Below are 72,089 nucleotides of genomic sequence, written 5' to 3' on the forward strand. Positions count from 1 at the left end.
CCAATCTCCTAATTTTTATGTATTTAACCCTAACAACCTTTTTCTGAGGTTGGAAGAAAACGTGCTCAGATTGGGGACTTGTTTATTTTATAATGGTAAATAATAAATTAATATATAATAAATTAATAAATAATAAATTAATTACTTTATTATATAAATAATAATAATAAATAGTATAATGATAAGCAATTATTTGTAATGAATCAAATAGCTAATTAGGATGAATGATAAATAATTATTGACTAGTGCATAACAATAAAGTATTAAGGAATAATTATAATGAATAATACTTAATGATGAAGTAGAAATCAATTACAATTAATAACTACATCTGCATTAATTTAATTACACTAATTGCAATTCATGGGAATATTTATTAGCTATCTGCAGGCTTATCACTTTGGGGGTTCCGGCGGAGCACCCCCAATCCCGCGAGGGCCAGCGGCGCGGAACTCCCAACCCCGAAGGGCAAACGCGGCGGCTGGCCGCTGTAACTAGGAATGTGTGTCGACCTCATGGGTGCAGTAGTCTGCCCTCGGGCTCCATCCTTTTTCCTTGTTCATCAATGGTGTACCTTGTGCGCCTTCCGTAGTCGGTTCTGGAAGTATTAATAAGGCAGTAAGGGTGGGCAGAAACGGGCATGCAGTATGAACGTGACGGGCAAGGAACCTACCCCTTAAGGGTACTGCTGGAATTAGTTTCTAAGAGGAGGGGGACATTTCCGGAAGTGAATTGGGCAAGTGCCAATAATGGATAAAGCCAGGGTGATACCCTGCAGAAACTCTGAAAAGGAACACTGGCACAGGGAATAGGAATGACTAGAGGGGAAAGGAAGAGAAAAAGATCTTCCAGGAAACTAAGATCTTCCAGGAAACTAGTCTGTAGCGAAGTAAGGTAACTACCAAACCGAGCAGAACTTTAGCGGGGAAAAAAAACCAGACAAGTAAAAAAGGTTGGGGAAACGAGTTATCGTATCTGGGTCAAGGGCAGAAGTTAATCCAGGGGGAGGGATCTAGCAAGTAATAATTCATTTCAAAATAATCCAATAGAATAATATAAAACAATAGAACAGCCCAACATAATCAATATTTATATGACCACTATGTATACAATATCAAATCAATATATAAATAAAACCATAAATCAAATATAAGAAACAGGTTTTAAGGCGTAACTGCAACATGCTTGCGTCCAGAGTGACATGAATTATAAGGACGGTAACCGAGTCCGTTACAGTGATCTCCATTGCATGTTGGCCTCCGAAAAGCATGTTAAGTTAGCCTAATAGTATATAGAATAGAATAGTTAGCCTAAGAAACTGCCTTAAGAGGCGTAAATGAGTTTAGTCCGAGTGTCAATGAGCATTCTGCGAGCAGCAGTACCCCAAGAACTTCAAGATCTGGGGATCTGAGGCAAAGAGAAATGGACACCAGGAAGGCTAGGGATCCGTAAATGTAAAATAATTAATGTAATTAATATAGTAAAATAACAGAAATAAGGACGAAAATAGTAAACCAACTCCCAGACTCATAATAAATTACTACGGACGAGATGGGAATAAAAATTGAATGACAGTACTATAAATTAGTATAGCAACTAATGAATATATACATACACATACATACATATATATATATATATATATATATATATATATATATATATATATATATATATATATATATATATATATATATATATATATATATATATATATATATATATATATGTCGTACCTAGTAGCCAGAACGCACTTTTTGGCCTACTATGCAAGGCCCGATTTGCCTAATAAGCCAAGTTTTCCTGAAATATTATATTTTCTCTATTTTTTTTCTTATGAAATGATAAAGCTACCCATTTCATTATGAATGAGGTCAATTTTTTTTATTGGAGTTAAAATTAACGTAGATATATGACCGAACCTAACCAACCCTACCTAACCTAACCTAACCTATCTTTATAGGTTAGGTTAGGTTAGGTAGCTTAAAAAGTTAGGTTAGGTTAGGTTAGGTAGGTTAGGTAGACGAAAAACAATTAATTCATGAAAACTTGGCTTATTAGGCAAATCGGGCCTTGCATAGTAGGCTGAGAAGTGCGTTCTGGCTACTAGGTACGACATATATATATATATATATATATATATATATATATATATATATATATATATATATATATATATATATATATATATATATATATATATATATATATATATATATATATATATATATATATATATATATATAATATATATATATATATATATATATATATATATATATATATATATATATATACACATACATATATATATATAGTACCTTACAAATATAACGAAGTTTTCACTAAGAAAATGTAAAAGAGAGACATAAGCACTAGAAGGATAGGGAAAAGCACAAAATACTCCTTCCAAAGTACGAGGTCGCAGGACCATTAGCCGGCTAACAGGGCGGGCCCGCCCAGCTAAGGGCTTCACAGGGGTCCCGGCTAAGGACGTAATTAACGGACTGGCCCAGCTAATGGGCTTAGTACGGGCCGACCGAGGGCATGGCGAAAAATGCCAGAGAAAACGATAACAAGTAAAGCAGAGGGAGGGTAGAAGTAAGGCGACTAAAACCCGGACCTAATAATAAAGAACTTAAATAAGTAGTAGTATGATACAGTAGGAACTGTATAAATAGATAAATAAGTAAATATCCCACACTGGGGAGGAGGAAGTAAGCAGGGAAACCCTAACCTTAACAAACCAACAATAACGTAGCATGCACAACACGAACACTAGTGGTCAACAAGGGCAAAATAAGGGCTTAACAAACAACAGTTGCCAAATGTAAACTGTAAAATCCTGCCTCTGAACATCAGCAGCTGGAACACCTGCAGCTGGACATTGGCGACTGGTGCATCAACATCTGCTAAAGATAAATACATAGTGGCAACTGGCCACCAGGGAAAACTTCGGTTATAAGTAGAAGTCCAACTGCAAGACAATTAGGGACCATATAGAACCTGGGAGCCAACAAGGGAATGGAGAGTATCTTCGGCCGCTGCCAAAGATACAAAATTTGCGGCAACGGGCCAAGGGGGAAACTGCAGCAGTAAGGGAAGTGCGACTGCAAAACAGATCATGCTCAAAATAATGCTGGAATATAACTCTTTAGAGAAAACGGGATTAATGCATGAAGCTGAAATAAATTACAATCAAATACAATAAACTGAAAGGAGTGCTAATAGGCACAACGTCGGCTGGAACTTCGGGGGCTGGCGCGTCGGCAGCTGGACCCTTGGGAGCTGGAACGCAGTAGGATGGGCATTATCAGTTGGGACCGCTTCAACTGGAACATCAGGAACAACTTCAGCCATAGCATGGGAGCTGGTCCAACAACCGCTGGAACGCCAGCAGCTGGACCATGTTCCACCTGAACAGCAGCAAGCTGGGACAGCAACAGCTGTACCCACAGCAGCTAGAACACCGACTGCCGGGAATGTCAGCAGCCGGAACACCAACAGCTGCAGCAGCTGGACACCAAAATTGAGCAACAACGTAGGAAGAGTGGCGGCTCGGACACTAGGGCAGACGGCTGGACCAGCTGCAACAGACCCAACCGAGCATCGGCCGCTAGAACACAGTGACACGTCGCAGGAAGAACATCGGCCGGACATCAACCCCTGAAAGAAGGCAGCTAAGACGTCGGTGGCTGCGAAAAACCTTCCGGGCTACACCGGGCAGACAAAACGTCTGGATAAACCAGCGGCCTGGAAGGCCGCATATTTATATGACCAATATAAATATAATACCTGAATAACATCGCCGGCTTAACTCATCACAGGAAGAACGTCGGCTGGACATGAACCCCCGAACGCAGACAGCGAAGACGGCAGCAGCTATGACAACCTTCCTGGCTACATTGGGCAGACAAAACGTCTGGAGAAACCAGCGGCCTGGGAGGCCGCAGTATATTCCGGGCTACACCGGGCAGACAACACGTCTGGATAAACCAGCGGCCTGGAAGGCCGCATATTTATATGACCAATATAAATATAATACCTGAATAACATCGCCGGCTTAACTCATCACAGGAAGAACGTTGGCTGGAGAGCAGCCCCTGAACGCAGTCAGCTAAGACGGCAGTGGCTATGACAACTTTCCTGGCTACATTGGGCATACAAAAACGTCTGGATAAACCAGCGGTCTGGGAAGCAGCAGTATCTTCCGGGCTACACCGAGCAGACAACACGTCGGATAACCAGCGGCCTGGGAGGCCACACATGTCTGGATAAACCAGCAGCCGGGAGGCTGCAGATTCTTTCGGGCTACACCGGGCAGACAAAACGACTGGAAACGTTTACTGGTACTGGTAAACGAAACTGGTACTGTCTAGCTGTCAGTACTTAATAACTTAATGCCAAAGTCAAGAAAACAAGTATAAAGGTAAAACGGTAAGTAAAATGACATGCACTTAAGCAATGCATAACTAGCAATAAATTGCTGAAGGAACTAATCATAATACGAGTCCAAGATAAACTTAAAGTGAGAGGCATGAGGCCCGAAGACAGCGTCTAGGACATCCTAGCTGACTTTACTTAACTTAAAGGTGAAGCATAAGTTAAACAAACATAATTGTAAACCAGTAAAGTAAAAACATGTAGCAAGAGCGATGTAAAATGCAGGAAATTTGCAGAGGAAACTAAACGTAAATGCAGGGCCAGAATAAACTTTAAGCAAGAGGCAAGGGCCCGATCCCTGCAACTATCACATCCTAGCTGACTTTACATAATAACTTAAAGGCAAAGCAGAAGTTAAACAAACAAATGTAAAACCAGCAAAGAAACATGCAGCTTGACACTGCATAAAATTCATTGATAAATTAAGTAAACTTATGGAAAATACAAGTCCATGAAAACTTAAGGCTAGGGGCCAGAGGCCTGTGACACAGCAGCTAGCAAACCTATCTGACTTTACCTAATAACTTAAAGGCAATAAGCAAAATGTAAAACCTGCAAAAGAAAACATGCAGCTTGACACTGCATAAAATTCATTAATAAATTAAGGAGACTTATGGAAAACAAGTCCATGAAAAATTTAAGGCTAGGGGCCAGAGGCCTGTGACACAGCAGCTAGCCTAACCTAGCTGACTTTACATAATAACTTAAAGGCAAAGCAGAAGTTAAACAAACAAATGTAAAACCAGCAAAGAAACATGCAGCTTGACACTGCATAAAATTCATTGATAAATTAAGTAAACTTATGGAAAATACAAGTCCATGAAAACTTAAGGCTAGGGGCCAGAGGCCTGTGACACAGCAGCTAGCAAACCTATCTGACTTTACCTAATAACTTAAAGGCAATAAGCAAAATGTAAAACCTGCAAAAGAAAACATGCAGCTTGACACTGCATAAAATTCATTAATAAATTAAGGAGACTTATGGAAAACAAGTCCATGAAAAATTTAAGGCTAGGGGCCAGAGGCCTGTGACACAGCAGCTAGCCTAACCTAGCTGACTTTACCTAATAACTTATAGGCAATAAGCAAAAGTTAAACAAACCTAAATGTAAAACCAGCAAAAGAAAACATGCAGCTTGACACTGCATAAAATTCATTGATAAATTAAGGAAACTTATGGAAAATACAAGTCCATGAAAACTTAAAGCTAGGGGCCCGAATCCTGTGACACAGCAGCTAGCCTAACCTAGCACTAGCCTAACCTAATAGCCAGCGTTTAGAGTAGAGTAAAGCAACAGCACTATATAGGAGCTGACTTGAGCATTAAATGTCCTGGAACAACAATACCAGCACTACCCAATATATAAACATAGGCATGGGGCGAAAGCAAAGGTAAAATTACAGTAAATATTGTAGCGTGAGGAAGCACGCCATGACTAACAGTCAGACTGTAAAGAAGCACTGATATAAAGAACATAAATAATAAATAACGGCACAACAGAAGTCGCCCAAGCAGCAGACCTCACGTCGACTGGGTGAGGGAGCTTAAGGTACAGGGCTGAGCAGTTGGGGGAGGTGGGGTGGTGGACAGGCCTCCTCCCGATTGTGCTTCAAATAACAGCCACCTACTGGAGAAAACCACATCCACTTTGTCTCCAGTAGCACAGAGCATCACCTTCACTCACCAGACCACTCCACAAGTGATCATTTGAATTTCATCATGGAATTCCAATTGACTTATAATCGATCCAGCAATGCTGCTCAGTGTAGGAAAAGACCATCGATAATGGATAGACCATCGATAAAGTGACGGCGAGTGGCATCACGTGAATAAGGCTAACAGGACAAGCCACTCCATGACGACCCATCGCCCATTAATCTCTCCAGCTTCTCCAGCTCTCCCAGCGCCTCAGACTAGATCTACGCTTCCAGTCTTCAAAGTGCAGCACACGGAAGGTAAGTCTTCCTACGCTACTGTAGTGGACCTGGAAAAAGAGTACCCCCAGCTCCAGCTCAGAGCAAAACCTAATCTCAAAGGAGAATACATTCTGAGGCCTAAAGACGAGTCGGCCGCTACGATTCTAAAAAATTACGCAAAATGTGAGGAACTGAAACCAGAGGATAAAATAAGTAAAATCATTGTCCTCCAATATCCCTTGCATATGGCCCTTGGCCATCTCGAAAAGCTGAACTATGTGGTGTCAGCAGAGAGATGTCAAGTACGAACCACAAAACAGGAAACTCGACAAGTCCTTCTCACAGTAAGAGGACGGATCCCGGAGAAACTTGACCTTGGAATCTGGGGTGTGTTCCAACACAGGCCTTACACCCCAGAACCCCTAAGATGCTTTAGATGTCAGAGATTTGGGCATCACAAAGATGGCTGCCAACGCCCAGTGAGGTGCGGAGTCTGCAGCCAGCCCCATGATACAAAAACATGTATTGATAAATTCAAGGCAAACCACCCTGTTCAGGCAAAATGCCCAAATTGTTCCAAGGCACATCATGCCTGGAACTTGAAATGCCCTGAAAGGCTCAAAAGGCTTCAAACGAACCCCACCACGCCTACAGCGGAGCCGAAACCCCCACCAAAACGAATACCAGCTCCCATGCCCACTAAAACCGCGTGGGGTCTACCCATTCAGGAAGAGGGGGCACACGGCCCTTCACCATCGACCATGGTGAAGGGTGAGAAGACAGTACAGGACAAAAAGAAAGATGGAGGACACAAGAATCATGTTCAAAGCAGTCGGCCTCCCATTTCATCCAGCAAGCACACTGGGGCCAATAGGAGTAGCAATTCCAGTGCCAAAGTTACCACCGAGATGGGTCTAAAAGCCACTAGGCCCCAAACCTGCACAACATTAAATAGTGCTCCCACAAAACTGGACGCTCTCTGGCCAATGCTCAAAACTTTGGTCACTGAGTTGATCGAAAGTCTGCTGTCTTCACATGGAATCAAGCAAACCACAGAGACTCGGAAGACAATTGAGCACAAGCTCAAAAATTTCGAAGATGTAATATCCACACCGTCAAGACAGCAGGGCAGGAGACACCCCCATAAAAAGCAGATAGAGTCCAGCTCGTCGGAAAGCGACATTGATGAGTCAATTTCAGGTCCACTAAGAACCTATACACCAATTGCAACTTCCATGGCGTGTTCATCAGACTCCATGGATACCACGGAATTATCAGCAAATTCCAAGAACCTAGAATTCTAAAGATCCTGCAATGAAATGCGCAAGGACTGCGCACTAAATTGCAACACTTGCAATGCATAGCAGCAACCAAGGGCATAGACATCTTGATACTACAGGAGAGCTTGCTTCGAGCCGGATTAGAACCTAAAATCTCAGGCTATCGAGGCTTCTTCCTTCCATGGATCAATGGGCAATCCAGGGGATGTGCAATCTATGTAAAATGTGACCTGATCTCCAAATCCATAACCAGCCCACCCAATTGTGGAGCAGGGACAGAGGTAATGGGAGTCACCATTCAGTTAAGACACGACAAAGTTGAAGAGTTCAATGTGTACAGGTCTCCACAAGCCGAAATGGATCTCTCTGTGTTATTTGGACACGCGACAACAACAAACACAATCATTTGTGGAGATTTTAATGCCCATCATCGATTGGCACTGGGCTCGAACAAAACAAATGAAGCCGGCATACACATTACACATCTACTGGACCAGCTTCCAGAAATACAAATCCTAAACAACAATGAACCTACCCACATCCAAGGAGGCAGATTAGACCTAACCTTCGTTTCAGCCTCCCTAAGAGATGCAGCAACATGGTCAGTTGAGCCCACACTGACAAGCGACCACTATGGGGTCCAAATTGATCTTCAGTTAGACCTACCCACCCCACCTCTGCCTCCATCTGAAGCCTGGAACTTTGCTTTAGCAAACTGGGACCGATTTCAAAACCTCATTTCAGAGTGGCAAAGAAACTATGATCTTCCCGAAGACATTAATCAGGCAGAACAAGAATTTGTCAAAGCGATTCAAAGTGCAGCCAACCACTCAATCCCACTGAAAAAACAGTCCACCGGACACCATAAAGATCATTGGTACTATTGCGAACGTGTCAAAGAACTCAACCATAGACTCAATAGAACAAGAAAGCTATACAAAAAGCAGCCAAGTGACCGCAACAGGATCTTACTTTGTGAGGTCAAGGAACATGTACATCGAGAGACCAGACAAATAAAAGAACAAAAGTGGCTGGAATGGTGTTCACACCTGAATGAACACACCTCTCTCGGAGAGATGTGGCAGCAAATTCACCGAGCCAAAGGGAATAAAACACCTAAAGCTCCACACCCCAAGGATCCTCAACAGGAAGCCGAAGTACTGGCAACCAGGTTTGCAGAGAGAGCAGCCAGCAATCAACTTCCACCAGATGTATTAGCAGTACAGACCGGACTAGAGGAAGAAAGGTGGCACAGAATCCTTACAGCATGTGAAGAAGTCTCTGACACTAATGCCCCCTTCATACTGGATGAGCTCAATCGGGCTAAGAAAAACTCCAAGGATACATTCCCTGGAGCCGACAAAATAACCTATAAAATTATTAGAAACCTCGGCCCAGAGGGAGACGCTGCATACCTAAGGTTAATTAATTTAGCCTGGACTTCTCAAACTAGACCTTCTGCTTGAAATAGAGCAGACATAGTGCCGATCCCAAAACCCAAAGATCCAGCTAATCCCAGGCCCATCTCTCTTCAAAGCTGTGCAGCCAAGGCGGCTGACAGAATGGCACTCAACAGACTGGAGTGGAAAATGCCTAAACTGCACCATGATATGTATGCCTATAGAAGAGGGGTTGGCACAGTGGAATGTATTACAACTCTGTTAGCCCACTTGAATGACAGACCAGGAATGCTGATATTCCTGGACCTCGAAAAAGCCTTTGAACTGGCTAGCGCCCCAGCTATTCTCTGCTGCCTCATTGACAAAGAGGTCAGAGGCAACCTGCTCTCCTGGACCAAAAACTGTCTCATAAACAGAGAAGCAAGAGTAAAACTTCATGGCACAGTCTCTGAGTACAAAAGACATGAAAATGGTACACTGCAAGGAGGTATTCTCAGCCCTCTTCTCTTCAACTGTTTAATGGAAAGAATAATGAGGTTGAAACTCCCACATCACTGCAGGCTGCTAAACTACCCGGACGACTTTGTCATCATCATAAAAGGAAGGGATGCGGCGCGCCTTGCACCCAAATGCTTAGACTGCATCAGTAAAGAGGCAAAACAGATTGGGATCAAACTCAACCCCTCAAAGTCAAAGGCCATGCCCATAAAAATAGCGAAGCCCAACATCCATCTCACAGTACAGGGTCAACCAATAGAATGGGTCGACACCTATCAGTATCTAGGAATCATCCTGGACACACACATGAATTTTAATGCTGAGGTCACTTACTTGAGAGAGCGAACTGCGGCCCGGACGGCAATCCTCAGGTCGCTAACCTCCCTTTCTGGAGGAGCCAATCTGCAAGTCCTTCGCACATACTATGTACAGGCAGTCAGATCAGTGATCGATTATGCCGCACCTGCACTCACAAATCTATCACACCAACAGTGGAAAAAGCTTGAAGTTGCCCAAAACAATGCTATGAGAGCTGCACTGGGAGCCCCCATGTGGAACAGGCTTGAAACTCTTAGACTGGAGACGGGTTTGCCCTCTCTACAAGAAAGAATATCACAAAGGACAGCTACAATTATCAGTAAGATAATTATTTCTTCTGATCCAATCCCAGTACGGCAGGCCCTGGTGGTTGGACTAGGCCAAAACAATGGAAACTCTTGGGTTGCAAGAGCAGGAAAAGTCGTAAACAGACTACATTTAAAAAACATGATTCTTGATAGAGAGGGTGATCATCCACACCCAAATTACACTCCTTCCGCGCCGTGGGAAGAGCCTACTTTCAAAATAGTAATAGAAAGTCTCCCAATGAAAAAGGCTGCCTATGATCCGACAATCCTAAGGCGCATAATAGAGAGCAAATGTATAGCATAGCAGTAGCAGGAGCCACCCACATCTTCACAGACGGATCGGTGGACACAGAAAATGAGAGTGCTGGCGCTGCTCTTTGCACGACCAGCGTACAGGCATATTGGAGACTGGGAGGACTAGTATCATCAACCCAAACTGAGCTGTTTGCCATACAACAGGCATTCGCATATGTGATTGCACAAAACACTCAAAATGCAATCATACACACAGACTCAAAAGCTACACTTCAAATATTAGGACAAAAACAGTGGAAAGATAATGTGGAAATAATTACCACCATTTTGTATCTTGGAGCAGTCGCTAAAGGCAAAGGAATCAACATAACTTTAAACTGGATCCCATCCCATATTGGAATCCCATTAAATGAAAAAGCTGATGAAATTGCTAAATTGGCAACTCGTCATCCAGTGATACATAAAACAATTCAACCCAGCCTAGAGAACATAAAAAACATCATCACCAAAAAACTCTCACATCTCAACAAAGCCTACCTGCACCAGAGAATAGCTGAAGGTTCGCCATCTGCAACATGGTATCTTCAGGCAACCAAATTAGAAAGGTTAAATATCCCAAAAGGAATCCACAGGGAAATAGCAGTTAGGCTATATAGACTACGTCTAGGTTACAGATGCAACTGGGAGATTGGTGAATCCCGACAGAGTGCATCTTCTGCCAAACTGTCACAGAAAAGCCATTGCTTCACTATCTTCTGGAATGTGAAGCAACCAATGACCTTAGAAGAGCTATAAGAGTTCCTGAATCATGCAGTGGCCACCCTGAAGCCATCAACACAGCCACTCTCCTGGTCAACAAAGGTGTCCAGCAGCTGGACACCCTCATAAAGACTGTGAAGCAGTATCCTCCCCCGCGATAACAGCTTGATGGTTAAATGCAACCTCAGAATACGGAGAAAAAAAAATTGTACCACTTACGGGCTATTCATGCCCGTGCCACCTCTTGGGTGGCTTAATCTTTATCAATCAATCAATCTGGAGAAAACCAGTGCCCCATAACACCGAGGGTCACCTCCCCCTCTAGGTCCACTGCACCTGCATTTGGTCACCAAGGCTGAACCAACAGGCCTGCTTCAGGGGCGCGCGCGCCAACACAGACACAAACACTGGTACGGCGTGCCAACAACACAAACACTGGTACGGCGCGCCAACAACACAAACACTGGTCCGGCGCGCCAACAACACAAACACTGTAACTTAAATGTTGAGAAGGGCAGGACGCCCCTGACGGGTCGCTCCGAGTCGTTGTCGATAGGAACTGGTGTAGGGTCCATTGTGGGGGAACAGTTGAGCAGGCTAAACTTCTGTGTTTACGACTCGCTGAGCAGCAGTGAGCAGCGTTTTGTAAGAGAGCAGCTGCTGGCTTGTCGGGAAGAGGGGCCACGCAGTCTGCGTCTGGGTTTATATAACCTCGGCTCGTTGCGCGCGCAGCTTGGGGCGGTTAAAGTCAGCTTCCAGACATACGTTTTCTCTTCCCTCAGAAAACCCACCGTTTTTGGGAAAAACAGTGTTCTTATCTTTGTGTTCATTGCTGTCTTCTTTTATGTGCTAGCCATATGCTGTATTGTGCCTACCAATTTTTGTCAACTACCATTAAACAAAAAATCAAATCAAAATCAAATGTTTATTTAGGTAAGGTACATACATACAAGAGATTTTACAAAGAGTGATGGATTTATAGATAGGGCTAGTACATACAATGCCTAAAGCCACTATTACGCAAAGCGTTTCGGGCATGAAAAACTTAAGTGACTAAAGCTTAATACTAATTGAGCATAAAGAGTAGAATGAAAACAAGAAATGAAAACATAGCTGAAAAAGCAGCACAAATACAATTCTGTCGACAAACAGCGCTCTTTAAAAAAACAGACATTGGTTGACAATAGAGGGGTAAGGTAGGTTACAGGGAATTTATTAGGTATAGCTTCGTTTTTATCTTAAACTGGTTGAGAGAGGTACAGTCCCAACATGGTTGGGAAGGTCATTTCACAATCTGGGTCCCTTGATTTGTAGAGCATTTCTAGTTTGATTAAGTCGTACTCTAGGAATATCAAAACTGTATTTATTTCTGGTGTGGTGCTCATGAGTTCTGTTACAACCTTCTATGAAGCTTTTGAGGTCAGGATTGGCATTACAGTTTAGCGTTTTATGTATGTATAATACACATGAGAGAATGTGCAGTGACTTAATGTCTAACATATTCAGAGATTTGAGTAAGGGTACCGAGTGATGTCTGGGGCCAGAGTTGGATATTGTCCTAATAGCAGCTTTGTGTTGAGTAATTAGAGGACGTAAATGATTTTGGGTAGTAGAGCCCCAAGCACAAATACCATAGTTAAGATATGGATAGATAAGGGAGTAATAGAGAGTCACCAGGGCAGGGCGGGGTACATAATATCTGATCTTAGAAAGAATGCCAACAGTTTTTGAAACTTTTTTTGATATATTTAGAATGTGTCCCTGGAAATTCAGCTTGTGGTAAATGAGAATGCCAAGGAATTTGCCATCTAATTTGTTACAAATTTGGGTATTGTTTATTTCAAGCTGTCTTTGCAATCAATCTTAGCTGCCTATGTGCTTTAATACACTGTACCTACAATTTTCTCTCATTTTTTTTCTTGCCATGTATCTGTTATCATTTTTTTTATAAATTTTGCAAGTATTTACCTACTTAAAATTTTCTTAGATTAAGGACCTGCCCGAAACACTGCGCGTACTAGTGGCTTTACAAGACTGTAATTACCATTTTATGTATCCTCACATTCCCAATGTACCTTCTTGTATATGCATAAATAAATAAATAAATAAACATATGCGAAACGTCCGAAGTGGTAAAGATATTAGTGTGCGATGTCAGTTGTGTCCAGACCACGGTTGTGTGCGGTCACAAGGTTGGCGCTCTTGGCGTCCGTTGATTGGTGGGAGGTGGAGTATTGCCCCACACTCTTCGTTTTTGCACGTGGTGATACAGGATATTGTGCATTTGTTCTCGATTATTGACAGCGTCGAAGAAATGGCTGAGGCGGTATGCCTAAGTGGTAGTGAGGAGGACAGACAAGATGATAACAGACCGTTTGAAGTAGTAGTGAACAAAAAGAAACGGAGAAATAATAACAGACAGCGAGACAGTGAGAGTGACGATGAAATTAAAAAGAGGCCAAAGAATGAGACCCTACTCAGCAAGACTCAAGACAAGCAAGACAAGACAAGAAGGAAGAGGCTGTTGTTCCCTACAACATGCCAATTGAATTTCCACCAAAAGCTAGAGTGGACGGTACGTCTGGCTAAACAATGTTTGGAATACGAACCACTTTTCAAGGAGGGTCTTCACCGGCCCTACATAACAGTTGGGACTGAACAGGCCGTGGAACGCCTCACGACGGTTGGTTTTGATAATGTAGTGATGGTTCCTCCAGAAGAAGGTATGTTGCACACAAAGATCATAGTTTTCAAGTTTCCAACTTATTTGGATCCTGACTGTCTTCTTCTTAACAATGATAATGTTGTCTGGGCAAAGAGGAACAGTGTTCGTGGTGACAAACAAAGCCAGGTTGTTGCCTTGGTAAAGGATGAGGCGCCGGAGAAAATTTTTGTGCAAGGACTAGGCTATAGGAACGTTGCAAAATACGTTGAGGAGCCCATACTGTGCATGAAGTGTTCACGTTGGGGACATATGGCATGGAAATGCCAGTTTGACCCCAGGTGTCGGTATTGTGGGAAAAAACACTACTCGCGAGAGTGTAGAGTCAAGATTGAAAGAAGTGAAAAAATCATCCCATTTTGTTGCAACTGTCGAGGCAGCCACAATGCTGGTTCCTATCTATGCCGCATGAAGCCTCATCTGAAAGAGACTAGGACGGGTCCTACAAGCAGGATAGATGTATCCTCGCAGCAAGGAAAGATTGTGCAGCAGGAACATGGAGGAAACAGCTGGAAGCCAACGACAGCCCCTATGATCAATGTGTGGGAAAAAGGGACGGAGAAAGTAAAGGTGAGCCTAGGGAAAGTACATCATGCAGTGGAAAAACTGAAACCTTGTGAGGACAAGGTTCAGGACAATATGGTCACCTCTGAGGTTGGTAATCAAATTTTGGAGTATCTAAAAAAACTAGATAAGAGGATTGAGGCATTGGAAAAATTGGCTATGGAAGGTAGACGGGGTGAAGATGGTGGTGAAACAGGACGTGTAATTGAAAGTAAAACGGGACGTGAAATGGAAAGTGAAACGTGCGTAGAAGAAAGTAATGATGTGCATGACGTAACGATGATAGAGGATAGTCAGGAGAATACACTTTCTAGTAGTGTTAGCGGTGTTCAACCTCCTGTTGTGACAAATGTTGAAAGAACGGTTAAAGTAAAACGGGTTACAGAAATAACAAAGAAAATAGATATGAATAATATTACCTTCGATGTTAGTAGTAGTTGTGAAAGTGAGGAGAAAGAAAAAATGTTACGGTGTTGGAAGGAAGTTTCTAAGGTACTCTCGTATCTCATAGAATGTGACGGACAGGGCAAAGGTAGTTTTATTATTAATCATGGATGAAAGTAATTTGAGAATATTATCTTGGAACGTTAATGGATTAAAAACTAGAGCGGTGGATGTACACTATTATACTCTTAGAGAGGATATTGACATAGTAGCACTCCAGGAAACTGGGGATAGGGATGGTAGCATTCTGAGGCTAAATGGCTATAGAGGTTTTCACTTATATGCTGATGGAGGAACTAGGGGGGTCTCATGTTATGTCAAAAGTACCATACCTGCCGAGATAACTGGAATCCCTCAGAGATATAGAGGTATTGAAAGTATTAGCTTGCGGATACAGTTAAAGGACCGAGAGTTAAATTTCATTAATCTATACATCTCTGATAGCTCCCTTGATTTAAGATACTTGCCAGATTCCTTCTTTTCTGAAGATACACTTGTGGTAGGAGATTTTAATGCCAGACACCCAGCTTTAGGATCAAGGGGTAAAGCAAATAGGAATGGTTGCAGATGGTACCAGTTTTTGCAGGAACATGAGGATGTTCAACTGCTGGGCGAGCCCTCTCCTACTCATTTGAGGGGAGGGAGATTAGATTATGCTTGTTTCATAAATGCTGAGGGCATAGAGGGGAATTGTCTTACTGTGGATGAAATGCTAAGTGATCATTTTGCATTAGAAATACAGCTTAAACTAGATAAAAAGCATGCCTGCCTTCAGAGGAAAAGGTTAAAGTTTAATGAGGGAGAATTAATATAAATAAATAAATAAATATGTTTATTCAGGTAAGGTATATACATACAAGTGATGTTACATTAATGGATTGATATATAGATAGAGCTAGTACATACAATGCCTAAAGCCACTATTACGCAATGCGTTTCGGGCAAGAAAAACATTAATATCAAGAACTTAATACTAATTGAGCATAAAGAATAAAAAGTGTTGAGAACAAATACAAATAAAGATAAAAAAAGGGGGAACATGACTGAAAAAGCAGCACAAATACAATAGGTTGACAAACAGTGTTGATTAAAAAAAAAAAAAAAAAAAAAAAAAAAAAAAAAAAAAAAAAAAAAAAAAAAAAAAAAAAAAAAAAAAAAAAAAAAAAAAAAAAAAAAGACATGGGTTGACAATAGAGGATCGAGTGAGGTAGGTTACAGGGAATTTATTAGGTAGTGTTTAGTTTTTATCTTAAACTGGTTGAGAGAGGTACAGTCTTTAACATGGTTGGGAAGGTCATTCCACATTCTGGGCCCCTTGATTTGTAGAGCATTTCAAGTTTGATTAAGTCGTACTCTAGGAATATCAAAACTGTATTTATTTCTGGTGTGGTGCTCATGAGTTCTGTTACAACCTTCTATGAAGCTTTTGAGGTCAGGATTGGCATTACAGTTTAGCGTTTTATGTATGTATAATACACATGAGAGAATGTGCAGTGACTTAATGTCTAACATATTCAGAGATTTGAGTAAGGGTACCGAGTGATGTCTGGGGCCAGAGTTGGATATTGTCCTAATAGCAGCTTTGTGTTGAGTAATTAGAGGACGTAAATGATTTTGGGTAGTAGAGCCCCAAGCACAAATACCATAGTTGAGATATGGATAGATAAGGGAGTAATAGAGAGTCACCAGGGCAGGGCGGGGTACATAATATCTGATCTTAGAAAGAATGCCAACAGTTTTTGAAACTTTTTTTGATATATTTAGAATGTGTCCCTGGAAATTCAGCTTGTGGTAAATGAGAATGCCAAGGAATTTGCCATCTAATTTGTTACAAATTTGGGTATTGTTTATTTCAAGCTGTCTTTGCAATCAATCTTAGCTGCCTATGTGCTTTAATACACTGTACCTACAATTTTCTCTCATTTTTTTTCTTGCCATGTATCTGTTATCATTTTTTTTATAAATTTTGCAAGTATTTACCTACTTAAAATTTTCTTAGATTAAGGACCTGCCCGAAACACTGCGCGTACTAGTGGCTTTACAAGACTGTAATTACCATTTTATGTATCCTCACATTCCCAATGTACCTTCTTGTATATGCATAAATAAATAAATAAATAAACATATGCGAAACGTCCGAAGTGGTAAAGATATTAGTGTGCGATGTCAGTTGTGTCCAGACCACGGTTGTGTGCGGTCACAAGGTTGGCGCTCTTGGCGTCCGTTGATTGGTGGGAGGTGGAGTATTGCCCCACACTCTTCGTTTTTGCACGTGGTGATACAGGATATTGTGCATTTGTTCTCGATTATTGACAGCGTCGAAGAAATGGCTGAGGCGGTATGCCTAAGTGGTAGTGAGGAGGACAGACAAGATGATAACAGACCGTTTGAAGTAGTAGTGAACAAAAAGAAACGGAGAAATAATAACAGACAGCGAGACAGTGAGAGTGACGATGAAATTAAAAAGAGGCCAAAGAATGAGACCCTACTCAGCAAGACTCAAGACAAGCAAGACAAGACAAGAAGGAAGAGGCTGTTGTTCCCTACAACATGCCAATTGAATTTCCACCAAAAGCTAGAGTGGACGGTACGTCTGGCTAAACAATGTTTGGAATACGAACCACTTTTCAAGGAGGGTCTTCACCGGCCCTACATAACAGTTGGGACTGAACAGGCCGTGGAACGCCTCACGACGGTTGGTTTTGATAATGTAGTGATGGTTCCTCCAGAAGAAGGTATGTTGCACACAAAGATCATAGTTTTCAAGTTTCCAACTTATTTGGATCCTGACTGTCTTCTTCTTAACAATGATAATGTTGTCTGGGCAAAGAGGAACAGTGTTCGTGGTGACAAACAAAGCCAGGTTGTTGCCTTGGTAAAGGATGAGGCGCCGGAGAAAATTTTTGTGCAAGGACTAGGCTATAGGAACGTTGCAAAATACGTTGAGGAGCCCATACTGTGCATGAAGTGTTCACGTTGGGGACATATGGCATGGAAATGCCAGTTTGACCCCAGGTGTCGGTATTGTGGGAAAAAACACTACTCGCGAGAGTGTAGAGTCAAGATTGAAAGAAGTGAAAAAATCATCCCATTTTGTTGCAACTGTCGAGGCAGCCACAATGCTGGTTCCTATCTATGCCGCATGAAGCCTCATCTGAAAGAGACTAGGACGGGTCCTACAAGCAGGATAGATGTATCCTCGCAGCAAGGAAAGATTGTGCAGCAGGAACATGGAGGAAACAGCTGGAAGCCAACGACAGCCCCTATGATCAATGTGTGGGAAAAAGGGACGGAGAAAGTAAAGGTGAGCCTAGGGAAAGTACATCATGCAGTGGAAAAACTGAAACCTTGTGAGGACAAGGTTCAGGACAATATGGTCACCTCTGAGGTTGGTAATCAAATTTTGGAGTATCTAAAAAAACTAGATAAGAGGATTGAGGCATTGGAAAAATTGGCTATGGAAGGTAGACGGGGTGAAGATGGTGGTGAAACAGGACGTGTAATTGAAAGTAAAACGGGACGTGAAATGGAAAGTGAAACGTGCGTAGAAGAAAGTAATGATGTGCATGACGTAACGATGATAGAGGATAGTCAGGAGAATACACTTTCTAGTAGTGTTAGCGGTGTTCAACCTCCTGTTGTGACAAATGTTGAAAGAACGGTTAAAGTAAAACGGGTTACAGAAATAACAAAGAAAATAGATATGAATAATATTACCTTCGATGTTAGTAGTAGTTGTGAAAGTGAGGAGAAAGAAAAAATGTTACGGTGTTGGAAGGAAGTTTCTAAGGTACTCTCGTATCTCATAGAATGTGACGGACAGGGCAAAGGTAGTTTTATTATTAATCATGGATGAAAGTAATTTGAGAATATTATCTTGGAACGTTAATGGATTAAAAACTAGAGCGGTGGATGTACACTATTATACTCTTAGAGAGGATATTGACATAGTAGCACTCCAGGAAACTGGGGATAGGGATGGTAGCATTCTGAGGCTAAATGGCTATAGAGGTTTTCACTTATATGCTGATGGAGGAACTAGGGGGGTCTCATGTTATGTCAAAAGTACCATACCTGCCGAGATAACTGGAATCCCTCAGAGATATAGAGGTATTGAAAGTATTAGCTTGCGGATACAGTTAAAGGACCGAGAGTTAAATTTCATTAATCTATACATCTCTGATAGCTCCCTTGATTTAAGATACTTGCCAGATTCCTTCTTTTCTGAAGATACACTTGTGGTAGGAGATTTTAATGCCAGACACCCAGCTTTAGGATCAAGGGGTAAAGCAAATAGGAATGGTTGCAGATGGTACCAGTTTTTGCAGGAACATGAGGATGTTCAACTGCTGGGCGAGCCCTCTCCTACTCATTTGAGGGGAGGGAGATTAGATTATGCTTGTTTCATAAATGCTGAGGGCATAGAGGGGAATTGTCTTACTGTGGATGAAATGCTAAGTGATCATTTTGCATTAGAAATACAGCTTAAACTAGATAAAAAGCATGCCTGCCTTCAGAGGAAAAGGTTAAAGTTTAATGAGGGAGAATTAATATAAATAAATAAATAAATATGTTTATTCAGGTAAGGTATATACATACAAGTGATGTTACATTAATGGATTGATATATAGATAGAGCTAGTACATACAATGCCTAAAGCCACTATTACGCAATGCGTTTCGGGCAAGAAAAACATTAATATCAAGAACTTAATACTAATTGAGCATAAAGAATAAAAAGTGTTGAGAACAAATACAAATAAAGATAAAAAAAGGGGGAACATGACTGAAAAAGCAGCACAAATACAATAGGTTGACAAACAGTGTTGATTAAAAAAAAAAAAAAAAAAAAAAAAAAAAAAAAAAAAAAAAAAAAAAAAAAAAAAAAAAAAAAAAAAAAAAAAAAAAACAGACATGGGTTGACAATAGAGGATCGAGTGAGGTAGGTTACAGGGAATTTATTAGGTAGTGTTTAGTTTTTATCTTAAACTGGTTGAGAGAGGTACAGTCTTTAACATGGTTGGGAAGGTCATTCCACATTCTGGGCCCCTTGATTTGTAGAGCATTTCAAGTTTGATTAAGTCGTACTCTAGGAATATCAAAACTGTATTTATTTCTGGTGTGGTGCTCATGAGTTCTGTTACAACCTTCTATGAAGCTTTTGAGGTCAGGATTGGCATTACAGTTTAGCGTTTTATGTATGTATAATACACATGAGAGAATGTGCAGTGACTTAATGTCTAACATATTCAGAGATTTGAGTAAGGGTACCGAGTGATGTCTGGGGCCAGAGTTGGATATTGTCCTAATAGCAGCTTTGTGTTGAGTAATTAGAGGACGTAAATGATTTTGGGTAGTAGAGCCCCAAGCACAAATACCATAGTTGAGATATGGATAGATAAGGGAGTAATAGAGAGTCACCAGGGCAGGGCGGGGTACATAATATCTGATCTTAGAAAGAATGCCAACAGTTTTTGAAACTTTTTTTGATATATTTAGAATGTGTCCCTGGAAATTCAGCTTGTGGTAAATGAGAATGCCAAGGAATTTGCCATCTAATTTGTTACAAATTTGGGTATTGTTTATTTCAAGCTGTCTTTGCAATCAATCTTAGCTGCCTATGTGCTTTAATACACTGTACCTACAATTTTCTCTCATTTTTTTTCTTGCCATGTATCTGTTATCATTTTTTTTATAAATTTTGCAAGTATTTACCTACTTAAAATTTTCTTAGATTAAGGACCTGCCCGAAACACTGCGCGTACTAGTGGCTTTACAAGACTGTAATTACCATTTTATGTATCCTCACATTCCCAATGTACCTTCTTGTATATGCATAAATAAATAAATAAATAAACATATGCGAAACGTCCGAAGTGGTAAAGATATTAGTGTGCGATGTCAGTTGTGTCCAGACCACGGTTGTGTGCGGTCACAAGGTTGGCGCTCTTGGCGTCCGTTGATTGGTGGGAGGTGGAGTATTGCCCCACACTCTTCGTTTTTGCACGTGGTGATACAGGATATTGTGCATTTGTTCTCGATTATTGACAGCGTCGAAGAAATGGCTGAGGCGGTATGCCTAAGTGGTAGTGAGGAGGACAGACAAGATGATAACAGACCGTTTGAAGTAGTAGTGAACAAAAAGAAACGGAGAAATAATAACAGACAGCGAGACAGTGAGAGTGACGATGAAATTAAAAAGAGGCCAAAGAATGAGACCCTACTCAGCAAGACTCAAGACAAGCAAGACAAGACAAGAAGGAAGAGGCTGTTGTTCCCTACAACATGCCAATTGAATTTCCACCAAAAGCTAGAGTGGACGGTACGTCTGGCTAAACAATGTTTGGAATACGAACCACTTTTCAAGGAGGGTCTTCACCGGCCCTACATAACAGTTGGGACTGAACAGGCCGTGGAACGCCTCACGACGGTTGGTTTTGATAATGTAGTGATGGTTCCTCCAGAAGAAGGTATGTTGCACACAAAGATCATAGTTTTCAAGTTTCCAACTTATTTGGATCCTGACTGTCTTCTTCTTAACAATGATAATGTTGTCTGGGCAAAGAGGAACAGTGTTCGTGGTGACAAACAAAGCCAGGTTGTTGCCTTGGTAAAGGATGAGGCGCCGGAGAAAATTTTTGTGCAAGGACTAGGCTATAGGAACGTTGCAAAATACGTTGAGGAGCCCATACTGTGCATGAAGTGTTCAAGTTGGGGACATATGGCATGGAAATGCCAGTTTGACCCCAGGTGTCGGTATTGTGGGAAAAAACACTACTCGCGAGAGTGTAGAGTCAAGATTGAAAGAAGTGAAAAAATCATCCCATTTTGTTGCAACTGTCGAGGCAGCCACAATGCTGGTTCCTATCTATGCCGCATGAAGCCTCATCTGAAAGAGACTAGGACGGGTCCTACAAGCAGGATAGATGTATCCTCGCAGCAAGGAAAGATTGTGCAGCAGGAACATGGAGGAAACAGCTGGAAGCCAACGACAGCCCCTATGATCAATGTGTGGGAAAAAGGGACGGAGAAAGTAAAGGTGAGCCTAGGGAAAGTACATCATGCAGTGGAAAAACTGAAACCTTGTGAGGACAAGGTTCAGGACAATATGGTCACCTCTGAGGTTGGTAATCAAATTTTGGAGTATCTAAAAAAACTAGATAAGAGGATTGAGGCATTGGAAAAATTGGCTATGGAAGGTAGACGGGGTGAAGATGGTGGTGAAACAGGACGTGTAATTGAAAGTAAAACGGGACGTGAAATGGAAAGTGAAACGTGCGTAGAAGAAAGTAATGATGTGCATGACGTAACGATGATAGAGGATAGTCAGGAGAATACACTTTCTAGTAGTGTTAGCGGTGTTCAACCTCCTGTTGTGACAAATGTTGAAAGAACGGTTAAAGTAAAACGGGTTACAGAAATAACAAAGAAAATAGATATGAATAATATTACCTTCGATGTTAGTAGTAGTTGTGAAAGTGAGGAGAAAGAAAAAATGTTACGGTGTTGGAAGGAAGTTTCTAAGGTACTCTCGTATCTCATAGAATGTGACGGACAGGGCAAAGGTAGTTTTATTATTAATCATGGATGAAAGTAATTTGAGAATATTATCTTGGAACGTTAATGGATTAAAAACTAGAGCGGTGGATGTACACTATTATACTCTTAGAGAGGATATTGACATAGTAGCACTCCAGGAAACTGGGGATAGGGATGGTAGCATTCTGAGGCTAAATGGCTATAGAGGTTTTCACTTATATGCTGATGGAGGAACTAGGGGGGTCTCATGTTATGTCAAAAGTACCATACCTGCCGAGATAACTGGAATCCCTCAGAGATATAGAGGTATTGAAAGTATTAGCTTGCGGATACAGTTAAAGGACCGAGAGTTAAATTTCATTAATCTATACATCTCTGATAGCTCCCTTGATTTAAGATACTTGCCAGATTCCTTCTTTTCTGAAGATACACTTGTGGTAGGAGATTTTAATGCCAGACACCCAGCTTTAGGATCAAGGGGTAAAGCAAATAGGAATGGTTGCAGATGGTACCAGTTTTTGCAGGAACATGAGGATGTTCAACTGCTGGGCGAGCCCTCTCCTACTCATTTGAGGGGAGGGAGATTAGATTATGCTTGTTTCATAAATGCTGAGGGCATAGAGGGGAATTGTCTTACTGTGGATGAAATGCTAAGTGATCATTTTGCATTAGAAATACAGCTTAAACTAGATAAAAAGCATGCCTGCCTTCAGAGGAAAAGGTTAAAGTTTAATGAGGGAGAATTAATATAAATAAATAAATAAATATGTTTATTCAGGTAAGGTATATACATACAAGTGATGTTACATTAATGGATTGATATATAGATAGAGCTAGTACATACAATGCCTAAAGCCACTATTACGCAATGCGTTTCGGGCAAGAAAAACATTAATATCAAGAACTTAATACTAATTGAGCATAAAGAATAAAAAGTGTTGAGAACAAATACAAATAAAGATAAAAAAAGGGGGAACATGACTGAAAAAGCAGCACAAATACAATAGGTTGACAAACAGTGTTGATTAAAAAAAAAAAAAAAAAAAAAAAAAAAAAAAAAAAAAAAAAAAAAAAAACAGACATGGGTTGACAATAGAGGATCGAGTGAGGTAGGTTACAGGGAATTTATTAGGTAGTGTTTAGTTTTTATCTTAAACTGGTTGAGAGAGGTACAGTCTTTAACATGGTTGGGAAGGTCATTCCACATTCTGGGCCCCTTGATTTGTAGAGCATTTCAAGTTTGATTAAGTCGTACTCTAGGAATATCAAAACTGTATTTATTTCTGGTGTGGTGCTCATGAGTTCTGTTACAACCTTCTATGAAGCTTTTGAGGTCAGGATTGGCATTACAGTTTAGCGTTTTATGTATGTATAATACACATGAGAGAATGTGCAGTGACTTAATGTCTAACATATTCAGAGATTTGAGTAAGGGTACCGAGTGATGTCTGGGGCCAGAGTTGGATATTGTCCTAATAGCAGCTTTGTGTTGAGTAATTAGAGGACGTAAATGATTTTGGGTAGTAGAGCCCCAAGCACAAATACCATAGTTGAGATATGGATAGATAAGGGAGTAATAGAGAGTCACCAGGGCAGGGCGGGGTACATAATATCTGATCTTAGAAAGAATGCCAACAGTTTTTGAAACTTTTTTTGATATATTTAGAATGTGTCCCTGGAAATTCAGCTTGTGGTAAATGAGAATGCCAAGGAATTTGCCATCTAATTTGTTACAAATTTGGGTATTGTTTATTTTGAGATTTATTTGACTAGAGGATTTATTGCCAAACAGAATATAGAAAGTTTTGTCAATGTTAAGGGTGAGTTTGTTGGCAGTTAGCCAAAGATGGACTTTATTTAGCTCAGTATTTACTGTGGCATTTAGAGCAAGGGGGTCAGGACTGGAGTAAATGAAGGTTGTGTCGTCAGCAAATAGAATTGGTTTGAGGTGTTGGGAGGCATTTGGAAGGTCATTAATGTAGATGAGAAAGAGGAGAGGGCCAAGTATGCTGCCCTGAGGAACACCGATGTTGATGGGTAGGGTGGGAGAAATTGTATTATTCACAGAAACATATTGGAGCCTGTCAGTAAGGTAGGATTTGAGGTATTGTAGGGAGTGTCCTCTGACTCCATAATGATGTAATTTAAGAAGAAGGTTTTGGTGGTTGACAGTATCAAAAGCTTTACGCAGGTCCACAAATAACCCAACAGGGAACTCCTTTTTATCAAGAGCTGTATGAATCGAGTTAAGCATACTAATAAGTGCATCGTTAGTGCTTTTTTTGGGTCTGAAGCCATATTGGCAAGGGCTAAGTATATTGAGTTTGGCTAGATATGAGTAAAGCTGCTTATAGATTAGTTTTTCAAAATTTTTTGACAAGTTTGGCAGGATTGATATAGGTCTGTAGTTGTTAACATCTGTGGGATCACCACATTTGTGGACAGGCGTTACTCTCGCTTTTTTTAGAATATCTGGAAAGGTTTGGAGTTCAAGTGACTTGTTGAAGAGCAAAGCAATAGCAGGGGCTAAAGATCTGGAGGCTTTTTTGTAAATTAAAGTTGGTATCTCCTCAAGGGCACCAGACTTGGTTTTAACTGAAAGGATTATCTCATTGACGTCAGTGGAGTTAATAGGCTTTAGGTACAGAGACTGTGGATAGTTACCTGTAAGATAGTCCTTAATGTCAGTACTGGAAGATGGAATATCATTTGCAAGGGATGAACCAATGGAAGAGAAGAACCTATTGAACTCAATAGCAGAATCAGAGGCTGAAAGCTGACCATCGTTATTAGACAGGAGAGTCGGTTTGTTATTTAAAGATTTCTTTGATCCCAATATTTGTGAAATTGTGCTCCAAGTTTGTTTAATGTTGCTCTTTATTTGGGTAAATTTATCTTCATAGTATTTAGTTTTGGCTCGTCTAATTATCTTAGATAGCAATAATGAGTAATTCTTTGAGAATTCTTTGGAGACAATTCCTAACCTATACTTCTTCTCAAGGTCATGTTTTTTGTTAATGGATTTAAGTATTCCCTTTGTAAGCCAAGGATTGTTAAGCCTTTTGCTTGTGACTTGTTTTGTAAGCATAGGACAGTGGGTGTTATAAAGGCTAAGAGTTGTTTGTAGAAAAGATTGCACTGCTAGGTTGATGTCCCCTATGTTACCTAACTCGGACTCCCAGTTGACATTATCAGCAGCAGTTATAAAATTGTTTATAGCAGTTTCATTGTGCAGCCTAAAGCTTAACTCCCTTGTTTCTAGAGGTGGTTTGCTAATGTTAGTTAAGAGAAATGTGGGGTAATGGTCTGTAGTGCTATCGGTGATTATACCTGAAGTAAGCGGAGAGGTTATGTTGGTCCAGATGTGATCTAGAGTCGTGGCAGTGCTATCAGTGATTCTAGTAGGTCTAGTGATTAAGGGTATGAGGAAGCAGGAATTCATACAGTTGAGGAAGCTAACAGCAGTAGGGTGTTCTGGCTCGCAGAGGTCAATATTAAAGTCCCCTGCGATAATTAGGTGGTTTTTGTTCAGTCTGTTATCAAGTATTAGATTTCAAAGGTTTGAGTTGAATTCAGACACATCAGTGTTAGGAATTCTATAGACTGCACCCACAGACAGGACAGACTCGGCACCCTTGACTCTGAAGCTGGCGAAGATATACTCCCCATAGCAGTCTCTATAGTTCTAATTTCTTTTAAGCATGTTAGTTCTTGGTGGTAGTAAAGAGCAGTGCCACCACCTCTCTGAAGTTGACGACAGTTGTGAATTGCTGAGTAGTTAGGCATGTTAAAGAGTTGAGTAGTATCCTCTTTCAACCATGTTTCAGTAAGTATAATAAAAGAGAATTTGTTGCCAATAGTTTCAATCAAGGCACTAACATCATCGAAGTGTTTACCTAGGGATCTAACGTTCAAATTGATTACAGAGATATTGTGATTATGAGTTAATACATTGTTTACATCATGTGCTGCAAAATATCTGCAATTTAGATCATTAAAGTGATTATTGTCATAGATAGTGGATAAGAGGTTAAGTTCTGGGTCTATACTTGTCTGCATAAAAAAAGCTGATTGCAGGAAAAACAAGGAAAGAAAGGCAAATTACAAGGTAGAAATAAGCTATAAAATAGGGAAAAAAATGTACAAAATACTGTGCAAAACAAACACAAAATGAAAAAAAAAAAGTTAGCTTACAAGGGGCTTACAGGGGTACAATGGAGTAAGGGAGTATGGCTAGGCTAGGCAACCTAGGTAATAAAAGAGATTAAAGAAAAAACATATAAACATGGGGCCGGATTCAGGAAGGTACTTACGAAGGTTTTTCCTCTTAGCTAAGAGCGAATTCCTTCTTAGCGCCTTCGTGGCGGCTAGGTCCGTATTCAAGTAGGTACCCTAAGTGGAAAAACCTTCGTAAGTTCATTCCGGGATTTAAGTGTGGTTTCGACCACTCGTAGCTTTACGTAAACTGGATATAAGTCATTTTTTCTCTACTACATAACACTGGGATCGATTTATGATATTGGAACATGACCAAAATATTATAGCTGGTGAATCTAGTGAAGAGGAATCCTTCGTGTTAGTTATATATGCATTCTCTGTTTGAAACTTGAAGTAAATATGTGTTTGATGATAGTAGAATTAGTTTTATAATAGCAAGATATTATACCAGTAGTTATTAAGTAAATAAACACTGGTGAACATGAAATATGAGAGAAGGTGATGAGCCCTGCCTGATGGGATCATTTACTATCACCAAATGCCCCTGTTCACCTAGTAGTAAGGGTGTACCTTAGCTATACATACCCATTTCTAATTTATTTAGTTTGGTTTTATTTTGAAATTAAATCTGGGTGAGACATAAAATAAAAATATGCTGCACAAATGATGTTAGGTAAGGAGAAGGGTAAAAATGTCAAAAACTTTATTCTTTGAATACTTAAAGCTATAATTATGACTATATACTGTAGATTATTAAAAAAGAGAGAGGGAAGTAGGGGTCCAAAACCTCTTCCTGTTATACAATTTGGGTGTGGAACAAGTAATTATCAAAAGAAGGCACCATGCCGGGAAGGCTATGTAGCAGTAAGGCAGTGAGGTGAGGCAGCTACTTATTTGAGAAATGCTTATTTTATTTACCTTATAAGCTGAGGCAACTTATTTTATTTGAGGAATACTCAGCTGATTCCTCTACATTTAGCATGGAACAAATTTGTGTCCTTCCTGTTACTCAATTTGGCTGTGTGTAACCAAACTAGAAGTGCTCTACAAATCAAGGGACCCAGAATGTGGAATGACCTCCCGAATCATGTCAAAGGCTGTACCTCTCTCAACCAGTTTAAGAGTTAAACCAAGTACTGCCTAATTAACTCCATGTAACCTAACTTACCTCCTAAATGTCAACTCATGTCTTGCTATTTTTTAAACAACGCTGTTCACCAACATGTGCAATTGCTGAGTTATGCTATGCTAACCCCCCTTTTTGTATTTTTTATTCCTTCTTTCAACACAATTTATACCTAATCCCGATTACTAAGTTTTAGTCTGTGTTTTTTCCCCCCACACCTTGCCCGAAATGCTATGAGTATTAGTGGCTTTAGGTATTGTATGTACTAGCTCTGTCTATAAATCCAACATTATGTTTGTAAATCAACTATGTACTTTTCCTGAATAAAATGTATTTATTATTTATTTTTTAATCAGTAAGTATTAAAAGAAGGCACCAAGCTGGGAAGGCTATGTAGCACCATTGTGTGTAACAATAAACAAAATTTTTTTTAACAAATAATGCACCTGTATGGTAAAACAAATCCTGTCAGCCTGTAAAAATATTGATGCAGTTATTTAAATGAAAAATATAATGAAAGAAATATTACTGGTTTATTTTTATCCTATCTTTTTGTACTGTACAGTATATCCAAGGAAGTGAAAAATTGAGACATAATGCACAATTTAATGAATGATTAGCATATGGATTAGCAGTTCAAAAGAAATATGACTTGTATTACATATCAACATGAGATCGTTATGATCCATGGTCAACATGATTTAATAAGGATAATACAGTACTGTATTTGTCATAATACAAACTATAATTTAAAATCTTTATTACTGATTTTTTTTATTAAGAAGATTAGGTATACACAGCAATGTGCTGCTACCCTATTCTATATGGAATATTACACAGTGTAGATAAAAAACTAGCTATAAGTTTATCTAATACTCCCATCTCACAGGATGGTTAGACATACTGTACATGGAATCAATTTAGAAAATACCAGCCTCAATACAAAAAACAAATCAACTCTGACTAAACAACTCTAAGCAATTTTCACAAGAGGTAAGCACTGAATCATGGAAACATTATATTATAATTACTCTTACCAGTTTCTACAAAACTCCTCTCAAACAATGTATTTTTAAACATGTTTAGGTATACATAGCAATGTGGTGCTTCCCTATTCTGTATAAAGGACCACACAGTGTAGATAAAAACCAGCTACAAGCTCATCCAACATCCTCACCTCACAGGATAGCCAGTCATACATGGAATTAGGAGAGAACAAAATACTTAATGCTGATCTATTAGCCTCCACTGGCAAAATCTGGGTGCAGCACAAGAATATCTTCCAATATTCCTGAGTGTATGAAGTAATTACAGAGCTCAAAATACCTCATACCATTTGGTATGAAGTCACTGATAACAGGACAATCACAGATATAGTGTTGGAGAGTATGTTCTCTCAAGTAGGACTGAAAACAGATGTTTTTTTTTCCACCAAGAGGGCTATAAACCCATGGAACCGCCTACCCGCTGAAGCCGTAAATGCCAAATTCCAGCTAAAAAATATAATTAAGACAATTGGCGGGCCCTTCAACAAGCCGCCGGCTTTCTGTCCTCTTCGAGGTCACTAGATAGTTAGTGGCCCTTGGGTAAATTCAGTAAATATATACAATAATTGTCAGCGCATCTTCCGAGCAACAAGGACAGCTACACAGTATCTCTTAGAATTACGTAGGTAAACAACAAATGTAACATATTTGTTTACTACAATGTCGGTGCTGGCTGTAGAAGTTGAAAAAACATTGTTTTACTTCGAAATATACTAATTTTATAAGAAAATTCGACGTAAATAGGAGGCAGTAGAGCTCCGATAACCCAGCGCTAAATCTTCAATATGAAGAATGTTGCTGCTCTCTGATTGGCCAAACGAAACACAGTAGTGACCTCTATCGGCACGCAGGTGAACCAACAATTTTTCTTCCTAAGTATACCTTATTGAATCGCACCTATGCATCTTCTTAGGGCGCACTTAGGAACCTTTGTAGCAAACCCACTTACGAAGAAATACACAGAGCTTCCTGAATCTAGGTCATGGACTATACAAAACACAAGATATAGAAATACAAAACAAAAATATAAACAAGACTAAGCAATACAAAGAACAAATTGAGCAAAAATGAAAAAAATGAGGTAGATTGCTTACGAGTACTCTCAGCTGTAAGTAACAATTTGCAATTTGAGATGCAGGCAAAGCCAGGGGTACAATGGAGTAAGGGAGCATGGCGAGGCTAGGCAACCTAGCTAGGTAATAAATGAAATCAAAGAAAAGTTGAATAATAAACATAGGCAAATTTAAGCTAATGATTATTAACTATAAATAGTTCAGTTATGACTGTATAATTAATAAGACCTGAAGAACTACTTAATGCACTCAATTAAATAATTTCAGTAAATGACTAGTTAAGAGTAAGTTAAAAATTAAGTCAGAAAATGAAATAAGGAGACTTAGGATACCTAGCCCCACTAGTTGACAGGGGGTTAATTAAGTTAATTCACTGGGAGTGATAATAAGGCGAGACAAACCACATTGGGAGAGGAAAGTGTTGAGGTTCTCTTCTTTAGTAATTGTAAACATTTTGCCCTCTGCGGTTTTTCTCACCTTTATCAGTCCATCTCTAACGAAGCACTGATGAATCGCATCTGGGTTTTGTTGACGGATTTGACGCAGGCGGTAGAGGAGTTGCTGTCTGTTCCTAGTCAAGCACTCGTTGATGTATAATCCCTTCCGTTGGGATGCAGCTGTCCGGACTAGATGGGAATTCGTGAACTGGGAAGACAGCTTCAGGCGAATTTTCCGTTGGTTTTGACCTGATGGATTCTTTTTGCCTACTCTGTAGGCAGCAATAACGTCAGTTTTGTTTAGACTTAGATTAAGGGGTCTTAGATAAGGGGTTTAGACTTAGATTAAGGGGTCTTGTTGGCCATATTAAGTCTTGGTATGATACTTATACGCCAGTTTCGGCAGAAGCATTTTATGAAGATTTAATTAAGGAGGTAGATGTATTTAATGCAACATTGAACCGGAAACCATCTAGTATAAAAAGGCATCCCCCCAGAAAAGAAAATTATACACATGACAAGATGCTTAAGGGGTGGACATTAACAATGAGGAGAGCTCACAGGGATTGGAATAGGAATGGTAGGACTGAGGAAGGGAAGAATGCTTTACTGGCAGTTGCTAGGCTGTGTGGGGAGAAGAGAAAGGAAATTAGGAGCAAGTATTGGCAGGAGTTTGGAGAGAAAGTTGGGAGTAACAGAAACTTGAAGGAACTCTGGCAAGACGTAAATAAAATAAGGGGTAAAAAGCACAATTTTGTTGCACATCCAGACCCGCAAGGAATTGCAAATGGGCTCGTAAATAAATGGGCGGAAGCTGCCAAACTTAGTTCATGACCCGCTGTAACGAGAGAGTCATTAGATTTTTGGAAAGATCTAAGAAAGGATTTTATACTTATAGCAGGTAACAGTTGTGATGTCACTTGCACAGGTATTACCAGAGAAGAACTAATAACGGCGATTAAATTTGGGAAATCTACCACCCCTGGAGAGGATGGAGTAACTTATGAAATACTTAATGAACTTGCCATTATGACGGAAAGCCCACTTTTAGACATCTTTAACCCTTAAACTGCGCAACGCGCCTGCAGGCTCGCGTCTGGTTTGCGCAACGCGCCTCCGGGTATTTGTATTTTTCACGTTCCATTCAAAACTCTCGCGGCTACATGGGGTTCACATCAGCTTCCTCAGGGCTCTTGTAAACAGACGCCATCTTCAAAAAAAATCGTGGTCCACATTCCCGGGTGTGGGAGCCTCAGTAGTGTGTGAGCAACCAAGGCTGGCGCTCGCAGCATGAGCGCACAGCACTGCTGTTCAGCATGTGACCACAGCATCGCCTAATGTCAAAATATATATATAACTTGTATTATTTAGCTATGATAGTGTTATATGAGAGCCTGAGTGTGATAATGACTGGGTACAATGTTCAAATATCAGTGATTCAATGCTGTTCACGATGTTTACAGCGCTAGCCACAGCACCACAGCATTATTTCATTCATCTAGGAATCTTCAAATGATTTCTTAGGTTCCTTTTCAAAATAAACGTGTGGTCAATTATTCATTTACAGGAATTAGTGACCAGGATTGTGATAATAGCAGGAATGTGGTTATAATTAGCGTTGTGCGTAGTATTGTGGAAGGAGGAATTTTGATGAGGGAGGGAGGGCGAGAATTGAGGTAGCCTCATTGTGTGTGTGGCTGCCACTCTTGTTTTGCTCACCATACTAGCTTAGTGGTTCGCTATGGGCAACACATATGTACATGGGTATATATAGTGTAAGAACAGCAACAGGAGAATGTTGAGAGGAGCTATTTTGGTGAGGGAGGTGACGTAATCGTAGCGTCGTCTGCTGTGTGATTTTTCATGCAGTGTATGGTGGCCACTGTACTGTTTGGACACAATACCGGCTTACTTGCATAGTTCTGGTAAATAAAACATGTAGATAGGTATATAGAACATGTGTAATAATAACTATAACAATATGGTGGGAGGAGCAATGTTGGCGAGTAAGATGTTGGAGTGAGGGAGACAGGCTGGGTGTGGCTGCTCTCACTTGAGGTGTTCTGAATGTGTTCATGGCCAAATGCTCCTATTGGCCCATACGAGGCAGCTGCTATTGGCCCATACGAGGCAGCTGCTATTGGCCCATACGCGGCAGCTGCTATTGGCCCATACGCGACAACTGCTATTGGCCCATACGAGGCAGCTGCTATTGGCCCATACGGGGCAGCTGCTATTGGCCCATACGGGGCAGCTGCTATTGGCCCATACGGGGCAGCTGCTATTGGCCCATACGGGGCAGCTGCTATTGGCCCATACGGGGCAGCTGCTATTGGCCCATACGGGGCAGCTGCTATTGGCCCATACGGGGCAGCTGCTATTGGCCCATACGGGGCAGCTGCTATTGGCCCATACGGGTCAGCTGCTATTGGCCCATACGAGGCAGCTGCTATTGGCCCATACGCGGCAGCTGCTATTGGCCCATACGCGGCAGCTGCTATTGGCCCATACGGGGCAGCTGCTATTGGCCCATACGGGGCAGCTGCTATTGGCCCATACGGGGCAGCTGCTATTGGCCCATACGGGGCAGCTGCTATTGGCCCATACGGGTCAGCTGCTATTGGCCCATACGGGGCAGCTGCTATTGGCCCATACGGGGCAGCTGCTATTGGCCCATACGAGGCAGCTGCTATTGGCCCATACGCGGCAGCTGCTATTGGCCCAATCGGGGCAGCTGCTATTGGCCCATACGGGGCAGCTGCTATTGGCCCATACGGGGCAGCTGCTATTGGCCCATACGCGGCAGCTGCTATTGGCCCATACGCGGCAGCTGCTATTGGCCCATACGAGGCAGCTGCTATTGGCCCATACGAGGCAGCTGCTGTTGGCATATACGAGGCAGCTGCTATTGGGCCATACGAGGCAGCTGCTATTGGCCCATACGAAGCAGCTGCTACGCGGTGTTCTGAAGGTGTTGATGGTTAATGTATATAGTGTGTGACAGTGTATAAGAGCATAAGAACAAAGGTAACTGCAGAAGGCCTATTGGCCCATACGAGGCAGCTCCTATCTATAACCACCCAATCCCACTCATATACTTGTCCAACCCGCGCTTGAAACAATCGAGGGACCCCACCTCCACCACGTTACGCGGCATTTGGTTCCACAAATCAACAACCCTGTTACTGAACCAGTATTTAAGCAAGTCTTTCCTAAATCTAAACTTATCCAATTTATACCCATTGTTTCGTGTTCTGTCTTGTGTTGATATTTTTAATACCCTATTAATATCCCCCTGTTATGTCCATTCATCCACTTGTAAACATCTATCATGTCACCCCTAACTCTTCGCCTTTCCAGTGAATGCAACTTAAGCTTTGTTAATCTGTCTTCATATGAAAGATTTCTAATTTGGGGAATTAACTTAGTCATCCTACGTTGGACACGTTCAAGTGAATTTATATCCATTCTATAATACGGCGACCAAAACTGGACTGCATAATCTAAATGGGGCCTAACCAGAGCAAGATATAGCTTAAGAACCACACCAGGTGTCTTGTTACTAACGCTTCGATTAATAAATCCCAGTGTCCTATTCGCCTTATTACGAACATTCATGCATTGATCCTTTTGTTTTAAATTCTTACTAATCATAACTCCCAGATCCCTTTCGCAATCCGACTTCGCAATCTCAACACCATCTAGCTCGTATCTTGTAACTCTATCATCATTACCTAGCCTCAGAACTTTACATTTATCAGCATTAAACTGCATTTGCCAATCATTTGACCATTTCAAAACCCTATCTAGATCAACTTGAAGTGATAGTGAGTCCCCCTCCGAATTAATTTCCCTACCGATTTTCGTATCATCGGCAAATTTGCAAGTGTTGCTACTCAAACCTGAATCTAAATCATTTATATATATTATAAACAACAGAGGTCCCAGGACAGAGCCCTGAGGTACTCCACTAACAACATTATCCCACTCTGACTTAACCCCATTTATACTAACTCTCTGTTTCCTTTGGAATAGCCATGCCTTAATCCAAGTTAATATAGCACCCCCCAATACCATGAGCTTCTATTTTTTTTAATTAGTCTTTCATGTGGCACTGTATCAAAAGCTTTGCTAAAGTCAAGGTACACAACATCACAATCCTTACCACTATCAACTGCCTCAACTATGCTAGAATAAAAAGTTAGCAAATTTGTTAAACATGAACGGCCATTTGTAAAACCATGTTGCGACTCATTTATTAATTTATGTTTTTCAAGATGGAGACGAATTGTATTTGCAATTATTGATTCAAGTAACTTTCCCACAATAGACGTTAGGCTAATTGGCCGATAGTTTGACGCAAGTGATCTATCTCCTTTCTTAAAAATTGGTACCACATTAGCTACCTTCCATGACTCTGGCACTCTGCCTGACTCTATTGATTTATTAAATATGGTAGACAGTGGCTCGGAAAGCTCCTCTTTGCATTCTTTAAGCACCCTGGCAAACACTTCATCCGGCCCTGGGGATTTGTTTGGTTTTAGTTTTTCTAATTGTTTAATTACATCCTCCCTGGTAACTGCTAAACTAGTCAACCTGTCCTCATCCCCACCCACATAGACTTGTTCGGCTGAAGGCATATTGTTAAGTTCTTCTTTAGTAAATACAGATATAAAATATTTGTTAAAAATACTACTCATCTCCTTGTCATTATCCGTTATTTGACCTGTCTCAGATTTTAATGGGCCTATCCTTTCCCTATAGTGTGTAAATAGATTGTATATATACACAAATTAGCATGATACAGTAAATATGTGCTGCATATGTGTACACAAGTTTCATGCACGTAACACAGTGTCTACGGACAGTACGGATGTTGTACTGCGATATTATAGTGTACGTGTTCATTATACATTGGATTGGCACATAAAAACAATGAAAATGTATTTGGAAAGGAGCGCAAAAAATGAATGAAAATATATTCGCGGCAACTCGCGCGCCCCGCCCCCGAGAGCTTACGGCACGGGCGCACGGGGAATGATGACGTCACGCCCCAACTTCCGGACCCCATAGCAGCCAAAGTAAGTACAATTTCGACTTTTTTTTTACATACCCATACTGAGGGAAGGGTTTTTGACACTTTAAAAAGAAAAAAGAATTTTTTCCAGAGAATTTATTTCCTGCGCACTGCGGGGGTGTCACATTTGAAGGCAACGCAGTTAAGGGGTTAATATTAGTTATAAAGAGGGCAGTATTCCCAGTAAATGGAAAAAAGCTATGATCATCCCTGTCCCTAAAGCCAATGGAGAGTATAGATCTGTGTCTTTAACCTCGTGTTTTTGTAAAATGAAGGAGAGGGTCATTTTAAATTGAATTTTATATATAATAGGTGATCAGCTGTCTAGTAATTTGTTCGGGTTCCTCAAAGGAAAAAGTACCTCTGATTGTATTATTAAATGTCTAGCTAATGAAAATGATTATTATAGAATTTTCATTGATTTACAAGGAGCTTTTGATAAAGCCAACAAAGAGATTATTTTATATGAATTAGCTAGTCTTGGTGTTAAAGGGAAATTATTGCGCTGGATAGGGGATTATCTTTATGAAAGGAAGGCTCAGGTGTGGTATCAAGGTTGTATGTCAGGTGTGAGGTCTTTTGAACTCGGCACACCTCAGGGAGGAGTGTTGAGTCCCACCCTGTTTAATGTACTAATGAATAAGATAGCATCTGAGAGATACTCAAATGGGGTAACACCGATCATATATGCCGATGATATTTTGTTTCAGGGCAAAGATATTTCAAAGCTTCAAACAGTGTTGGACAATTTCGGAAACCTGTGTCACCATATGGGACTGGTGGTTAATGAAAACAAAACTAAGTTTGAATGTAGAAGTCGGAGCCCCATTGTATTGAAAATAAACGGTAAAAATATAGAGAGAGTTAATATATATAAATATTTAGGCATATACGTTGGATATACCCATGAGAGTTAGGAAGCTGAGATGAACAGACTGTTGTGTCAATGTCGGAAGAGATTACAACCTCTGAAGGCCTTGGCATGCTGTGGAAAGGGAGTGGGAGTCCCTGTGCTACGAATGATATACTTGAGTACTGTAAGATCTCTTATTGATTATGCTGCACCTGCCATTTCAAGTTTTGGTAAAGGTAGGATGGGCAAGTTGGAGAAGGTACAAAATGAAGCCATGAGAATTATCTTAGGATGCCCAAGAAATGCTATGATTGAGATAATGAGGATGGAGTTGAATCTGCAGAGTATTGGGGATAGAATTTCAGAGATAAATGTAGCCTCTGCCATTAGATTAATGAGAGGTGGGGGAGCTAATGAACTAATCCTCTCGGTTCAAAAGGTGGGAAGTAGTGAACAGTGTATGATGAAGAAGAGAGTATATATGAATAAATCATGTTATAAAGTATGATGTTATTACAGAGTGTATTGCTGTGCCCAAGAGAAAATTTACACCACCATGGGTGGATTGTAATGTAGATGTAGTAATTACTCCCTTGCATAAGAAAAAAAAGTATGTATCAAATAGGAGAGCTGAGGGCAACATATGATTGTATAATTAGAAAACTAGCCTACAGAAAACACTCTACATGTATATTGTGATGGGTCAGTAGCTAGGGATGGGAAGGCAGGATGTGGAGTCTTGATCAGGGAGTACACTGACATCGGCACTGTAGATACTGTTATTGGACGCCGCTTAACTGACAATGTCTCTTCAACGCAGGCTGAACTCCAAGGAGTATTAGCAGGATTACAGGAAGTAGTCAAATGTGGTAAAAATGCTTGCTTCTTTATTGATAGCAGAGGAGCGTTAGAGTCTTTAAATAGCAGACGCCCAGTATATCAGAATATTGTGATAGAGTGTAGAGAGAATGTTAAGAGACTAGAAAAAACTGGGTATAAAGTAAGACTCATGTGGATCCCTTCACATGTGGGAATACTGTTGAATGAGGTAGTTGATGACATAGCGAAGAGATCCACTGAAAAAACTCTTGTTGATGTTGTATGTCAGTTAACCTTAAAACAAATAAAAACAAGAATCAAGATGATTCAGGAGGGTGAAGAAATGATAAAGAGAATGGCAATGGTGGACAGTAGTAACACACTTAAGAATTATTCAATAATAAATACAAATTCGTCCTTCACTTATGGTAAAGGAAAGTCTACTTGGAAGGATTCAATTTACATGAGATTAAGATTAGGATATAAATATATCTGGCAATACGGTGTTGATGTCAGTGAAAAAGATAAGGAGTGTAAATTATGTAGTATGCCGCACGCCCACACCTTAGAACATTATGTATTAGAGTGTCAACTTATTGAAAACTATAGAAATAAGGAAATAAATAGTGTACCACATCAAATTCTTTGGATGTGTGATAATGGTATAATAGACAGTATACTTAGGAGCTACAAGAATTTTGCCCCGAGAGTGTAACAATTATATGCTGTACTTACTATATTAACCTGCAATGTTAAATGGAATTCTTGTAATGTTATTTGTTTATTTGTACTCACTGAATTTGTGCGCCCCTTGAGGGACTTGAAGTAGAGGGGGGTAGAAATAGCCTAAGCTACTCTATCTCTTTGAGATGTATTTATTGCTTATCTCAATAAACATACTTGAACTTGAACTTGAACTTGTGTGCGATGTTGTCAGTGTACAAAGCGTCTTGTATCCTTCCAGCCAGCGGTGGTGCTCCTTCTCTATTACAAATTTGTTTATGAATGTATTTGCTTATTGTCTTGCTTACTTTTTGTGGATCTGCTTGTATTCAATTTATTACAACTTGTTTATTACCAATCATGTATACTGATTGATGATTTATTTGATTGAAAAAAATAAATAAAAAGAATGCAAAGTAGTGCATTCACCATGGGAGCAATGTTTCCTTCAGAAAGTATATAAACGAGTACCATTGTATTTTAATAAAAGAATTGCAAGCATATTCTTTAATTAAAAAAAAGAAGAAAACATAAGAGTTAAATGTAGAAAACCAGTTACAAACAATAGTAAGAAGTAGAAAAATAAAATATGGCACCAGAAAGAACACTGGAACGCCTAGGTGAGCGTCGCCGCCATTATCACAACACGGGACGATGAGTGTCCAGACATGAGCATAAAACCTTCCCACGTACGATGGTCGTCGCCCCTAAATCAACACAACAACTTTCCCACAAACTGCACCTATCATAAAGAAGAAGCCCACCATTGACCTGCAAGTGCTCACATCAAGTCTAACTCTACAACAGCCTAAGAAACAACACTCAAGCCTTGCCTAAGCCTTGACGTCAAACCCTGAGGCGTCACCCAGCATCACCACTCATGCAGTCATCCGAGGAGAAAACCTTCCCACAAACTGCACCTATCATAAAGAAGAAGACTCACCAGTGTCCAGAGTGTGGGAAGGTATTCACTCATCTTGGAAGTATGAAGCGTCACATGTTAGTGCATTCGGGTGAAAAACCTCATAAGTGTCCAGAGTGTGGGAAGAGGTTCAGTCGTCTTGGACATATGAAGACTCACATGTTAGTGCATTCGGGTGAAAAACCTCATAAGTGTCCAGAGTGTGGGAAGAGGTTCAGTCATCTTGGAAGTATGAAGATTCACATGTTAGTGCATTCTGGTGAAAAACCTCATAAGTGTCCAGAGTGTGGGAAGAGGTTCAGTCAGCTTGGAAGTATGAAGACTCACATGTTAGTGCATTCAGGTGAAAAACCTCATAAGTGTCCAGAGTGTGGGAAGAGGTTCAGTCATCTTGGCAGTATGAAGACTCACATGTTAGTGCATTCGGGTGAAAAACCTCATAAGTGTCCAGAGTGTGGGAAGAGGTTCAGTCGTCTTGGACATATGAAGACTCACATGTTAGTGCATTCGGGTGAAAAACCTCATAAGTGTCCAGAGTGTGGGAAGAGGTTCAGTCATCTTGGAAGTATGAAGATTCACATGTTAGTGCATTCTGGTGAAAAACCTCATAAGTGTCCAGAGTGTGGGAAGAGGTTCAGTCGTCTTGGACATATGAAGACTCACATGTTAGTGCATTCGGGTGAAAAACCTCATAAGTGTCCAGAGTGTGGGAAGAGGTTCAATCAGCTTGGAAGTATGAAGACTCACATGTTAGTGCATTCGGGTGAAAAACCTCATAAGTGTCCAGAGTGTGGGAAGAGGTTCAGACGTCTTGGAGATATGAAGACTCACATGTTAGTTCATTTGGGTGAAAAGCCTCACAAGTGTCCAGAGTGTGGGAAGAGGTTCAGACACCTTGGAAGTATGAAGACTCACATGTTAGTGCATTCGGGTGAAAAACCTCATAAGTGTCCAGAGTGTGGGAAGAGGTTCAGTCGTCTTGGACATATGAAGGCTCACATGTTAGTGCATTCGGGTGAAAAACCTCATAAGTGTCCAGAGTGTGGGAAGAGGTTCAGTCATCTTGGAAGTATGAAGATTCACATGTTAGTGCATTCTGGTGAAAAACCTCATAAGTGTCCAGAGTGTGGGAAGAGGTTCAGTCTGGTTGGAAATATGAAGACTCACATGTTAGTGCATTCGGGTGAAAAACCTCATAAGTGTTCAGAGTGTGGGAAGAGGTTCAGTCATCTTGGAAGTATGAAGACTCACATGTTAGTGCATTCGGGTGAAAAACCTCATAAGTGTCCAGAGTGTGGGATGAGGTTGAGACACCTTGGAAATATGAAGACTCACATGTTAGTGCATTCGGGTGAAAAACCTCATAAGTGTCCAGAGTGTGGGAAGAGGTTCAGTCAGGTTGGATATATGAAGACTCACATGATGATGCACAATGATGAAAGACCTTTTGAGTGTGATGATTGTGGCAGAAGGTTTAGAGATCGTGGATCTATAATTTGTCACATGTTGGTACATACAGAAGAAAGGCCTTTTGAGTGTGATAAGTGTGGCAGAAGGTTTAGAGATCGTGGATCTATAATACGTCACATGTTGGTACATACAGAAGAAAGGCCTTTTGAGTGTGATGATTGTGGCAGAAGGTTTAGAGATCGTGGATCTATAATACGTCACATGTTGGTACATACAGAAGAAAGGCCTTTTGAGTGTGATGAGTGTGGCAGAAGGTTTAGAGATCGTGGATCTATAATACGTCACATGTTGGTACATACAGAAGAAAGGCCTTTTGAGTGTGATAAATGTGGCAGATTATTTAAGTCACGTAAAGGTATAAAAGCACACATGCTAGTGCATTTGAATGATAAACCTTCATGAGTGTCGAGAGTTTTAAGAGATTCGGTCATCTTTGTAGTATGAAAACTCACAAGACGGTGCATTTGGGTGATAGGTTAAACATTTTGAGTGTGAGAGATAAATCAGAAAATGTTTTAAGTATATTGTATATTAAAGCACATATTAGTTCATTAACTTATAATACCATTTTTCCAATTTTAAAATTGTTAGAAATTGTAAACTTTATCAGGAAAATATCTTGCACTCTCCATAGCTGCAACCATTATTTTATTATATATTTTTATACTGTTTTAGCTTACCCAATTCCATATACTGTATTCAAAAACATGGTGTTGCTACTTTACGTTAACTTGTTTCGCACTCTCCAACCCCTGCCCTGTTTTCCTTTCTGTTGTCATGATCATGTTTGTACAACTGGTACCAATTTTCTTCGTTGATATCTGTGTACCTCATAGCTTCCATTCCATTTTCTTCTTTGCCACAGAAGAAACGTGGCAATGTTCCACAGCCACAGTGCTGGCATTGGCAGTGCCATCACTGCCACCACATTTGAAGGCTTGAAAGCAAGCCAAAAGCACTCTAGTTGATTGTTAACTTTTAACTGTGGTTTTATATATATACTATTGTACTTTTTTTTATGAAATACTGGTATTAAAATAATTTTTGTTATTTTGCTTAATGACAGAGATATATAAATTATTAACAAATATATATTAGACTGGAATTTATTTCAGCTAAACCTCTTCATTTATATTTGTATCAGATTTTTTAGTAGTCTGGCCTATCTACAGTACTGTAGTTATAGTCATCTAACCCTTGCATTATTGTGTGCATTAAGATAGATTCTGATAAAAGACTAACCTTAGTTGAGTACTCATATTAGCCTAACTGGCATTTATAATTTTCTGAGTTGGAAATATATATTACTCGAGCCCAACGATGTATAGTAATATATATTACTCAGCTGTTAAATAATATTTGCCAGGCTGAGATATTTATGTTTAGCAGTTATATTATCCTAACTGGCAATTATATTATCCTGACTCTGGCAATTATATTATCTTGCCTGGCAATTGTATTAATCAGACTTGCAATTACTAGGTATATTATATGTATCCAGACTGATAATTACATTAACTTCTCTATCAATTATACTATCCTGACTGTGACCCCCTCCCCTTCCGGCCCGTTGGCGTCGTGAGGGGGCTTGGTGGACGGCTGCCGGAGTGTGATGCTCCGTTGGGCAGTCCTCTGTCCTTTTCTGGCCTTGCACTCCTGCTGCTGTCTTCTCCAATTGTGCCGGATCGCTTTTCCTTTTCCTTATGTTTCGTTTTTCTCCCCCCTCTTCTCCTATCTGCTTGACGTTTCCTGCCGACCTTTTGCTTGTTTTGGATTATTTCTTTGGACTTCTTCTATTTTGACGCCCGGGTGCTTGAGGAGGCATACTCTTGCACCCGTAGAACTGTAGTACCCGACGTCTCGAGCGAGGGGAACCTTTTATTGTCAATCCCCCTTTCGTCGCTGAACCCGATCTCGACGGACTGACGGTTCTTAAGGTGGCGTTTGTGGGGGGTATACTCACGACGCACCCCTAGGGGGCCCCGGCATGATCGGCGATAGCTTCCTGTTGGGTGTCCTGCCTCTAATTGTGGCTCCATGGTGGGTATGGGGGCACATTCGTGGATGAATTTGTCACTTTTCGTCTCTATGTCGTTGAATGTTTCCGTTGTACCCTCTCAGGCTCGTGGGGTGGGCGACCAAGCCCCCGAGTCGGCCAGTATTGGAAGACCAGGCTCTGTAGCTCCCGCTGCGTTGGGCCCCGACCTTGCTCCTCCTTTGACCGTCCTGACTTCTTCCCCCAGCTCCCCTCCCTCCTCTGAGGTTGGGTCGAGCCTCCAGCCCCCGGTGGTGACCACTTCGTCCCCTGGTGTGGCTAAGTCTTTTGTTGTGACTACTGCGCCTTTTGACCCCTCTCTCTAGGGGTTCTCAACGCCGTTCGCGCCCCAACCGCACTCGCTCGATTCCTTCCCATGCTGATGCGTATCAGGCCTTGTTTGGTCCTGCTTCATGGGCCAAATACTTTGATCTCCTCCCTCTTGATTCTGCGCCTCCTGACGATTTCTCCCTCCATCGGCATCTTGTAGATTCTGTGGATGCGTGTGTTACTTTCAACCCCACTCGTCTCAGTACACGTGTCGTTGCTGCTCCTTCTCAGGATGCGGCTTCCCGCTTGGCTGCCTTATCTTGCCTTGGCGAGATCCCTGTTCGGGTCTCCAAGAACGTTCAGATGAATTCCAGTGTTGGCACTATTCTCCTCCCACCCCATGTTGCAACCGGTGTTCGGAATCTGCAGGATTGCCACGATGATATTCGGCATGTCCTTGATGCCCAAGGCCATTCTGTCCTCCAGGTTGACTCGTTTACTCGTCCCCCTCGTGGTCGTCGCCGTCAACCCCTTCGCGTTGTGAAGATCACCTTTGATGGTAGGACCTTTCCATCCTCTGTCATTCTTGCTGGTGCTAGGTGCTCTGTCCAGGAGTATATTCCTTCTCCTCGACTTTGTAATAAGTGCTGGAGGTTTGGGCATGGTGCCCTCCGCTGCTCTGGGACTGTCTCTCTCTGTCCTTTGTGTGGGAGTGAAGGTCACTCTAAGTCGGAGTGCACTTCTCCCCAAGCTCACTGCCTCAACTGCGGTGAGGCCCATCCTACGTTCTCCCGTGCCTGTGTCCATTACAAGCTTGAGGCGGCCGTCCTTAACCTGAAGCACCGGGAGCGTTTGTCTTTTCCTGAGGCGAGGCGCCAGGTTCGCCGGCTCCCGCCTTTTACTAACATCTCTTATGCTCGCGTGTTGCGCTCTTCCTCTCCTCGTCCTTCCCCCCTTCCTCAGACTCTCAACCGTTTCCGGGCCTTGGACCCTGATACGCCCACTGCCCCCTCCTCTGTTCCTTTGAGTTCTTTCCCGAGGGGTCCCCCTCCTGGTCCTCTGTCTGGGGTTCCCCTTCTTTCAACCCGGTCTGTCATGTCTCCTGTGTCTTCTTCCTCGTCCCCCTCCGATCCTCCTTCCCATCCTCTTCCACCATCTATTGGCTCTCCCCGCCTCCTGTCGGTGCAGGCGGATGTCCATCGCTCTCCTAACGGCCGTCGTGTGTGCTCTCGTTCGGCTTCTCCTGTTGAGACACTGGAATCCGTTGCCCGGTACGTAGTTGCTGGGACACCTGTCTCTTTAAGTGTGAAGCGTAAGCCTGGCTCCTCTCCTTCCTCTTCCCCGGCGGGTAAGAAGGCTTCGCTTTCTTCCTTAGCTCCTACTTCTGGCTCTGTTGCTCCTTCCCCTCCCGTTTCGGTGGTTGCGCCCCCTGTTCCTGCTATGGAGGTTTCTTTGGCCCCTGCTTCCCTTTCGGTTGCTGCTCTTGCTGGGGTGCGCTCCCCTCTTTCTACTCCCCCTCTTCCTACTGCTGTCCTTGACTGCTCCTCTCCGTTGTCTCCTCCTCCTCCGGACCCCGCCCGCCCACCTCTGATCTGTTCTCCCGTTTCCTTCCCTCCGTCTTTGCCCAGTTTACCCATGCCCCCTAACCCTGACTTTGCTGACCCTGATCCCGACCCTGATATTCTTTAACGTGCTCTGTTGCTCTTTCGCCTTTGTTTCTTCCTTGTTCTCTGTTTTTGTCCTTTCTCTTCTCGTTGTTGTCCATTCTTCAATGGAACGTTCGAGGTTATTACGCCAATTTCCTCGAACTCCAACTTCTGATTTCGCGGTTTTCGCCCCTTTGTGTCTGTCTCCAGGAGCCAATGCTTGGTGCTCGTCCTGGTCGTTTTCGTGGCTATTCCTTTCTCTCCCCCCCCCCCAGCCATTGCTGGGGCTTCTAATTCTTCTGCTCTCTTGATTCGTGCAGATGTTCCCTTTGTTCCTTTACTTTTTCCTTCGCCTCTCCATTGTTCTGCTGCTCGTATCTTTGTGGGGAAATGGTACACAGTTTGTTCCATTTATCTCCCCCCGAGTGTCCCGCTCTCTCTTCCTGATTTGAAACACCTCCTAGACTCCTTGCCGGAGCCTGTGCTCCTGCTGGGTGGCTTCAATTGTCGTCATTCTCTTTGGGGTGACGTTCTGACGAATACCCGGGGTCGCCTCCTTGAGCCGTTTCTCCTATCTTCTTCCCTGTCTCTTCTGAATTCTGGTGAGCCCACTCATTTGGACTCTCGGACTCGCACCCTTTCTTGTCTTGATCTTTCTCTCTGCTCTTCTTCTCTTTACTTAGATTTCACGTGGCGGGTTCTTGATGACCTCCATGGAAGTGATCATTTCCCCATCCTTGTTTCCTTTTTCTCTTTTCGCCCTTCCCTCTCTTTCCCTAGGTGGCAGTTTGCTAAGGCAGACTGGACCCTATTTACCCTCAGTGCTGCTCTCTCTGACCTCTCCCTTCTGCCTCTCTCTCACGCTCTCCTCCTTTTTCATGACACTGTCTTCAACGCTGCCCTCCGCTCTATTCCTCGCTCTTCCTCTCGGGGTCCACAGAAGTGCGTTCCCTGGTGGAATGCGGACTGTGCTCGGGCTGTCCGCTGTAAGCGTGCAGCCTGGAAGAGGCACCGCCGTAGGCAGACGACCGATTCTTTTCTTTTGTTTCGGAAAGCGAGTGCGGTGGCCCGTAGGGCCATCCGTACGGCTAAACGTGAATGTTGGGCATCTTATGTCTCAACAATTACGTCCGAAACCCCTCTGGCCCAGATCTGGAAGCGTATCCGCAAGATAGCAGGTAAGTTCGTTCCCGATGTTTCACCGGTCCTTCACCTCCATGATACTCTTGTGGCGGACCCGTTGCAGGTCGCATCCGAACTGGGTTCCCACTTTTCTTCTGTTAGCTCTGGTCTTCATCTTCCCCAATCTTTCCTTCTTCGTAAACCTGTCCTTGAGTCTCGTCCTTTAGATTTCTGCACTCATCTTCAGCTTCCCTATAATGATCTCTTCTCTCTCTCTGAACTTCGTTCTGCCCTGGCCCTTTGCGGTTCTACAGCGGCGGGCTCCGATGGTATTCATTATGAGATGCTTCGCCATCTCCCTCCGAGCATGTCTCAGTATTTACTGAGTCTGTATAATCGGATCTGGGAGTCGTCGTCAGTCCCTGAGGACTGGCTCGATGCCGTTGTCCTCCCTGTTCGCAAACCGGGGTCTCTGGGTACTTCCCCTAAGGACTTTCGCCCTATTGCTCTCACGAGGTGTGTCTGCAAACTCTTTGAACGTATGGTTAACGTTCGTCTGATGTGGTTCCTGGAACACCATCACCTCCTCTCCCCTTCTCAATTTGGTTTCCGCAAGTGCCGCAGCACGACAGATGTCCTGGTGAACTTGGAGGTCTATATTCGTACTGCTTTTGCTGCAAAGACCTCCGTTGTTGCCGTCCTTTTTGACCTGGAAAAGGCTTACGACACCACTTGGCGTTATCATATCCTATCTCAACTTCATTCTTTTGGCCTTCGTGGTCATCTCCCTCTCTTTCTCCGCAGCTTCCTCTCTCGTCGTTCCTTTCGGGTGCGCCTTGGTACCGCTCTCTCTCCCTCTTTTCAGCAATACGAAGGTGTACCCCAGGGTAGTGTTCTGAGCACTACTCTTTTTCTGGTTGCCTTCAATGGTCTTCTTTCCTCTCTTCCTTCTGGTGTCTTCTCCGCTCTCTATGTCGATGATCTTACCCTTTGTTGTCAGGGTGATGATTCGCCTCTCCTTCAACGCCGGCTTCAACTTGCAATTGATGCCGTGTCGTCTTGGGCCACTGATCATGGCTTCAAGTTCTCTACTTCTAAGACTTGTGCCATGATATTTACGCGGAAATGGGTTGTTCTTCGTCCCTCTTTGTCACTTTATGGTCATCCCCTTGAATACAAAGATTCCGCGAAGCTTTTGGGGTTATTCCTTGACACTCGTTTGTCTTGGTCTCCCCATATCTCTTACCTCCGTGTTGAGTGCTCTAAGGCCCTTACCCTCCTTCGGGTCTTGTCCCATACTTCTTGGGGGGCAGATAGGTGCACTCTCCTTGCTTTACATTCCTCTCTCGTCCTGTCTAAGCTCGATTATGGTTGCCCTGCTTACTCGTCTGCTTCTCCTTCTACTCTTCGCCGTCTTGATGCTTTGCACCATACTGGGTTGCGCCTCAGTTCTGGTGCCTTTCGTTCGACTCCCGTCCTTAGCTTGTATGTTGACACTGGCTTCCTGTCTCTCCAGGACCGCCGTGATCGCTACTGTCTTTGCTATCTTGCGCGGTCCTTGCAACATCCTTCCTCTCGCCTCTGTCGTGCTTTAACTTTTACCCCTCCTGCGGTTCCTGTTCCTCTTCACCACCTCCCTCTTTCTGTCCGGTTATCTCGCCTGCAGGATTCTCTTTCCGTTCGTATTTCTGATGTTTCTCCTCGTGTTGTTCCTTCTTTGCCCCCGTGGAGGGTCCCTCTTCCGCGGTTTTGTACATCCTTGACCCGTATCACTAAAGCTTTTACCCCTCCTACGGTTCTAAAACGCCTTTTCCTCGAGCACTTTTCTTCTCACTCCCGCTCCGTTTCTGTCTTCACCGATGGGTCTAAGTCAGCGGACGGTGTTGGCTACTCTGTTGTTTTTCCTGATCGCACTTATATGTGTCGCTTGCCTCCGGAGACTAGCATCTTTACAGCGGAACTTTATGCTATTCTCTATGCTCTTCGTCTCCTACTTTCTTGTTGTCAGTCTTCCTTTGTAGTTGTTGACTCTCGTAGTGCCCTCATGGCTCTCGGGTCCTTTAATCCAGTTCATCCAGTGGTTGTCGAGATCCAGCATTGGCTGTTTCTCGTTCACAGTAAATTTAAGTCGGTTGAGTTTTGTTGGGTTCCCAGCCATATTGGTGTGTCTTTAAATGAGCGTGCGGATGCTGCCGCCAAGGAAGCTGTCCGCTCTTGTCCCATCTCTCGTAAGGGCATTCCGTATTCCGACTTTTACCCGGTTATCCATTCCTCAGTCCTTACCCGTTGGCAGGCTTCTTGGTTGTCTGTTACTGGTAACAAGCTACGTACTCTTAAATGTTGTGTTTCCTCGTGGCAGTCCTCCTTCCACCGTAACCGGCGGTGGGAAACAGCTCTGGCGAGGTTACGTATTGGCCATACTCGCTTCACCCATGGTCACTTGATGGAGCGCCGCCCTGCTCCTTATTGTCCTAGTTGCATTGTCCCTCTTACGGTCGTGCATGTCCTTCTTGAATGTCCTGACTTCCAGGACGAGCGTATGTCTTGCTTTCCGACCGCCCCTCGCGGTCGCCTGTCCCTCGATAGAATTCTTGGTGACTCGGATACTTTTGATATCGTTCGCCTTATGCGTTTTTGTTCTCGTATTGGCATCCTTGGTGATATTTAGCGCCCTCTGATTATTTTGCGTCTTTGATGGTGCTACATAGCCTTCCCGGTTTGGTGCCTTCTTTTGATAATTACTTACTTACTTATCCTGACTGTGAATTATGTGAGCATGACTCCGGCAATTATATTAACCTGAATCCGACAATTATAATAGCCTGACTGACAATTATATTATCTTAACCTTCAATAATAATATACTGATTTGCAATTATATTACATATATGCTGACTGATAATTGCATTAACTTGACTGGCAATTATATTATCCTGACTCAATTAAATGAGTCTGACTGGCAATTATATTAGCCTGACACTGGCAGTTACATTAGCGTGCTGGTAAATATATTATCCTGAATGACAATAATATTATCCTGACACAATTATATTAGAATACTGGCAATTATATTATCTTATCTGACAATAATACTATTAGCCTGACTCTGCCACTTGTATTAACCCATTTTATAAAGTGGCATTTTTCATTTATAGTATACTACCATGACTAGAATTTATAATATTTTTTGGAGTATGTCATTGAATATAGTTAGACTAGGCTTAATTACTGCTAGTATTTACATCAGTTGTCTATATTTCCATTATTCTCAATATCTTTGATTAATAAGTATTTCTAACTATAAATTAGTGTAATGATTTTTAATTTGTAGATATAAGCCTAAATTTAATCATTGCATAATTGGTGTGTATGATTATTATAGGCCTGTTTTACCATGTATAGGAGTAGCCTTTATGGCAGGGGTGGCCAAACTTGCTTACTGTAAGAGCTGCAAATGATAAACCTCATATGTTTGAGACCTGCAGGAGAACCATTTAAGAGCCACAGCTTCCTTACTGAATAATGTCAACAGTGTCTGCTGGCAATTTATTGATGATTTTCACTCATTTAATTTATTTTTCCTTAAGTCTGATTTAGGTGGATAATCATATGAAAAGTTTTTGTGATTAGGTTCATTCTGGCGTTTCAAGTTCCTGGCTTTGTAATGACTGAATGGCACTTGGCAAACAAGACACAAATGTTTACCTCCTTTAACTGTGAATGCAAACTTTGTTCCACAAGTATCGGAACTTTTTATATAGTCATGCATTTCTTGCCCTGGATTCGGGTAGAAACTTATAGAATATTCACATTCTCAAGAATTTTTTACTAGCCGCATATTAAAGGTCAAAGAGCTGCAGTTTTTGCCACCCAGTGGCCAAACCACAGCTTGTAATTTGTCATCTATGCAAACCAAAAAATATAGTTTATTGTTTTGATTGGCAGTTTAGGTTCGTGTTGTGTTGATGGATGTGAATGATGTGAAGTTATTATTTGCTTAGGAGTAATCATTGGCCCATATTATTTATAGATAGAATATGGTGTAATACTTGGCTCTTACCCATTACCTTTTAATTATATTATAAAGAACTGGATGATTGTTTTAACATAAAAGGTCACTGTCCACTCTCAGTAACTAGAAGTGTTACAGAACTTACTTGACAATTATCTCAATATACAAAGTAACTGTTCACTCACAGTAACTATATGTTATAGAACTTGCAGGAAACACTGTGCGTGTTAGTGACCTTACAAGAATGTAAAAATACCAATCTTATGTAATCTCACCAACCCATTGTACTTGTTTGTGAATAAATTATTATTAATAATATTATTAACATGACAATTATCCTAACATACAAGGTCACTGTCCACTTACAGTAACAATATGTTATAGAACTTAGCTAACTCCTATTAATGACTTACATTATTGGTAACAATGGGATAATTAAGTTGAGGTACTAATAGGGTCAGTTTGTTCAGATAGATCACATTGGGAGAGGAATTTATTGAGGTTATCCTCGTGTGATAATACAGTGTGGCTTCAGACCCATAAAAGCACCAACACTGCTCTTATAAATATGCTTAAATTATTACATGCAGTACTTAACAAAAATGAGCTCCCCATAGGATTGTTTGTTGACTTATGCAAGGGTTTTGACACTGTTAACCACAATAACCTTCTTCTGAAACTCCAACACTATGGAGTTAGAGGTCACTCCCTTTAGTACTTGCAATCTTATCTCTGTCAGCAGTATATTTCAGTGAACGCTGCTACTTCTCCCACTTTCTCAATTAACATTGGCATTCTGCAAGGGTAGCATACTTGGTCCACTCGTTTTTCTCATACAGTATATATCTTCCAAATACCTTCATATTTTCTCTTCATCACATGAAGAAGAAACATCTTCATGTTTTCTCACATGCTAACCCACTTATTCTAAATGACATGGTGCATACTGAACTAAATGAAGTCCATTAAATTGACTGTTAACAAACTTTCCATTAACATCGACAAGGCGTTTTACATTTTTGTTTGGTAAGAAGTTCAACAATCAAGTTAATCTTAAGACTATGATGACAAAACCACACACCAGAAGATGAGACGACAACATCCCGGTTCGTCCTGGACCATTATCACAATCGATTTGATAATGGTCCAGGACGGACCGAAATGTCGTCGTCTCCTCATCTTCTGGTGTGTGGTTTGGTCATCATATCTCGACCATATCTGTTGTGATTCATTGTCTAAGACTTAACAATACCAAATTATGAGCAGAGTTGATGGGAAGTTCCTTGGTGTTCACTTTGACAACAAACAAAATTTCCATTGCCATATATAAAATATAACTAAAATGTTCAGTTATGTACAGTTTCCGTGGTGTAGCGGTTAAGATGCTTTGCCTGGCGTTCCGCAATCGCTTTGTCCTGGGTAATAATAAAAATAATAATAATTTATTTGCAAGAAGGTACAATGGGTTGGTGTCATTACATAACATTGGTATTTTTACATTCATGCAAAGCCACTAGCTTGCATACCATTTCAGGCAGGTTCTTAAAGATGAAAGGGTACATTTTAGCAGTGTACCCTTTCAGATGTACAGTTTAAGTTTGAAGCACAAGGTAGGAAACTGTGAGGATGAAATTAGGTCCTTTTTTTTCCTTTACTTTTGAACAGGGCATGGATTGGGCAATTTTTTAATTCATCAGGGAGTGAGTTCCAAAGACTGCCATTTTATTTGCTTGGAATGTTTGCACAAGTTTAGTCTGACTCTGGGGATATCAAAGAGATGTTTGTTTCTGGTGTGGCTTTGGGTTCTATTACATATATCAAGGAAAAGTTTCAGATCAAGATTAGCGTTTAGGAAACCAGGTTTTACACCTGGTTTCCAGGAAACCAGGGTTTTTTATAAACCAGGTTTTATACATGTAGATAGCACATGAGAATGTGTGGACTGAGTGTATGTTTAGCATGTTAAGGGACTTAAATAGAGGGGCTGTGTGTTGTCTGAAGACTAGGGTTCGTTACTGTTCTGATAGCAGATTTTTGCCGAGTGATGATGGGCTTGAGGAATATAATTTCTGATAATAGAAAGTATACCGACCATTTTTTAGACTTTTTTTAGCTGTGTGTTGTATAAGGGTGCTAAAGTTCAGTCCCATGACTATGTATAGGCCAAAGAACTTCCCATCATTTTTATGGGTAATGTTAACATTATCTGTCCTTTTGCCAGTCAGCCCAAAAGACATTATATCCATAATTCAATCACTTAACACAAAAGCTGGGAACATTTTTGAAATAAAATCTATGATATATATAAAAGTGCTGCCTGAAATTGAATCTGATTTGATAGTTTACTACAAAATAAGATTTGGTGCCTTCTTTTGATAATTACTTACTTTCTACCAAATAACTTGTGGAAGGTCTTTTCTATGTCTAATGTAAGTTTATTGGTTGACATCCATGAGTGGACTTTTTTAATGCACTGTTGACAATATTTAGTGTGTGGGGGTAGGGTAAGAATAGACAATGGTAGTATCGTCTGCAAATAGTATAGGTTTAAGAATGCTAGAAACATTTGGCACATCATTGATGTACATATATAAGAAATAGGAGAGGTCCCAAGATGCTGCCCTGTGGCAATCTTTTGTTCAAGTGAGTAGAGTAAGGACGGTTATGCTATTGATGACCACATGTACATGTCTGTCACTGAGATAGGAATCTATATAGTCCAGAGCAATATTGTCTACCTCTTAAGAGGTAGAACAGCTTGTTGACAGATCCCAAGTGCATGGGAGAATTGTGTAAAACTCCAGTTTGTGTCTCGGAGAGACTGTGGGATCCGTGTGTGAGCATTAGCAAACCTGGTTGCAGTTCCTATTACCATGTCGTGGCGCAGTCGATTAATGCGCATCTGGGATCATCCTGGACGTAGGTTCAAACCCTCATCACGGTCGTTGTGAATTTAATCGGTAGTATGTTGAGTTTTACAAAGTACAAATAGAGCTGTTTATAAATAATTTTTTCATATATTTTTTGAAAGTATTGGTAGATTTGATATTGGTCTGTAATATTTTTTGTCAGCTGTCTTGTCTCCTTTATGAACTGGCATCACTCTTGCTTTCTTAAGGATATCAGGAAAAGTATGAAGCTCTAGAAATTTGATGAATAGCAGAGCTATGGGTAGTGCAAGAGCAGGGGCAGCACTTTTATATATATCATAGATTGTATTTCAAAAATGTTCCCAGCTTTTGTGTTAAGTGATTGAATTATGGATATAATGTCTTTTGGGCTGACTGGCAAAAGGAGTAGAGAGTTAGGACAGCTGCCTGTGAGATTTGTAATAACATGTGTCTGGGTCTCTGGGATTTTTCTGGCAAGGTTTGTACCAATTGATGAAAAGAAGCTATTGAATTCAGTTGCAATATCTGTCTGTTGCAGGTGTGTAACCATCATTGGAGAGTTTTATCTGCTTGTTATGTGATTATTGTTTAGACTCTAGGAGGTTAGAGATGATGTTCCATGTACTTTTCATATTTCACTACACACAGAAATCACAATAGCATGATGCATCAAATGAACAAATCCACAAGGGCCGTGATGAGGCCCTTATCCATGTCGTAGCTCAGTCGATTAAGGCAGTGTCTGGGCAACCTGTCCTCTTAAAATTTATTTATTTATTTATTTATGCATATACAAGAATGTACATAAGGAATGTGAGGATACAAATATGGTAATTACAGTCTTGTAAAGCCACTAGCACGCGCAGCGTTTCGGGCAGGTCCTTAATCTAAGAAAATTTTAAGGAGGTAAATACTTGCAAAATTTATAGACAAAAAAATGATAACATTACATGGAATGAAAAAGAACGTCAACAGTTGCCGTTTGACTCTACGGCTGTTTTTGGACGTTATTTTGTCTTAAACTACGTCTATTTTCGCTTCCATGGACTATCTCTTGTTATACAATGAAATACCACACTCTTATTATTCTATAACTCACTGACTATGCTCTGATATATGTTCTTCAAGTAAAAATACATATATTTTTGCCTTAATTAGGCCATAATCCAGAAAATTCCAGCCCATCGATCTTTATATTTAGGAAAACATCTAATAAATTTGGAAACGAATTTTTCGTTTGCCGACAGTTTCCTGTTACTATTTAGTCTTTTATGCTTTAATGTCGCTGGTCATTGTGACTTTCCCAGGATTTATATATGTTTTGTAGTAGCATTTAGTCACACTACAGTAATGTAACTAATGGGAAACCTTTATAGTCGTCGTAAATTAGTAATAATCATTTATCAAATAATAAATTAGCAAACATGTACAACTTCTTATGTTACGACTTTTCGGGTAGGCCGTTCTTTTATTTTTATTTATTTATTTATGCATATACAAGAATGTACATAAGGAATGTGAGGATACAAATATGGTAATTACAGTCTTGTAAAGCCACTAGCACGCGCAGCGTTTCGGGCAGGTCCTTAATCTAAGAAAATTTCAAGGAGGTAAATACTTGCAAAATTATAGACAAAAAATGATAACAGATTACATGAAATGAAAAAAAGATGAGAGAAAATTGTAGGTACAGTATATTAAAGCACATAGGTAGCTAAGATTGATTGCAATGACAGCTTAAAATGGTAGTTGACAACAAATTGGTAGGCACAATACAGCAGAAACAATATAAGATTGATTGCAATGACAGCTTGAATGGTAGTTGACAAAAATTGGTAGTCACAATACAGCATATGGCTAGCACATAAAAGAAGACAGCAATGAACACAATGATAAGGTTGTTTGATATTACATAAAAATTATGAGATTGGGTACCACTAGGTACAGAGCAAATTTAAAGCTCAGTGTAGGAAACTAAATAGATGAAGTTAGGTACTTTTTGGTTTTGCTTTTAAATAAGGCAAAAGTTTTACAGTTTTTTAATTCACTAGGGAGTGAGTTCCATAGACTAGGTCCCTTAATTTGCATAGAGTGTTTACACAGATTAAGTTTGACCCTGGGGATATCAAAGAGATATTTATTTCTGGTGTGGTGATAATGGGTCCTATTACATCTGTCCAGGGAGAGTTTCAGAGCATGGTTTGCATTTAAGAACAGGGTTTTGTAAATGTAGTTGACACAAGAGAATGTGTGGAGGGAGTTAATATTTAGCAAGTTTAGAGATTTAAACAAGGGAGCTGAGTGTTGTCTGAAAGCAGAGTTAGTTATTATTCTGATAGCAGATTTTTGCTGTGTGATGATGGGCTTAAGGTGGTTTGCAGTGGTAGACCCCCATGCACAGATACCATAATTAAGATAGGGGTAGATTAGTGCATAATATAATGAGAGGAGAGCAGAGTTAGGAACATAATATCTGATTTTGGAGAGTATACCAACTGTCTTAGAGACTTTCTTAGTTATGTGTTGAATGTGGGTGCTGAAGTTGAGTCTCTTGTCTAGGAATAGGCCAAGAAACTTGCCATCATTTTTATTACTGATGTTAATGTTGTCTATCTGTAGCTGAATTGCATTTGATGATTTGCTTCCAAATAAGATGTAGTAAGTCTTTTCGATGTTTAATGTTAGTTTGTTCGTTGACATCCATAAGTGGACTTTTTTTAATTCATTATTCACAACATTAATTAGTGTATGTGGGTTGAGGTTTGAGTAGATAAGGGTATTATCGTCAGCAAACAATATAGGTTTGAGAATATTAGAGACATTAGGCAGATCGTTTATATATATAAGAAATAGAAGAGGTCCTAAGATGCTGCCCTGTGGCACTCCAACGGTAATTGGTAGAGTGGAAGAAGTTGTATCATTGATGGTTACATATTGGTGTCTGTCACTAAGATAGGATCGGATGTAGTCAAGGGCAAGGCCTCGGATTCCATAATGCTGGAGTTTAAGTAAGAGGTAGTTGTGATTAACAGTATCAAAGGCTTTTCTTAGGTCAATGAAGAGTCCAATCGGAAACTCATTTTTGTCAAGGGCTGAGTAGATAATGTCAAGGAGACTAATGATTGCATCATTGGTACTCTTTTGGGACCGGAAGCCAAACTGGCAGGGGCTGAGTATGTCGAATTTTACGAGGTAGGAATAGAGCTGTTTGTAAATAATTTTTTCAAATATTTTTGATAGAATGGGTAGATTTGATATTGGTCTATAATTGTTTATGTCCGCCGGATTGCCTCCTTTATGGACTGGCGTTACTCTTGCTTTTTTGAGGATATCAGGGAAGGTGTGACACTCTATAGATTTGTTGAACAGTAGTGCTATGGGTGGGGCAAGGGCATGGGAGGCTCTCTTGTACACAATGGACGGAATTTCACTGGTGTTCCCTGCCTTGGTTTTTAGAGAGTGTATGATGGACACAACATCTGCCGGGCTGATTGGTGAAAGGAGAAGAGAGTTTGGATAGCTGCCTGAGAGATATGTGTTAATATGTGTCTGAGTCAGTGGGATTTTACTGGCAAGATTAGCACCAACCGATGAAAAGAAACTATTAAATTCATTTGCCATTTCTAAATCAGTTGACGGTATATCCCCATCCTTGTAGAGTTTTATTTGGTTATGTGAGTGTTGTTTAGTTCCTAGGATACTAGAGATAGTTTTCCAAGTGTTTTTCATGTTGCCTTTTGCTTCATTGAATCTATTCACATAATATGCAAGTTTTGCCTTTCTTATGATACTGGTAAGCATTGATGAGTACCTTTTAGCTACTTCCTTTGAAACTAGGCCAATCCTAACTTTCTTTTCATATTCATGTTTCTTGTTGATTGAGTTGAGAATGCCACTTGTGAGCCATGGATTGTTTAATCTTTTGTCAGTTACTTGCTTTGTAAGAAGGGGACAATGAAGGTTGTAGAGGCTTAGAGTTTTGGAGAGGAAGAGGTTAGCTAATGAATTTATATCATGGGTATTATTGAATTCAGAATCCCAGTTAATATTGTGAAGTGCCTCTGTAAGATTGTCTAAAGCTGATTCACTGTGCAGCCTAAATGAAAGTTTCTTGCTTTTTGGTGGTGTTATGTCCATGTTCGCTATGAGAAAGGTAGGATAGTGGTCAGTTGTTCTGTCGTAGATTATACCAGATACAAGGGGAGCTGTTATGTTTGTCCATATGTGGTCCAAGGTAGTGGCTGATGTTTGAGTGACTCGGGTAGGTTTGGTGATAGTGGGGATTAGCATACAGGAGTTCATGCTGTTAAGGAAATAGTCAACTTGAGAGCAATTTTGTTGACCCAGGTCAATATTAAAGTCTCCTCCCAGAATGATGTGGTTTTTGTTGAGATTGTTGTTTATAATAAGATTCCTTAGGTTGTCTGAGAAAGAAGCTATGTTAGTATTAGGAAATCTATAGATGGCTCCAATAGTCAAAGAGGATTTAAGGGATTTAATTGTAAACTGAGCAAAAGTATATTCACAGTAGTCATCTCTGTCACTAATTTCACTGTTGCAGATAAATGTATCTCGGTAATATATAGCTGTGCCACCACCTTTTTTATTAGGCCTACAGTTATGAATGGCTTTATAACCAGCTAAGTTGTAGAGTTGGGTATAGTCTTTATTTAGCCAAGTTTCTGTTAAAATAATGAACGATAGGTTAGTACCTAGTGCTGTGAGTAGTGCATTTAAATCGTCAAAATGTTTACCAAGTGATCTAACATTTTGGTTATAAACTGATAGAACTGTTTAGAACTACTAAACTGTTCTGTTTGTTTACAACCCCAATGTTTCAAAAAACACAATACTTTTAATATATAAGTGACTAAGTATGCTCTAATACATGATCCTCAATGAAAATTATGTTTTTTTTTTTTGTTAATTTGTCCATAATGAATAAGATTCGTTACTGTTGATCTTTATATTAAGAAAAACATCTAAGAAAATTGGTATTGAATTTTCGTTCAAATAAAGTTTCCAGTTACTATTTCCTAGTTTATTTATTTATTTATTTATTTATTTATTTATTTATGCATATACAAGAATGTACATAAGGAATGTGAGGATACAATTATGGTAATTACAGTCTTGTAAAGCCACTAGCACGCGCAGCGTTTCGGGCAGGTCCTTAATCTAAGAAAATTTTAAGGAGGTAAATACTTGCAAAATTTATAGACAAAAAAATGATAACAGATTACATGGAATGAAAAAGAAAAAAGATGAGAGAAAATTATAGGTACAGTATATTAAAGCACATAGGTAGCTATGATTGATTGCAATGACAGCTTAAAATGGTAGTTGACAACAAATTGGTAGGCACAATACAGCAGAAACAATATAAGATTGATTGCAATGACAGCTTGAATGGTAGTTGACAAAAATTGGTAGTCACAATACAGCATATGGCTAGCACATAAAAGAAGACAGCAATGAACACAATGATAAGGTTGTTTGATATTACATAAAAATTATGAGATTGGGTACCACTAGGTACAGAGCAAATTTAAAGCTCAGTGTAGGAAACTAAATAGATGAAGTTAGGTACTTTTTGGTTTTGCTTTTAAATAAGGCAAAAGTTTTACATTTTTTTAATTCACTAGGGAGTGAGTTCCATAGACTAGGTCCCTTAATTTGCATAGAGTGTTTACACAGATTAAGTTTGACCCTGGGGATATCAAAGAGATATTTATTTCTGGTGTGGTGATAATGGGTCCTATTACATCTGTCCAGGGAGAGTTTCAGAGCATGGTTTGCATTTAAGAACAGGGTTTTGTAAATGTAGTTGACACAAGAGAATGTGTGGAGGGAGTTAATATTTAGCAAGTTTAGAGATTTAAACAAGGGAGCTGAGTGTTGTCTGAAAGCAGAGTTAGTTATTATTCTGATAGCAGATTTTTGCTGTGTGATGATGGGCTTAAGGTGGTTTGCAGTGGTAGACCCCCATGCACAGATACCATAATTAAGATAGGGGTAGATTAGTGCATAATATAATGAGAGGAGAGCAGAGTTAGGAACATAATATCTGATTTTGGAGAGTATACCAACTGTCTTAGAGACTTTCTTAGTTATGTGTTGAATGTGGGTGCTGAAGTTGAGTCTCTTGTCTAGGAATAGGCCAAGAAACTTGCCATCATTTTTATTACTGTTGTTAATGTTGTCTATCTGTAGCTGAATTGCATTTGATGATTTGCTTCCAAATAAGATGTAGTAAGTCTTTTCGATGTTTAATGTTAGTTTGTTCGTTGACATCCATAAGTGGACTTTTTTTAATTCATTATTCACAACATTATTTAGTGTATGTGGGTTGAGGTTTGAGTAGATAAGGGTATTATCGTCAGCAAACAATATAGGTTTGAGAATATTAGAGACATTAGGCAGATCGTTTATATATATAAGAAATAGAAGAGGTCCTAAGATGCTGCCCTGTGGCACTCCAACGGTAATTGGTAGAGTGGAAGAAGTTGTATCATTGATGGTTACATATTGGTGTCTGTCACTAAGATAGGATCGGATGTAGTCAAGGGCAAGGCCTCGGATTCCATAATGCTGGAGTTTAAGTAAGAGGTAGTTGTGATTAACAGTATCAAAGGCTTTTCTTAGGTCAATGAAGAGTCCAATCGGAAACTCATTTTTGTCAAGGGCTGAGTAGATAATGTCAAGGAGACTAATGATTGCATTATTGGTACTCTTTTGGGACCGGAAGCCAAACTGGCAGGGGCTGAGTATGTCGAATTTTACGAGGTAGGAATAGAGCTGTTTGTAAATAATTTTTTCAAATATTTTTGATAGAATGGGTAGATTTGATATTGGTCTATAATTGTTTATGTCCGCCGGATTGCCTCCTTTATGGACTGGCGTTACTCTTGCTTTTTTGAGGATATCAGGGAAGGTGTGACACTCTATAGATTTGTTGAACAGTAGTGCTATGGGTGGGGCAAGGGCATGGGAGGCTCTCTTGTACACAATGGACGGAATTTCACTGGTGTTCCCTGCCTTGGTTTTTAGAGAGTGTATGATGGACACAACATCTGCCGGGCTGATTGGTGAAAGGAGAAGAGAGTTTGGATAGCTGCCTGAGAGATATGTGTTAATATGTGTCTGAGTCTGTGGGATTTTACTGGTAAGATTAGCACCAACCGATGAAAAGAAACTATTAAATTCATTTGCCATTTCTAAATCAGTTGACGGTATATCCCCATCCTTGTAGAGTTTTATTTGGTTATGTGAGTGTTGTTTAGTTCCTAGGATACTAGAGATAGTTTTCCAAGTGTTTTTCATGTTGCATTTTGCTTCATTGAATCTATTCACATAATATGCAAGTTTTGCCTTTCTTATGATACTGGTAAGCATTGATGAGTACCTTTTAGCTACTTCCTTTGAAACTAGGCCAATCCTAACTTTCTTTTCATATTCATGTTTCTTGTTGATTGAGTTGAGAATGCCACTTGTGAGCCATGGATTGTTTAATCTTTTGTCAGTTACTTGCTTTGTAAGAAGGGGACAATGAAGGTTGTAGAGGCTTAGAGTTTTGGAGAGGAAGAGGTTAGCTAATGAATTTATATCATGGGTATTATTGAATTCAGAATCCCAGTTAATATTGTGAAGTGCCTCTGTAAGATTGTCTAAAGCTGATTCACTGTGTAGCCTAAATGAAAGTTTCTTGCTTTTTGGTGGTGTTATGTCCATGTTCGCTATGAGAAAGGTAGGATAGTGGTCAGTTGTTCTGTCGTAGATTATACCAGATACAAGGGGAGCTGTTATGTTTGTCCATATGTGGTCCAAGGTAGTGGCTGATGTTTGAGTGACTCGGGTAGGTTTGGTGATAGTGGGGATTAGCATACAGGAGTTCATGCTGTTAAGGAAATAGTCAACTTGAGAGCAGTTTTGTTGACCCAGGTCAATATTAAAGTCTCCTCCCAGAATGATGTGGTTTTTGTTGAGATTGTTGTTTATAATAAGATTCCTTAGGTTGTCTGAGAAAGAAGCTATGTTAGTGTTAGGAAATCTATAGATGGCTCCAATAGTCAAAGAGGATTTAAGGGATTTAATTGTAAACTGAGCAAAAGTATATTCACAGTAGTCATCTCTGTCACTAATAACACTGTTGCAGATAAATGTATCTCTGTAATATATAGCTGTGCCACCACCTTTTTTATTAGGCCTACAGTTATGAATGGCTTTATAACCAGCTAAGTTGTAGAGTTGGGTATAGTCTTTATTTAGCCAAGTTTCTGTTAAAATAATGAACGATAGGTTAGTACCTAGTGCTGTGAGTAGTGCATTTAAATCGTCAAAATGTTTACCAAGTGATCTAACATTTTGGTTGTAAACTGATAGACAGGTGCTATTTTGGAGTTTGTTTTTAGCCTGGTGTGCTGTGAAATACTTACAATAATGATGATCAATGTGCTGGTTGGTATAGATATGAGACAGAAGATTTTGATCAGGATCAATATCAGTGTGCATAGAGATGCAGAGGGATCACGATACAAGATACACGATAAAGCAAAACACAAGAATAAGAGCAGATACAATAAAATAGTAACAATTTAGAAGTAAAATAAAGATCCAATAGATAGCCAGGGAGGACACAGAAGTTACATAAAATAAAACACAAAAAATCAGTAGAGACTGACAATATAAATGTAAAATAAAAAATAAGAAGAAAAATAATAATCATAAAAAAAAAATGATCTTGAAGATAATTAGCTTAGTAATGGTTAATTAACAGGGTAATAAAAAGCCCTAGGTTTAATGACAAGGGGATTAACTAAGAACAAATAATTAAGAGTATAAAACAGGCAAAGATGACAAACAAAAAATAAAGTAAAAATTAAAATAAAAATAAAAATAAACACCTTTGGAAAGGAAAGGCAGAGCTTAAGTACACTTTGGTTGTATGTGAGACTACAAATTATGTTCTGGTTATTCAGCTGATATCCCACAGTCATCCAGGAAAGAAGTGAGGTGTGCTTCAGTGGTTATGACATAAGTTTTTCCAGAGTCAGTCTTCCTAGCTATTATTTTACCATCGCGCACAAAACAATGTTTAATAGCAGTGGATCTATTGCGAATTCCACGTAGTTTAAATAAGAGATTTTGTCTGAATCTGGTAAGACATTCGTTCACATAAACCTTGGATTTCCTAGCGACTGCAGCAGTGATAAGGTCTGACTTGCGGGAGCAGCTATCTAATCAGCAGCAGCAGTTATCCTTAAATGTAGGTGGTCATTATTTTACTGTTATGTATATAGAAATTTAGCATTATGCATTTATAATACAGAACAATTTGGTCGTTTCACTGCCTCATAATTATATAAAATACATTGTGACAAATAGTTGATAATTAAAATCAGAGTTTTTTGACAACTATAAAAAATCCTGTTGAAATCATGCCGTTTTGAGTTGTCATACGCTTCTTAGTAAATAATATTGTGTAATGTTTGGCACAATTTATCACTGTATTTACAAACTGTTTAGGTATTAATGTATTCATTTTTTTTAATGTGTAATATGTTACTTAATCCTAAACTTCTTTTGCAACATTTATATCAGTTATAAATAATTGTCGCGAAACGGCGTATGAAAAAATAAATTTCCCCAAATGAAATTAGTGTATCGGCGATCGAGCGGCCATATTTAAAAGTGTATGCTCTTGTCACTGTTCTGACATTAGTTTTCGATGTACGTATTTCATTTTTGTACCAATGTGTTCGCAATAGAATGTTCTAGAAGAACATAAGTATAAAACGTCACATAAGGATGTGTTCGACCAGCAACATATATAAAAACTACGTCGATTATACTCGTCGTGTCAATAATACAATTGTTTTACCACGCTGATTCACTGCCATACTGTTTTCTCAAATAAGCTCTTCGGCTATTAGAGAAAACGGAAATTTCATGGCGAACATTTGTAAACTATCCCCAAGTAGATCGGATCGAAATTGGAATTTATACAAATATTTATTTTCGTGTTGCCCGCCAGTGTCACCCTTGAGTAACCAGAAACGGATATACAGTAAAAACTATGCTAACTCATCCTAATCCTTGCACAAGCCCTCCAGAATTTCTTTATTGAAGATCAGCAAAATATTATTGCGCAGCTCATATTATACAGTTTAAGAATGAGATTTCCTTGTTCTAAAGGAATGAAAATAACACTGCCTTAATCTCAGTCGATTAAGGCAGTGTCTGGGATGCTCCCGGTGCCCGTGCCTGGTGCTCGTGCACCAGGCACGGGCGATAGTGTACGTTTAATTGTTCTTTTAGTGTAAATAACGGAATAAAGTGTAAGACATAGTCTGCAGATCTTTTTCCAGATGTCTTTTATTTTTTTTTCCTAAAGAAAACTAAGATATTGCGAATTTTTCTTAACAAGTACATTAATTATTAACTTCTTGTCGTTATTATTGTTATAATTAAAAGAATTACATCTTGTTTTTTTGCTTATGTACAAAACATAGTCTAATAACCACAGTTCGTTGCCCCTAAATCAACACAACATAACCAGTTTACTCATGTCATCGCCCCTAAATCAACAAAAACAACCAGTGTATTATTGTAAATAATTATATCTTATGATTTCTTAGCAATGGTAAGACATTTTTAAGACTCTAACCTTCGTAAGAAGGTATGCTCGTATACGAACTGAACGACTGGGCTTCACAACAAAAACATGGCCACATGAGTTGGATTATTCCGGTAATATTGAACTACTGTTCATTGTTATTAGTTTAACAATACTGTTAGGGAATGTCATAAGAGTTAGGGAATGTCATAAGAGTAGTCACAGGGCAACCAAAGATACCCAGCTTCTGGGTACGGGATCTTTGCCCGAAACGCTATGCGTGCTAGTGGCTTTACAATAATAATAATAATTTATTTAGGAAAAATATATACATAGATGCAGAGTTACAGTACAAACATTCTGTTTGATTTATAGATAGAGGTGGTACATACAATACCTAAAGCCACTAGTACGCATAGCGTTTCGGGCAAGATTGTAAAATCATCATTATTCCTATTTTCTCTCTTAACCCCCAGTGTACCTTCTCGTATATTAATAAATAAATAACCAGGGTTTTTTATGCGGCTGTGCCCCCCTCCCCGCTCAGCTCGTTGTCGCCGTGTGGGGGCTTCGTGGGCGGCTGCCGGAGTGTGATGCTCCTTGGGACAGTCCTCTGTCCTTTTCTAGCCTTGTGCTCCTGCTGCCGTCCTCTCCAATTCTGCTGGGCATCTTTTCCTTTTCCTTCTGTTTCGTTTTTCTCCCCCCTCTTCTCCTATCTGCTTGCCGTTTCCTGCCGACCTTTTGCTCATTCTGGTTCTTCCCTTGGACTTCTTCTATTTTGAAGCCCGGGTGCTTGAGGAGGCATACTCTTGCACCCGTAGAACTGTAGTACCCGACGTCAAGAGCGAGGGGAACCTTTTATTGTCAATCCCCCTTTCGTCACTGAACCTGATCTCGATGGACTGTCGGTTTCTTAAGGTGGCGTTTGTGGGGCGTATACTCACGACGCACCCCTAGGAGGCCCCCGACAAGATCGGCGATAGCTTCTTGTTGGGTGTCCTGCCTCTAATTGTGGCTCCATGGTGGGTGTGGGGGCACATTCGTGAATGAATTCTTCTTTTCGTCAAGATGATATCCCCTGTTTTGGCTGCTTCTGGCTTACCTTCTCAGGCTCGTGGGGTGGGCGACCAAGCCCCCGAGTCGGTCCGTATTGGAAGACCGGGCTCTGTAGCCTCCGCTGCATTGGGCCCCGACCTTGCTCCTCCTTTGGCCTCTCTGACTCCTTCCCCTGGCTCCCCTCCCTCCTCTGTGGTTGGGTCGAGCCCCAAGCCCCCAGTGGTGACTACCTCGTCCCCTGGCGCGGCTCCTTCTCTAGTTGTAACTACTGCGCCTTTTAACCCCTCTCTCTCTGGAGGTTCTCAACGCCGTCCTCGTCACGGCCGCCCTCGCTCGATTCCTTCCAGTTCTGCTACCTATCAAGCCTTGTTTGGTCCCGCTTCGTGGGCCAAATATTTTGATCTCCTCCCTCTTGATTCTGCGCCTCCTGACGATTTCTCCCTCCATCGACATCTCATTGATTCCGTGGATGCCTCCATTACTTTCAACCCCACTCGTCTCGGTACACGTGTCGTTGCTGCTCCTTCTCAGGATGCTGCTTCCCGCTTGGCTGCATTATCCTGCCTTGGCGAGACCCCCGTTCGGGTCTCGAAGAACGCTCAGTTGAATGTTGGCACTATTTTGCTCCCGCCCCATGTTGCGACTGGTGTTCGGGACCTGCGCGACTGCCACGTCGATATTCGACATATCCTCGCTGCCCAGGGCCATTCTATTCTCCAGGAGGACACGTTTACTCGTCCCCCTCGTGGTAGTCGCCGTCAACCCCTCCGGGTTGTGAAGATTACCTTTGATGGTAGGACCCTTCCACCCTCTGTCATTCTTGCTGGTGCCAGGTGCTCTGTCCAGGAGTACATTCCTTCTCCTCGGCTCTGCAACAAGTGCTGGAGGTTTGGGCATGGTGCCCTCCGCTGCTCCGGGACTGTCTCTCTCTGTCCTTTGTGTGGTGGCGAAGGTCACTCTAAGTCGGAGTGCACTTCTCCCCAGGCTCGTTGCCTCAACTGCGGTGAGGCCCATCCTACCTTCTCCCGTGCGTGTGTCCATTACAAGCTTGAGGCAGCCGTCCTCAACCTGAAGCACCGGGAGCATTTATCTTTTCCTGAGGCGAGGCGCCAGGTTCGCCGGCTCCCGCTTTATGCTAATATCTCTTATGCTCGCGTGTTGCGCTCTTCCTCTCCTCGTCCTTCCCGCCTTCCTCAGACTCACAACCGTTTCCGGGCCTTGGACCCTGATGCGCCAACTGCCCCCTCCTCTGTTCCTTTGGGTTCTCTCCCGAAGGATCCTCCTCCTGGTCCTCTGTCTGGGGTTCCCCTTCCTTCTACCCGGTCTGTCGTGTCTTCTGTGTCTTCTTCCTCGTCCCCCTCCGATCCTCCTTCCCATCTTCTTCCTCCATCTATCGGCTCTCCCCACCGCCTGTCGGTGCGGGTGGATGTCCATCGCTCTCCTAACGGCCGTCGTGTGTGCTCTCGTTCGGCTTCTCCTGTTGAGACACTGGAATCCGTTGCCCGGTACGTAGTTGCTGGGACACCGGTCTCTTTAAGTCAGAAGCGTAAGCCTGGCTCCTCTCCTTCCTCTTCCCCGGCGGGTAAGAAGGCTTCGCTTTCTTCCTCAGCTCCTCCTTCTGGCTCTGTTGCTCCTTCCCCTCCCGTTTCAGTGCTTGCGCCCCCTGTTCCTGCTATGGAGGTTTCTTTGGCCCCTGCTTCCCTTTCGGTTGCTGCTCTTGCTGGGGTGCGCTCCCCTCTTTCTACTCCCCCTCTTCCTGCTGCTGTCCATGACTGCTCCTCTCCGTTGTCTCCTCCTCTTCCTCCTCCTCCTCCGGACCCTGCCCGCCCACCTCTGATCTGTTCTCCCGTTTCCTTCCCTCCGTCTTTGCTCAGTTTACCCATGCCCCCTAACCCTGACTTTGCTGACCCTGATCACGACCCTGATATTCTTAAACGTGCTCTGTTGCTCTTTCGCCTTTGTTTCTTCCTTGTTCTCTGTTTTTGTCCTTTCTCTTCTCGTCGTTGTCCATTCTTCAATGGAACGTTCGAGGTTATTACGCCAATTTCCTCGAACTCCAACTTCTGATTTCGCGGTTTTCGCCCCTTTGTGTCTGTCTCCAGGAGCCAATGCTTGGTGCTCGTCCTGGTCGTTTTCGTGGCTATTCCTTTCTCTCCCCCCCCCCAGCCATTGCTGGGGCTTCTAATTCTTCTGCTCTCTTGATTCGGGCTGATGTTCCCTTTGTTCATTTACTTTTTCCTTCGCCTCTCCATTGTTCTGCTGCTCGTATCCTTGTGGGGAAATGGTACAAAGTTTGTTCCATTTATCTCCCCCCGAGTGTCCCGCTCTCTCTTCCTGATTTGAAACACCTCCTAGACTCCTTGCCGGAGCCTGTGCTCCTGCTGGGTGACTTCAATTGTCGTCATTCTCTTTGGGGTGACGTTCTGACGAATACCCGGGGTCGCCTCCTTGAGCCGTTTCTCCTCTCTTCTTCCCTGTCTCTTCTGAATTCTGGTGAGCCCACTCATTTGGACTCTCGGACTCGCACCCTTTCTTGTCTTGATCTTTCTCTCTGCTCTTCTTCTCTTTACTTAGATTTCACGTGGCAGGTTCTTGATGACCTCCATGGAAGTGATCATTTCCCCATCCTTGTTTCCTTTTTCTCTTTTCGCCCTTCCCTCTCTTTCCCTAGGTGGCAGTTTGCTAAGGCGGACTGGACCCGTTTTTCCCTCAGTGCTACTCTCTCTGACCTCTCCCTTCTGACCCTGAAGATGAGTGCAGCCTGGAAGAGGCACCGCTGTAGGCAGACGACCGATTCTTTTCTTTTCTTTCGGAAAGCGAGTGCGGTGGCCCGTAGGGCCATCCGTACGGCTAAACGTGAATGTTGGGCATCTTATGTCTCAACAATTACGTCCGACACCCCTCTGGCCCAGATCTGGAAGCGTATCCGCAAGATAGCGGGTAAGTTCGTTCCCGATGTTTCACCGGTCCTTCACCTCCATGATACTCTTGTGGCGGACCCGTTGCAGGTCGCTTCCGAACTGGGTTCCCACTTTTCTTCTGTTAGCTCTGGTCTTCATCTTCCCCAATCTTTCCTTCTTCGTAAACCTGTCCTTGAGTCTCGTCCTTTAGATTTCTGCACTCATCTTCAGCTTCCCTATAATGATCCCTTCTCTCTCTCTGAACTTCGTTCTGCCCTGGCCCTCTGCGGTTCTACGGCGGCGGGCTCCGATGGTATTCATTATGAGATGCTTCGCCATCTCCCTCCGAGCACGTCTCAGTATTTACTGAGTCTGTATAATCGGATCTGGGAGTCGTCGTCAGTCCCTGAGGACTGGCTCGATGCCGTTGTCCTCCCTGTTCGCAAACCGGGGTCTCTGGGTACTTCCCCTAAGGACTTTCGCCCTATTGCTCTCACAAGTTGTGTCTGCAAACTCTTTGAACGTATGGTTAACGTTCGTCTGATGTGGTTCCTGGAACACCATCACCTCCTCTCCCCTTCTCAATTTGGTTTCGGCAAGTGCCGCAGCACGACAGATGTCCTGGTGAACTTGGAGGTCTATATTCGTACTGCTTTTGCTGCGAAGACCTCCGTTGTTGCCGTCCTTTTTGACCTAGAAAAGGCTTACGACACCACTTGGCATTATCATATCCTATCTCAACTTCATTCTTTTGGCCTTCGTGGTCATCTCCCTCTCTTTCTCTGCAGCTTCCTCTCTCGTCGTTCCTTTCGGGTGCGCCTTGGTACCGCTCTCTCTCCCTCTTTTCAGCAATACGAAGGTGTGCCCCAGGGTAGTGTTCTGAGCACTACTCTCTTTCTGGTTGCCCTCAATGGTCTTCTTTCCTCTCTTCCTTCTGGTGTCTTCTCCGCTCTCTATGTCGATGATCTTACCCTTTGTTGTCAGGGTGATGATTCGCCTCTCCTTCAACGCCGGCTTCAACTTGCAATTGATGCCGTGTCGTCTTGGGCCACAGGTCATGGCTTCAAGTTCTCTACTTCTAAGACTTGTGCCATGACTTTTACGCGGAAACGGGTTGTTCTTCGTCCCTCTTTGTCACTTTATGGTCATCCCCTTGAATACAAAGATTCCGCGAAGCTTTTGGGGTTATTCCTTGACACTCGTTTGTCTTGGTCTCCCCATATCTCTTACCTCCGTGTTGAGTGCTCTAAGGCCCTTACCCTCCTTCGGGTCTTGTCCCATACTTCTTGGGGGGCAGATAGGCGCACTCTCCTTGCTTTACATTCCTCTCTCGTCCTGTCTAAGCTCGATTATGGTTGCCCTGCTTACTCGTCTGCTTCTCCTTCTACTCTTCGCCGTCTTGATGCTTTGCACCATACTGGGTTGCGCCTCAGTTCTGGTGCCTTTCGTTCGACTCCCATCCTTAGCTTGTATGTTGACACTGGCTTCCTGTCTCTCCAGGACCGCCGTGATCGCTACTGTCTTCGCTATCTTGCGCGGTCCTTGCAACATCCTTCCTCTCGCCTCTGTCGTGCTTTAACTTTTACCCCTCCTGCAGTTCCTGTTCCTCTTCACCACCTCCCTCTTTCTGTCCGGTTATCTCGCCTACAGGATTCTCTCTCCGTTCGTATTTCTGATGTTTCTCCTCGTGTTGTTCCTTCTTTGCCCCCGTGGAGGGTCCCTCTTCCGCGGTTTTGTACTTCCTTGACCCGTATCACTAAAGCTTTTACCCCTCCTACGGTTCTAAAACGCCTTTTCCTCGAGCACTTTTCTTCTCACTCCCGCTCCGTTTCTGTCTTCACCGATGGGTCTAAGTCAGCGGACGGTGTTGGCTACTCTGTTGTTTTTCCTGATCGCACTTATATGTGTCGCTTGCCTCCGGAGACTAGCATCTTTACAGCGGAACTTTATGCTATTCTCTATGCTCTTCGTCTCCTGCTTTCTCGTTGTCAGTCTTCCTTTGTGGTTGTTGTTGACTCTCGTAGTGCCCTCATGGCTCTCGGGTCCTTTAATCCGGTTCATCCAGTAGTTGTCGAGATCCAGCATTGGCTGTCTCTCGTTCACAGTATATTTAAGTCGGTTGAGTTTTGTTGGGTTCCCAGCCATATTAGTGTGTCTTTAAATGAGCGTGCGGATGCTGCCGCTAAGGAAGCTGTCCGCTCTTGTCCCATCTCTCGTAAAGGCATTCCGTATTCCGAATTTTACCCGGTTATCCATTCCTCAGTCCTTACCCGTTGGCAGGCTTCTTGGTTGTCTGTTACTGGTAACAAGCTCCGTACTCTTAAATGTTGTGTTTCCTCGTGGCCGTCCTCCTTCCACCGTAACCGGTGGTGGGAAACACCTCTGGCGAGGTTGCGTATTGGCCATACTCGCTTAACCCATGGTCACTTGATGGAGCGCCGCCCTGCTCCTTATTGTCCTAGTTGCATTGTCCCTCTTACGGTTGTGCATGTCCTTCTTGAATGTCCTGACTTCCAGGACGAGCGTGTGTCTTGCTTTCCGACCGCCCCTCGCGGTCACCTGTCCCTCGATAGAATTCTTGGTGACTCGGATACTTTTGATATCGTTCGCCTTATGCGTTTTTGTTCTCGTATTGGCATCCTTGGTGATATTTAGCGCCCTCTGATTATTTTGCGTATATGATGGTGCTACGTAGCCTTCCCGGTTTGGTGCCTTCTTTTGATAATTACTTACTTACTTATGCGGCTTTGCTGAAAGCCTGACGTAAAATAAATCATTGTGTCGGAGAACAGGAAGCTACAAATTAGGCTTATATTGAGGTTCCCCCCTTTCCCCCCAATTACAGGTCTGTCTAATTACCACAAGCTACCACAAGCTACACAAGCTTCACAAAGCTTCCTGGCAATACGTTAGTAATGAATAAATATGATATGTTAGGCTGACCTAACCTAACCTAACCTAATCAAACCTAACCAAATCTAACCTAACCAAATCTAACCTAATAAATCTAACCTAACTTAACCAAACCAAACCTAACCTAACCGATGCTTGGATCGTCGACTTGATTTGGTGTCACCATTTCTTTATTTTCGTCTAATTTCTTTATAAAAAGATACTTTTTCAGATTAAAATTATGTTTTTTCGTGTTGTACATTCAGTACCAACATTATAATGAGTAAATATATCTTATTTATTCATTACTAACATATTGCCAGGAAGCTATGTGAAGATTGTGTAGCTTGTGGTAGCTTGTAATTAGACAGACCGCCAATTACTGGTGGAGTAAATCAGCCTAGCCTACTTCTTCCTAGCATAACCTAGCCAACACTAGCCAAGCCTAGTCTACCCTTGCCTTGCCTAGCAAACAGCCCTTGAACCCCCTACTGTTAAGACTCTGCTCTCTGATTGTACCTATGACACCTATTATTAATTTCCTTCTGTATCTTTAGCTCCAGTATGTTGTTATATTATGCTGTGCAAATTTGGGACCTGGCCCTCTAGTATCTTACATATATGTATTATTTGATACCATTCTTGTCTCCTGTCCAGAGAGTACATTTTGAGAGCTTTGAGACGGTCTCAATTATTTAGATGTTTTATCATTTATATGTTTGCTGTTTATGGTCTCTTTATTTCCTCTAATTCAGAGATTTCTCCTGTTCAGAAAGGGGGAGTCAGTACCGAGCAATACTCAAGATGGGACAGCACCAGTTATTTGAATAGTATTAGCATTACTGTGGGTGGGGTCTTTGAATTTTAACATTCTCATAAACCATTCCATTATTTTTCTGGCCGCCACTATATTTGCTCGGTTATGTTCACAAAGTGTGAGGTCGTCAGACGTCGTAATTCTCATATCTCTTGCATGTTTTTTCCTTCATAGAGTAGGTCTGATTGTGTCCTGTGTTCCTTGTTTCATTTAATTTCCTCGTTTCTACCATACTTCAGCACCTGTAACTTATCACTGTTAAAATCATGTTATTTCTGTTTTTTCAATGTCTCCTACAGTGCCAATTTACTTGTGTCTTCTGTATCATCTGTAAAGTTTCATTGTTCAAATTTCAGTTATATTTTGCTTGTATTTTCACATGTATTAATTTTATTTTTATCTCAGTTTAATTATTGAAAAAATGCCAAGAAGTTAATATGTAAACAAAAAGTGCTTATGAGATTTGCATGTCACAACTCTCATTTGCAGTTTTTGGATGGTGGTGCAAGTATGCATCCTACCTTGTTCTTGTAGTTTTATATAATTAATCTAAACTGATTCTATTTTATGCCTGGTTTTAAATAGTTTTGTACCTTTTGGGTAAATTTTACAGCAGCCCAACATAAATTTCAATCGGTGATATTGTTTCTCATGCAGTCGAATATCTGAGAGCTCATTGCAACAATGGATTCCAAAAATCCAAGTAAGTTTCATTATACAGTAATTAGGATTAGGTTTCCTTTATCACGTTACTAGATTTTAATCATATTGCATACTTTATGATAGCCCAAATTATCATAATTTTCAGGACAGAAAAGTGTATGAAGCAGTCTTTCATGCTACATTTATCCATTTAGCTAAGAGTATAATTAGCAAATGATTCACAAAAATGTTAATTACACAATTTGATAATTGTCCCAGACAGACGTAAAGATCATTGCATCTTCGTTTTCTGATGTGTTGTTTTGTCATCCAAAGATTGTACATTATTACCTAAAATTCCAATTTAGAATATTTATTAAGTATTACTTAGTTTGCTTTCATCTAGAGTATGCACCTCCTCTCTTGGATTGCCTACCCTCCATCCTTCACCAGACATTAAATATGTTTGCTTTTACTAAGTATTTAAAGTGCAATCAATACCTGCTTGATGGGGTTCGGGGAGTTCTTTTACTCAGCAAGACTGGCAGTAGGCCAGGCTTGACTTGTGAGAGTTGGGTCCACCAGGCTGTTGCTTGGAGTGGCGTGCAGGCGCACATACCCACCACAGCCTGGTTGGTCCGGCACTCCTTTGAGAAAACTATCTAGTTTTCTCTTGAAGAAGTCCACGGTTGTTCCGGCAATATTTCTTATGCTCGCTAGGAGTATGTTGAAAAACCACAGACCTCTGATGTTTATTCAGTACTCTCTGATTGTGTCTATGGCACCCCTGCTCTTCACTGGTTATATTCTGCATTTTCTTCCATATTGTTTACTTCAGTATGTTGTTATTTTACTGTGTAGATTTGAGACCTGGGCCTCCAGTATTTTCCATGTGTATATTATTTGGTATCTCTCTTGTCTCCTTTCTAGTGAGTACATTTGGAGAGCTTTAAGACGATCCCAATAATTTAGGTGCTTTAT

At 41.3% G+C, this 72,089-nt stretch overlaps 1 protein-coding gene and 1 long non-coding RNA gene across 2 annotated transcripts in view; both read left to right on the top strand.

Moving 5' to 3' along the window:
• Positions 1-38,438: 38,438 nt before the first annotated feature.
• Positions 38,439-41,307, top strand: LOC123754208 (zinc finger protein 729-like). The gene has a single exon (XM_069308991.1). The coding sequence runs from the start codon at positions 38,699-38,701 to the stop codon at positions 40,610-40,612; it is 1,914 nt and encodes a 637-aa protein (XP_069165092.1). The 5' UTR covers positions 38,439-38,698; the 3' UTR covers positions 40,613-41,307.
• A 27,978-nt stretch (positions 41,308-69,285) lies between these two features.
• Positions 69,286-72,089, top strand: part of LOC138354631 (uncharacterized) — a 2,902-nt gene continuing 98 nt past the window's right edge. Inside the window, exon 1 of the long non-coding RNA XR_011223614.1 lies at positions 69,286-71,169. This is a non-coding gene — a long non-coding RNA (uncharacterized lncRNA). The remainder of the gene's footprint in view (positions 71,170-72,089) is intronic.

The sequence above is a fragment of the Procambarus clarkii genome, chromosome 6 (assembly GCF_040958095.1).
Source record: "Procambarus clarkii isolate CNS0578487 chromosome 6, FALCON_Pclarkii_2.0, whole genome shotgun sequence".
In the NCBI taxonomy this organism is placed as follows: domain Eukaryota; kingdom Metazoa; phylum Arthropoda; class Malacostraca; order Decapoda; family Cambaridae; genus Procambarus; species Procambarus clarkii.

Bases quoted from the DNA above. Each gene is read 5' to 3' on its own strand.
- LOC123754208 (XM_069308991.1), top strand. From the start codon at position 38,699: ATGCAGTCATCCGAGGAGAAAACCTTCCCACAAACTGCACCTATCATA.